Source organism: Elaeis guineensis, chromosome 5 (assembly GCF_000442705.2).
Source record: "Elaeis guineensis isolate ETL-2024a chromosome 5, EG11, whole genome shotgun sequence".
Taxonomy (NCBI): domain Eukaryota; kingdom Viridiplantae; phylum Streptophyta; class Magnoliopsida; order Arecales; family Arecaceae; genus Elaeis; species Elaeis guineensis.
Window position 1 is genome coordinate 92,751,976 of NC_025997.2, and position 72,089 is coordinate 92,824,064.

Consider the following 72,089-nt stretch of genomic DNA (forward strand, 5'->3'; position numbering starts at 1 on the left):
TGTCAAGCTTACATGATGGGCTCATGGGTGTGCCAATTGCTTTGGAGTTCTCCATTCCAAATCTTTTGGATAATTCTCTTGTGTACTTGCTTTGGGTGATGGAGATTCCTTCTTTTGTTTGTTTGATTTGGAGTCCGAGGAAGAATATAAGTTCTCCCATCATGCTCATCTCGAACTCTCCCTGCATGAGCTTTGCAAAATCTTGACAAAGAGTTTCATTAGTAGATCCAAAAATAATGTCATCAACATATATTTGTATAATTAATATATCATTTTAATTTTTTTAATGAAAAGGGTTGTGTCTATATTTTCTCTTGAAAAACTATTATTAAGTAAAAATTTACTTAGCCTTTCATACCAAGCCCTGGGTGCTTGTTTCAACCCATATAGAGCTTTATTTAATTTAAAAATATGATTAGAAAAAGTATGATTTTCAAAATCTAGGGATTGTTCTACATAAACTTCTTCAGTAATATATCCATTTAAAAAAATACTTTTGACATCCATTTGGAATAATTTAAATTTTATAAAGCAAGCATATGCAAGTAGAAGTCTAATTGCCTCTAATCTAGCAACAGGTGTAAAAGTCTCATCAAAATCGATTCCTTCTTCTTGATTATAACCTTTTGCAACCAATCTTGCTTTATTTCTTATTACATTTCCATGTTCATCCAATTTATTCCTATATACCCATTTTGTGCTAATTATTGAATAATTTTTAGGTCTTGATACTAAGGTCCATTCATTATTTCTTTCAAATTGATTAAGTTCTTCTTGCATTGCATTAATCCAATTATAATCTTTTTCAGCTTCATCTATAGTTTTAGATTCAAGATGAGAGACAAAAATAAAATAATTGAATACATCTTTAAGTGAAGAACGAGTTTTTACACCATGTGTAGGATCACCAATGATTAGTTCCTTGGGGTGACTGTGATCATACCTCCATTCCTTGGGTAGATTATTTGTACCTTGAGGTTGTTCTTGTTGTTCTTCACCTTCCTCATCCTGTTTGTCTTCATATTCTTCATCATCTTGAATTGTTGAATCTTTTAGAGTGATCTCCTTTATCCCTTCTATAAGAGGATCTACATCATCAAAATCTTCATTCTTCCTTGAAGGAAGATCGTTAGTTTCATCAAAGACAACATGTATTGACTCCTCTACTACTAAGGTTCTTTTGTTGAAGACTCTAAAGGCTTTACTAGAAGAGGAGTAACCAAGAAAAATTGCTTCATCGGATTTTCCATCAAATTTTTTTAGTCTTTCGTTACCATTGTTTAACACAAAACATCGGCAACCAAAAACATGAAAATATGCAATGTTTGGTTTTCTTCCTTTCCAAAGCTCATAGGGAGTTTTCTTTAAAATTTGTTTAATTAAAGCATGATTTAATATGTAACATACCGTGTTAATTACTTTCGTTCAAAAGTATCTTGGAAGGTTGCTTTCACATAGCATGGTACGGACCATTTCTTCAAGAGTTCTATTTTTTCTTTCTACTACCCCATTTTGTTGGGGTGTTCTAGGTGTCAAAAAGTTGTCGCCAATTCCTTTTTCATCACAAAACTTTTCAAAATCTTGATTTTTAAATTTAATTCCATGATCACTTTGAATATTTTGAATTAAAAAATCTTTCTCATTTATGACTTTTCGATAAAATTTAGAGAAAACTTGAAAAATTTCATCCTTGCGTGCCAAAAAGAAAATCCATGTAAAATGAGAGAAATCATCAATAATTACAAAACCATATCATTTTCCTCCTAGACTAGTAGTTCTAATAGGTCTAAATAAATCCATGTGCAATAGTTCTAATGGCCTAGAAGTTGAAACAATATTTTTAGATTTGAATGAAACTCTTGTTTGTTTACCTAATTGGCATGCATCACAAATTCTATCCTTTTCAAAGTTTAATTTTGGTAAACCGATAACCAATTCCTTCTTAATGAGTTTTGAAAGTGAATGCATGCTAATATGTGCAAGCCTACGATGTCAAAGCCAACTAGTCTCATTAATCTTGGCATTCAAGGATACTAGGCATTACATGTTTATTTTGGATAGATCATTCAAATCTACCATATAAACATTACCATGTCTATGCCCAACAAATTTAATGCCTTCATTGATAGGACTAGTTACAATGCAAACAGAGAATTCAAAAATGATTTTGTATCTTTTATCATAAAATTGATTGATGCTTAATAAATTATATTTTAAACCATCTACTAATAAAATATTTTTGATATACTTGAAGGGAGTGATACCAATGTTACCTATACCGATGATCTTTCCTTTGCCATTGTCTCCAAAGGTGACCATCCCTCTATTTTTAGCATCAAGTGTGATGAATTGAGATTCATCACCAGTCATGTGTCTCGAGCATCCACTATCAAGATATCATTTTTGGTTTGCTCCTTGGGATGCTAGACACACTTGCAAGCAAAAGTCAAGTTTTTACTTTAGGTACCCAAGCTTTCTTGGGTTTTTTTGGGTTAGTCACAATGGTTCCTTTTGGAACCCATATTTTCTTTACATTAGAATTTATGGATTTGTTAGAGAGATAAGTGTATGACTTATGGCCTATTCTACCATATTTGAAGCAAGCAATATTCGAGAACTTGTTGTTTGAAGAGTTTACATAGATATTTTTTAGAAATTTTTATTTCTTTAAGGGGTTGTAACCAAGTCCAGCCTTATCATAAACGGCCTTTTGATTTTCAAGAATCATATTAAGTTTATTAGAACTTAAGATGAATTTTTTAACTACTGATTTTAGCTTGGCAATTTCATTCTTTAAATTCAGATTTTTTTGAAACAGGGTAGATTTTTCATTTGAAATGCTCTCATTTTGTTTTTGTAAAGATTGATTCTTTGATTTTAACTCTTTGTTCTTTACCCCTAGCTTCTTTAGTTCATCAATTAAATCATAGAAAGCTTCATGAAGTTCTTCAAAGGTAAAGTCAATTGGAGTTGTAGAATTTATCTCATTTTCATGTGCCATAAGGCACAGGTTGTCTTGTTCATTTGAGTCTTCTTCTTCGGAGCTTGACTCATCATTTCCACTCCAAGTAGCCATCATAGCCTTTTTCTTGTACTTCTTGAGATCCTTCTTCAGTTGTGCGCATTCAGACTTAAAGTTTCCCGATTTCTTACATTCGTAGCAAATAAGGGGTTGGTCTTTATCCTTTTCTTTGCTATGTTTTTCTTTTGTGGGTGGCCTCTTCCTCATTCCTTGTTTCTTTTTTCTCAAAAATTTCTTAAACCTTCTAGTAATGAGAGCAATTTCTTCATCCTGCTCTTCATTTTCTGTATCATCAGTTTCTTCATCAAGTTAAGCCGTAGATTTGAGGGCGATTGTCCTCTTCTTTTTGACTTCTTCTTCTTGATGTTGTTTCATGCTCAGCTCATGTGTCATCAGTGATCCTAGAAGCTCTTCCAAGGGTAGGATGTTCAGATCCTTGGCTTCTTGGATAGTGGTCACTTTGGCTTCTCAAGTTCTTGGTAAGAACCTAAGAATCTTTCTCATGAGATCACTATTAGAATAAGACTTACCAAGACTTTTTAGATCATTTATAATATCAGTAAAATGAGTAAATATTTCAGTTATAGATTCATCATGCTCTATTTTAAAAAGTTCATATTTATGTACTAGCATGTTAATTTTGGATTCCTTCACTTGATTAGTTCCTTCATGAGTTACTTTTAATCTATCCTATATTTTCTTAGCAGACATGCATGTTGAAATATGATTGAATTCATTAGCATCTAGAGCACAATACAAAACATTCATGGCTTTAGCATTTAGTTGAGCCATTTTCTTATCAACCTCATCCCATTCTTTTTTGGGTTTGGTTGATTCCAAACCATCAATTATTTTAGTGGGTGTGTGTGGTCCATTTACTATGATACTCCATATATCATAATCAAGAGCTTGAATAAAGATTTTCATCCGAGCTTTTCAATAGGTATAATTTGACCCATTGAAAAGTGGAGGTCTATTTGTGGACTGCCCCTCGGCTAGAGAAGTGCCAACTTGAGTTGCCATTGATCTTTAACTCTTTGATGGTTAAATCAAAGTAGGGCTAGAGCACCGGGCTCTGATACCACTTGTTGTCCAGCTATGCAACCCAAGAAGGGGGATGAATTGGGTTTTTTTTAAAAAAATTAAACTTAACTTACAACTATGAAGATTAATTAACAATAAGCAAGATAAGTATGGAGAGTATAATTTATGCAAGGTGTAGAAGTTGGATGCAGGAATGTAAGAGGATACAGAAATTTAAAAGGAGAGCAAGTAAGCACAATACAAACAAGAAGATTTATAGTGATTTGGTACCAACCTTGCACCTACATCCACTCCCCAAGCTCCTACTTGAGAAATTAAATCCACTAAACTGTATTCAACCTGAATACACTCGTCAGAACCTCTAACTCTAGCTATCCCAAGCTAGAATACTTGTTTCTCAGGTACAACCCAATCCAATACAATCCTATTCAAGGTTTGGATCAACCTTTCCACATTTTGGAATCCTTCCAAAATAAAAATAATAACTCAAAAAGGAGTATTATAGTTAATTGCACAGAAATATAGATGAAGCTCTTTTGATAAGCGAATAAAGCTTTAAATATACTTTACACAATTAGAAGGAAGCTCTTTCTGATTTTCTCAAGGTGGTTGGAGACTTGAATGAGCTCTTGAGGAGTTGGTGAACTTGAATTAAAAGCTTCTTGAACTCTTTATGTGGGCTCTTGCTTAGGATTGAGAAAAATGCTTAAAGAACCTTTTTTAAATCTCTCTCTTATTCTTAATTCCCTCCTTTAAGTCCCTTTATATATCTTCAAATAATGATGGAGAGTAATCTAGACTGAAATAGAGCCATTAGAGTACATTAAATGAGCATTAAATACAATTGAAATGGGTTAAAAACTAGCCGTTGCAAAAATTTTCCGTCACAAGGGTCGACTCATAGGGTCGACTCATGCTCATGGGTCGACTCATGGGGTCGACCTCTGTGGAAAAGAGCAGAGAATGACTGTTCTAAAATTTTGGCCCGCAGAGCAGCAGAGGTCGACTTATAGTGTCGACTCATGCTAAGGGGTCGACCCATGGAGTCGACTCACAGAGTGTGTCAGCCAATAAATTTTGCGTACCATTCAGCCCTTCTAGCCATGAGTCGACTCATGGGGTCTACTCAAAAATATAAACTTGATTTTCTTACAAAATACACTTTCAAAAATATTAAAATCACCTCCAATAGATTGCACATCTTTTGTTCTTGCTCTTGAGGCTTCCGAATCAGATCTTGATAAAATTATATTTTTGCCCCTGAAATATAATAAATCTTTTTTCAAGCCAAAATTATTAGTAATCCCCTCAAATGTTTTGTAATCATCAAAATCAAATCAAGGAGCAACATTAACTGGTCAAATCTCTTCTCATCTCTCAATTCAACTAATTAAATTCTCTAAAATTGTTAGGTCCCTAAAATGAAATAGTTATGGTGATAACTAAATTATAGCCTTCCATTAAGTTTGATGATAATGAGTCTAATAGTTTAGATAATCATTGGAGGTGCCACATGCCTGGTGCTCAACTGGCTATCAGAATTATCATTCATAATATGTTGATTTAGTTGTATCTTTCTAATGATGGTCAGGTTGGCTGAGCCACACTCAGACCTGATCACTCATTTGTCAAATATACTAAATTCTATTATGTTAATGGTTGGACCTAACCAGAACTTTCAGTGGAGGTGCCACACACCTGCTGAAGAGGTGTCTGGGATAAAATTAAATATTAAAAATTATTTGATAAAATAATTGATTAAGAACCTACCCATGGGTGTACAGAGGTTGGCCGAGCCACACTCGGGTCCATGTGTAGTCCATATGGATTCTAGTACCCACTAAAGAATTAGTGTAATTTTTTGAATTAGAGATAGAGGCTATCAATTCGAATAAAATAGTGAGAAAATCTTTAGATTAAAATCCATATCTTTAGGCTTAATCAATTCATATACTAATTAGGTTTTGATTTTTTTTTACAATTATGGCCACCACCTTGTCGCTCCGATCACTATTAAATAGTGATAACTTGATGGGATCAAATTTTGATAGCTGATATTGAAAGCTCAAAATAATTCTGGAGCACGAACGGATCTTGTATGTATTGATAGATCCGGCACCCGAGGAGCCAGCTCCGAACTTGCGTAGCACGATCAGAGACACTTATCAGAAGTAGCTCAACGACTAAACTACGGTTCATTATATTATGCTGGTGGTAATGAATAATGAGTTCTGCCATCGTATCGAGAATACTTAACCATAGGACATGTTGCAAATGTTGAACGAGTCTTTTGGCACACCTGACGATGTTGAGAGGCACAAGACTAGTTGTGCCATCTTCAATGCTGGAATAAGGAAAGGAGCATCAATCACCCATCATGTACTATACATGATCGAGATGATTGAGCACTTAAGCAAGCTCAACTTTTTCTTGCATGAGCAGCTGGAAAAAGATACCATTCTGAACTCCCTGCCCAAATCCTACCTCTTTTTTCTTACTCATTTTTGAATGACAAAGCCTGCGATTAACTACCATGATTTGCTGGGATTGCTACAGAACTTTGAAAAGGATCACCAGCCCTACAAGGAGTTGGTGAATATAGTGAGAGGGTCTTCTTTTTGATGTTGACCCTTTAAGAAAAGGAAGAAGAATAAAAAGAATAAAAAAAGAGTAAAAGTGCTGGGGCACCCAAACCCAGTCAGATCAAAATATCCAAATCCGATCAGAGTTAGTCAGAATGCTTCTACTGCAAGAAGCAGGAGCACTAAAAGAGAAATTATCCTCAGTACATTGCCTCCTTGGATCCGAATAGGCCAAGAAAGAAGTAAGTTATTGCTGGATAAGGTAATTATATGATAACACCTTGTAATTTCTTAATTTGTGATTCTACTATCTGGGTATTAGATATCGAAAGTCCTTTTAATATTTATAATTCATTGCAGGATCTGTAGGTTAGTAGGAGATTTGAAGAAGACGAAAGATTCCTCAATGTTGGAGATAGAAGATCAGTTTCAGTTTTAGCATTAGAAATTATTAAGCTTGTATTCAAGTCGAATATAATTGTTCTTAGTGAATGTCACTTTTATCTTTCCTTTTTATTGAACAATATTTCTGTAGGCCTCTTGGCCATGTACGGTTATAAAATTTTAATAAAAAAAATAATTTTAATATCATTATGAGTAGTGTTAATGTAATAATGAACAGCTAAACAATAGTATTTACATATTATCACAACCTGTTAGTATAATGTACACGTCCAGCAAATGCCCTAGAATAGTGATGTCTCTGATATCTACCTTTGGCACTATAGATTAGGTCATGTTAACAAGAACAGAATAAATAGATTGATACAAGAGAAAATCTTTGAAGTCAGTGATTATGAATCACTTCCAACCTGTGAGTCCTATCTTATTGAGAAAATGATCAAGTCACCTTTTACTAAAAAAGATGAGCGAGCTAGTGAAGTTCTAAGTCTGATACATACTGATGTATGTGGATCGATAACACCAGTGTCAGAGGTAGATATTATTATTTCATTACATTTACAGATGATCTATCGAGGTATGGGCATATCTACTTAATGACATAAAAGTCAGAATTGTTTGAAATGTTCAAACGATTCCGTAATGAAGTAGAAAAATAAACTGAGAAGAGCATTAAAACTCTTCGATCTGATCGAGGAGGAGAATACATCTCCAGTGAGTTTCTGACATACTTAGAAGAGCATGGGATTCTCTCGCAATGAACCCCTCCTAGAACACCACAACATAATGATGTATCAGAAAAGAGGAATTGAACCCTATTAGACATGGCTCGATCCATGATGGGCTTTGCAAATCTGTCGATCTCCTTTTGGGGATATGCACTCTAGTCGGCTTATTATATTTAAATAAAATTTTGAGTAAGTCCATAAATAAAACATCACATAAGATATGGATAAGGCATAAGCCAGCACTCTCTCACCTTAGGGTTTAGGGATATCCGACTTATGTCAAACATTTAAAAACTGACAAGCTCGAACCTAGGTCTGACAAGTGTCTATTTCTAGAGTATCCAAAAGAGACCAAAGGATATTACTTCTACCTTACTGACGAACAGAAGGTGTTCATCAACAATAGAATAGTCTTTCTAGAAAAAGAGTTTCTTAGAGAAGAAACTAATACCTCAAAGATTAAACTTGATGAAGTTTGATCGGTAGAAGATCCGATACAATCTAGTAAATCCATAGAGTTGGACTTGATTAGATCAAATCCAAAATCTATTGTTGAAACATCCTTAAGAAGATTCGATAGAGTATCGCATCAACCGAATTGATACTATAATTTTTTGATCTAGGATGGTGATCCAGTTGAACTCGATGAGAACAATGAGGATCTGATCACCTATATGAATGTGATACTGAGGTCTGACTCTGATAAGTGGCAGGTGTTCGAAATTGTGTCCTAAAATCAATCATATGATGATTGAGTTTATTCTTGTATATGAATTATTGATTATTGAATAATAATTATTCTGATATTTTTCATCACAGAGTGACATCTTCTTTGAACTCTTGTACTGTGATGAAGTCCTTAGAACTATGCTAGTGTACGATAAAGAGAGGATTTATCGTATAGTTCTTAAACAAGTTCACGATCAAATGATATGTTATTATGAGATGATGATGTTTATCGAGTGAAAGTCATTGTGTGCCATATGGGTTGGTTGTTCTCTTAATCAAGGAGTGTGATGACACTGGTATGGCATACAGATAAAATATAAGGGTACATCATCACTAAACAAGTGACTCACCTGCTGAGCATTCTGCTGTCAAGAGCTGCTCACAAAATACATGGATATAAATATCCTTCAGACCTCAGATCATCATAGTGACTTGCAAACAACTCACTGTGCTTTAGTGCCGAACTACCTGAATTTTTAATGCAGTGATGGAAGGCTACTGGGTACAGTCACGTACTTGCGAAGTCTGTGTGTGGATCAAGATGGGATTGACCCCTCTGAATTATTGAAGTTGATGTATCACTAAATTTTAATTTAGTAAAATCTTGATCAGGGTAATCCATGAGATGGATTTGAAAGGTTGAAATACAATGTGGATGAAGCAATCTCGATTGACAGTTAACCTGAGACCATCCTAGAGCATCCAGGGTCAAAAGGATGAATTATGCGATAACCATGAGTATGGGTTCTGGAATATTTCTTTGCAATAATTCAACCTATCTGGACGTCAGGAACCATTGCTAGATGGTATCTCGATTAGTGCAGGAATTAGTTCTTGTGCTATCGGCTTAATGTTGAATCTATGGAGTCACGCACACAAGTTAGACAAAGTAGGAAGGAATTGACCTATGTTTATATGTCTAATCTGAAAGTACTTAACTTAATTGAACATATAAGCTAACTTGATTGAGAATTGAGTTATAGGTCAAACAGGATTGAAGAGTTGACTATGTCTAGCTAGCACTACATATGAGGTTCAGATTCAATCCCGGAGATGAATAATTTTTATCTATGATCCATGGAATATATGAAAGATTGAATTTAAGTACTAATTAATTTTAGATTAGATATGAATTAACTAGACTTAAATAGATTCAAAATCTAAGTTAGACTTGGTACAAAAGTTTTAAAGAGTTTAGGCTTGACAGTCTTTCGAAATTATTTCGAACTGACTTCGAATCGAATTCGAATCGATGAGATATGAGTATTCCTACTTGCACTGAGAATGCCCACTCATGAAGCATGACCAAAAATTGATTTGATGCTTATTTGGGGTGTCTCAAGTGCGTGTGGGAGTGGGTGCAAAGTGGATGTCATAAGTGATAGCAATTATATCTCATGTAGGAGTCCTTCTTTCATGAGTATTGGATCAATTCAAATCAAATTTGAATAAAGAGTCCTACTCTCATTGGGTCATAAGAATTATCTATAAGTAGAGAGGGTCTCTACCTATAAGAGAATAGAATAGAATAGCAAACAAATTAAATTAAGAGAAGAAAAAAAGAGAGAGAGACAGGCATGTGAAGAGAGAGGTCCTTCATCTTCTACATCTCTCCCTTTGTTGCCGCCTCCTCTTCTTGATCATGGATCCTTCTTGGGCATCCTACCTACTGGTGTGAGATGTCACATCATCACATCTCATCCCTCGATTGATTGTGTATGCGAAGCGAATTGGATTGGAGTTTATCCTGCTTTCCTGCAGCGTCTGACGTGCATGCGAAGTAGAGGGTCTGCATATCCAAGACTCTGTGAAGATTTATATCAGATAATTTGGGATTTGATCTTTGATTCTACTGTGATTCAAGTAAAGATTTAATCCTTAAATAAGTAGAATATTAGAAAAAAATTTTAGATGCAACCTGGGCATTCTGGAGGAAAACTGTTTCCTTCCCTTCAATTGGTATCAGAGCAGACCTGAAATATATATATATAAAATAAAATTTTTTATAATTAGTTACATGAGATATGTTGGGTATAAAATACCCCTCGATTGATGTAAAAGACTGACCCTTCTAGGGCTTTTCTGGCTTCCGACCTTGTGTGGCGTCTCTCTGAACCCCCTCTACCGTCCGAGCTTCTGGACTTCTCCGACAATGAGCTTCTCCATTCATCTACCGGGCCACTCTAAAGGCTCTCTAGGCTTCACTATCAGCCGACCTTCTACAGTGATCAACTATTCTTCGAATCCCTTCCAGACTTCTTCCGGTCACGGATGACCCTACTTCGAACTTCTTTCGGACTTCATCAATATCCAAGTTTCTCCAACAATGAGATTTTTACAGTAACCAGACTCCATCCAAGTTTCTACGATGGTCGACTGCCTTTCAGATTCCAACCGAGCTCCTACAAGAGCCGAACTTCTACTGCAAACGGTCTACTCCGGATCTCTACTGTAAGTGAATTCCACCCGAGCCTCTACTGTAAACGAATTCCTTTCGAACTTCTATTACAGGCAGACTTCAGCCGAGCTTCTTCATAGCCGGATCCCAGCCGAGCTCCTATAATGGATGGATCCCAGATGAGCTTCTACAACGGGACAGGCCCCACTGGCCAGATCACCACTCCGAGCTCTCACGACAACCGATCTTCGATCGAGCTTCTACAATAAGCGATCTCCTTTCAGCCTTCTACAAGAATCAGACTCTGTCCAAACTTCCATAGCGGATGGATATCGGACGAGCTTCTACAACAGACGGACTCTAGTAGCTGGATTTCTACAACAGCCGATCACCTCTGGTGTCTGTCGAACCTCTCCAGCCATCAGCCTTCAATAGCATCAGTCGGACTTCCAAAACGCCATCCAGACTTCCATAGGATTCCCAAACTCCTCCAGCGGACGAACCTCCCCAACGCCATCCGAAGTCCACCGTCGGTCGACCCTCCACCAGATTCTTCATGAGATCGGACTTCTCCGATGGATAATCTTCAAACAAGCTTCCACATCAGGCAAATTCTAGACGGACTTCTCTAGCAATCAGACTCCTACCAGACTTCACCAACAGAAAGTCTCCATCTGAGCTTCTACAGCAGATGACTCCTGTCTGTAGCATCAGCACCCGAGGCATCCGACAATAGTAGACTCGTCAACAACCTCGAAAATATCTGAGCTTCTCCTAGATCGATGGGATAGAGAGCCATTCTGCTCTATTAGACATTCCAACCGAGCTCCAGACGACAGATCCGAACTCTCTGGCAAGTCACGACAATGGCCACTACCCTACTCCATTCTCTGCAATGGATTTCGTGTGGCTCCACCACTCTCTGGCAAGTTGCGACAATGGACACCACTCCACTCTCTGGGCTCTACCACTCTCTAGGAAGTCACAACAACGGACACCACTCCACTCTCCGTAACAAACTCCACATGGCCCTGAACGACCCCTGACGCCACTACTCTCCGTAACAAACTCCGCATGGCTCTGAACAGCCCACTACCAGGCAGTTACAGACATCGCTGTCAATCAGTTACACTCTCCATCTATAAAAGGGGACCCCCAGATATGTTCTTCTCTAAGCTCTAAACTCTATCTTGAAACTCTGCTAAAATTCTCACTCGAGCACTCCATTTTTGTTGAAGCAGAGTACTGACTTGAGCGTCGGAGGGTCTTGTCGGAGCACCCCCAACTCCGGTTTAGACTTCCCTTACAAGTCTCGACGGTGGCCATGGTCATCTCAACTCCAGCAACTTCGACTTCGGTGGAATTCTGCACCAACAGAATTGGCGCTAAAGGAAGGGTCCTGTGTCTTCGTAGTGCCCTTGTTCTTAAAGGAGTGCTCAATGGGACTACCTCTGATCATCTTCTCTGACATCCTCTTCTCCTTCTCCTACTAGATCTCCACCTGATGCCTTCCCGAAAGGCATCCACCAGGCGATCCACGGCCTCCGCGGCCAGATCTCAGGCTCCGACCTCGCCTCCAGTTTTTCAGGCTCCTCCTCCTCCTCCGGCAACGGCGGTCAGCATGGAGCAATTCGACCTGCTGGTTTAGCAGGTCAGAGACCTCACCAAAGTAGTGCAGGGCATGCAGCAGCAGTAGCAACTGCCGCAGGCATTAGTGCAGTTGAAAAGAGCATCATCGGAGTTCCAAAATCTGACAGTAGGGCAGGCCACTTGGGCCAGTCACCCTGTCTTCCCTGGAAAGGGGAATCCGAGGGTGGAGAGCCCTTAGTCTGATCACGATCCACTCCCGAAGGATCCCTACCTCCACTCTGCCAGAAGATCCTTGAGACTCGCAGTTGAGAGGACCTCCTGGATCGAAGGCTCCAGGAGATGAACCGACGGATCGAAGAGCTCCGCCACGCTCCCCCTGCTTATGGTGAGGATATCTGTACTGACCCTCCTTTCTCTCAAATGATCATATAGGAATCGATCCTGCCAAACTTCAAGCTCTCCAAATTCGAAAGCTACGACGGGACCTCAGATCCGGTTGACCACCTGGAGGCCTTCCGGACAATGATGCTACTCCATGGTGCGCCAAACTCCATCCTGTGCTGAGCTTTCCCATCTACCTTGAAGGGAGCAGCAAGAAACTGATACTCGGTGCTGAAGTCAGGTACTATCTTCTCCTTTGATCAGATGAGCCACCAGATTGTGGCTCATTTTGTTAGCAGCTGGTGTCCCCAGAGAGGTTCGGAGTCTCTTATCAACATCAAGCAGAAGGAGGGAGAATCCGTCCGAGCCTACATCAACCGCTTTAACATCGCCACATTGGAGGTCCGAAACTTGGACCAATCGATCGCGATGGCCGCCCTGAAGGGCGGTCTTCAAAAGAATGATCTTCTATTTTCTCTGGAAAAGAAATATCCCAGGGACTTTGCTGATTTGCTGGCTCGAGCTGAAGGATATGCCCGAGCAGAAGAAGCCTTCAAGATGAAGGACGAGGAGGCCGCGAAGGAGCGGCAGGTGGGGGACTCCAGCAAGCCCGTAGTTGAAAAAGGGCCGAGTGAAGCTCGGCCACGTTCTCGAACTCCCTCCAGACACAAGCGTGTCTAGACTCCTCCCCGGGCTTGTAGGTAGAGGAGCCCGGACCACAGAGTTCGACGGAGCTCTCCCCCAGAAAGATTCCACAGCTACGTCCCTCTCAACACATCAAAAACTCAAGTACTGATGGAGGTTAAGGAACAGCTGCCAAGGCTGGAAAGGATGCGCACACACCCCGAGAAGTACAATCCTAACAAGTTCTGCCTCTATTATCGTGACCACGGCCACAACACGGAGGAGTGTATTCAGCTCCGAGATGAGATCGAGGAGCTTATCAGACGAGATCAGCTCGATAGATTCATTCGATGCCGACCTGAAGGTAGAGAAGACCGGCCTAGGGCCCTGCCGCAGTCGGAGCCGTCAAGGAGGGAGGAGCAGCCTGAAGATCGACCTTCGATTGGAATTATCAACTCTATCTTAGGAGGACCCCGACAGGGAGCAAACCTTCTACGGCTATAGGATTCAAAAAATCTACGAATGTATTACCAATAGCTTTATCTTAAATAAAAATTTTATATTTACATATTTATCCTTTTAGCATGAGCTTATAACAATAGAAAGTAACTCCCTCATTCAGTTAAAATTAAGCATGTTAGGAATAGGAGGAAAACCTCATCCTAACATGAGCAAAGTCGAAGGCCTGGTTACTTAAAGATCGGATGGGGGAAGAGGCCCTCGCAACGACCCTTATGTGCCCCCACAGTCTTGTTAGGAATAGGAGGAGAACCTCATCCTAACATGAGCAAAGTCGAAGGCTCGGTTACTTAAAGACCGGACGAGGGGAGAGGCCCTCGCAACGGCCCTTATGTGCCCCCACAGCCTTGTTAGGAACAGGAGGAGAACCTCATCCTAACATGAGCAAAGTCGAAGGCCTGGTTACTTAAAGATCGGATGGGAGGAGAGGCCCACGCAACGGCCCTTATGTGCCCCCACAGCCTTGTTAGGAACAGGAGGAGAACTTTGTCCTAATATGAGCAAAGTCGAAGGCCCGGTTACTTAAAGATCGGATGGGGGGAGAGGCCCTTGCAGCGGCCCTTACGTGCCCCCATAGTCCTGTTAGGAACAGAAGGAGAACCTCATCCTAACATGAGCTGAAATTGACTGTCGGGAATAAGAGGGGAACCTCATCCTTGCACAAATAAAGACCCAGTCGATCAAGACCGGACAAGGAGGAAAGCCTCCTCAACAGCTCCTCTACGCTCTCACGACCCCATTAAGAGCAGAGAGAAAACCCTCACTCGAACATAAAAAAAAAGAGAGGGGGAGATGAAAAGGGAAAGTGATGAACTACACCAGCGATAAGTGAAAAACAAACTACATTAAAGACCCAAGGGACCTCGTCTCAATGAGGAAAGATGCTCCTATCAAAAAACCCTCAGTCACTAAAAGGAAACTCAACACAGGCCGAGGAGAAATTGACTTCCTCAAAGTAACGAGAAGTTCGGATCCCCAAGCTCGAGCACCGGGAGGAAGCGTCAAACTCAAATGGCCTCGAAAAGACCTACAGTCATGAACAAAAAAGGCAAATCAATACGACGGTGATCGAAAATCTTCAAACAACGACGGCGTCGAACAAGACAAAAGATAAAAGAAGTTTAGTAAACGATAACTCAATACCATAATGGACAAGGTAATGAAAAATTTCTTTTTCATTTCATTAGTGAAGTATACATTACAAAGCCTTGAAAGCAAAAAAGAGAAACGACAAGAAAAGAAAAAGAATATATGGAAGGATGAAAGATAAAAAAAAAAGGGATCTCTAAGGAAGTCCAGCTTCTTCCGACTTTGAGCTCTCGATTTTGATCCTTATTAGGGATTGCTTTAAGTTTTCAACTTCTTCCTCTAGTTCCATCTTTCTCAGCAGCATATCCCAGTACATCTGGTGGAACCGCCGGCTCTCGCCCTCTGACTCTCGAAGCCTCTTCCTCAGGACCTCGAACTCCACCTCGGCATCTTTGACCGCCTGCTGCTCGTGGACCAGCTGAATCTTCAGCCATTGTAATTCAGCCTCCTCCCGCCTAAGGGCCACAGACAGTTCTGCCATGGTCCCCCTCAAGGAGCAGAGCTCGTCGGAGACTTGTGTAGAGGCAAGCTGGACTCTCTCAGACAACTACCTCCGAAGGTGGACAACTTCATCGGTCGCCGTCTGGAGCTTCCTTCAATAGTCCTCTACTTGCTCGCTCCAGCTGATTCGGTAGGCGTTGTAGTTCGCCTCAGCATTCTGCAGCTGCTTTTGAAGGTCGGAGAACTTCTTCGACTAGTCTCGATCACGGTCGGCTTGGATTGTGAGCCAGGACGAGCTCCCTTTCAACTGGTCGATCTTCTCTCGTGCGGCCGTCAGCTCGACTTCAAGGGAGCTGATCTTGGAAGCCTGAGTCCAAGATCGGTCGCTGGCATATTTTCGAAGTTCCTCAAGCTCCGTCACGAAGTCGGCCTTCCTCCGGGTGTATTCTATGAGACCCTTTCTGTGGAGGTCCTGAAAGCGAATAGCCTCTACAGTGACTTCCGAATGGCTCTTCCTCAGCTGATGAAGTTCATTTTTCAGCTTTTTGGATTTCTTCATCAACTGACGAACTTCTCTTCTGAGGTCTCAGATCATCGACTTCAGAAGAATCCTCTGTGGTAGGGGAAGAACTTCGGCAGGGCACTGTCGTTGGGAGATAAAAGCGCCACGACTCAAATTAGTACAAGAAGACAAAAGAGAAGGAAAAGAATATAGAAGAAAAAAAAGGGGGGGCCTCTGTAAAGAAGAATCTGATTTCATTGATTAAATAGTTTTTAAGTACAAGAGAACGAAGAAAAGTCACCACAAAGGAAAAATACAAAGCTAGAGGTTCCGGACCTCTGGAGCAGAAGTGGAGGGGCTCGACGTCCCCGAAAGATCGACAGCGGCGGCCGCAGCGGTCGATGAGGTCCGACTGGAGGAGGACCGACAGCGGCTTTGGATGGTCCGACTTCATCGTCGGATGCCTCATCCAGGAAGCCGAGATCCAGTTCGAAAAACCTTCCAACCACCTTCTCTTGGCAGAGATCGAAACCCTTGATGAAGGCATCCTGGCCAAATTGGACCTGTAGATCCTCCATCTCGGAGGAGGCCTTGAACTCCTCCACTGCTCGGGCCCCTGCCTCCGAGATCAGAGACGGGATCCACACTTTCAGCTCGAAAATCTGCACCTTCAACTCGAAAATCTACGCCTTCAGTTCGGAGACCTCGGCCTCAACCTTCTTTCTCTCCTCCAAGATGGTCCTCAGATTGGACGAGATTTGTCCCTCCTTTTCCAGCACCCCCTGGAGACTTAGGACCTCGACGATCTTCTCCTTGAGGCGGGCGGCCCCAGCCAGGCGACCTTCCTCCACCAGAGCTGCCTCCCTCTTGGTGATCTTCATCGCCTCGACGTTGGCAACAAGCTGGTGTCCAATCTGCAAGAGAGGTCGGGGAGTCAATATAAAAGCTAAGGAATAAATTAAGTAAAAGAGCAAGAAGGAAAAAAAAGTGAATTAACCTACTTCGAGGAAAGATCCCAGAGAGTCCCAGACCTGCAGCTTGGGATTAGCAAGGACGATCCTCTGGACGACCTCGGACAGAATGCACCCTTCGACCAGCCTCTTTATTAAATCCCTATTGTTGAAAGGATTTTCCCCCAGGTCTTCCTCGGAGCCGCCGGCCCCCTCGACGGCAGCCTTGCGACTGCGGCTCTTCCGGACCAGGGTCTTCTTTCTCCTCCTCCCTTCGGCCCCGAGTGCCCCCTCGGGACGAGCCTCTGGAGCGGGATCTTCGATCGGGGGGCTCCTTGAAAAGGCTCGGGGGACTTCAGGTTCGATGTCAGAAGGGACATCGATGGCAACGACCACCTGAGCAGGCGCGGTCGAGCTTGTCCCTTCTGTCCTGGCTTTCTTCACCGACCCCGAAGTCGAGGCATCTTTTCTCTTGTGGGTCTTGAGATCCTGGGCTAACCTCCGAGCCATGCCTGCATTTATGTCTGCAATAAAAGAAGATCAACATGGCTCAGAGATGGAATAAGAGAAAGGGGAAGCAGCGAAAAAAAAAAATAGTACCGACAGGGTTAAAAGGACTCAGGCCAACGTTGAACAAGAGTTGTTCCTTCAGAAGTTCAGAGAGGAGGGGGGCTTGATAGGCCTCGAGCTTTTTGGAGGCTTCAAGGTCGTCCCTTTCCAGGCTAAAAGCCCGGCGGATGGAATCCCTCAGAGAGCCCCAAGGGGGTAATCCTAGCTCCAAGGTCGGGCATCGGACATAGAAAAACCTCTCCTTCCAGTTGTGGATAGAAGAGGGGGTGCCTTTCAGCAACCCCTTTCTATCGAACTAAGAAAAGAAGTACCACCAGTCTTTTGTCGAGGGATGACACTTGAAAGTGTAGAAGTTCCTAAACAAAGAAAGAGTCGGCCAAACTTCAGCTAAACTACAAAGAGAAAGAAATCCTATCAAAAACCTAAAGGAGTTCGATGCTACTGAGACTAGAGAAATGTTCAGAAAATGAAAGAGAGCGACGACAAAAGGCAGAAGTGGAAGTCGAAGTCTGACACGGAAGGCCTCCTGGTACAGACAGAAGCGGCCAGGAGGAGGGGCGCTAGCCCAGTCAGTTGGCTCAAGAAGCTCCAGCTCGTACTCTGGAGGAACTCCATACTGAATCTTTATCAGCGAGAGTTCATCCGGAGTCAAAGAGCTGGGGATGGTGTCCGACGCAAAGACCAGACGAGGTTCGATCCTAACTACGGGTTCGTCTACGGTACAAGGACTTTGAGGAACTGGGGCTGACGAACTCCTAGAACCACTAGAAGAGGAGATATCGAAAGACATTTTGGATCAAATGGAAGCCACAAAAAATTCCAAAAAAAAAAAAATGAAAAAAACAGCAAACAAGCTCTCGAGGAAGCTAAACGAACAGAATACAAAGAAGAAAGAATAGAAAAATGGCAAGAAGTTTCGAAACTAACCTAGGTTGGCCCAAGGAGTGCAGGAAGATGGCAAGGATGATGGAAGTCGACCCGGAGGATGCCTAAGGCCGAGAAGGATGCTAAAGGAGGCTGGAGCTCTCGGGGAAGAGGAGGAGACCAAGGGATTCTCTCAGGTAAAGTGAAACCCTTGAAGGAAGAGGATATTTTTAAATAGACCTCGAGGTCCGACGCAATAATGATTGCGGATCTTCTCTGATCGACCTACGCTCGCCGCGTGTCCCACTCACTATGGCAGGTGGCTGAAAATGGCTGACAGCTGACAAAATCATTATTGTATCGTACCTAGAGCTACACCCCAGCAAAAATTCTAAAAAAATCTTTTCAGATCATTTTGATTTGAAAAGACTCCGGCACCAGCGTGCCAAGCGCCAAAATATCTGGCAACCACCGAGTGCGGAAATCGAGGGGGGCAACTTTGGTCGTGAGAATTTCTTTGTACTTTCTTCATTCAGAATTCGAACTCGAAAGTAGGGAGACTGATGTTGGGTATAAAATACCCCCCGATCAAAGTTTGTAAAAGACCGACCCTTCCAGGACTTTTTCGGCTTCCGACCTTTGTGTGGCGTCTCTCTGAACCCCCTCGACCGTCTGAGCTTTCGGACTTCTCCGATAATGAGCTTCTCTATTCATCTATCGGGCCACTCCAAAGGCTCTCTAGGCTTCACTATCAGCCGACCTTCTATAGTGATCAGCTATTCTCCGAATCCCTTCCAGACTTCTTCCGATCGCGGACAATCCTACTCCGAACTTCTTCTGAACTTCGTCAATATCCGAGTTTCTCCGACAACAAGATTTCTACAGTAACCAGACTCCATCCAAGTTTCTACGACGGTCGACTGCCTTCCAAATTCCAACCGAGCTCTTGTGAGAGCCAAACTTCTACTGCAAATGGTCTACTCTGGATCTCTACTGTAAGCGAATTCCACCCGAGCCTCTACTGTAAATGAATTCCTTCCGAACTTCTATTACAGGCGGACTTCAGTTGAGCTTCTTCATAGCTGGATCCCAGCCGAGCTCCTACAATGGATGGATCCCAGACGAGCTTCTACAACGGGACAGGCCCCACCAGCCAGGTCACCACTCCAAGCTCCCACGACAACCGATCTTCGACCGAGCTTCTACAATAAGAGGTCTCCTTTCAGCCTTCTACAAGAATCAGACTCCGTCCGAACTTCCATAGCGGATGGATATCGGATGAGCTTCTACAATGGATGGACTCCAGCAGCTGGATTTCTACAATGACCAATCACCTCTGGTGTCTGCCGAACCTCCCCAGCCATCAGCCTTCAATAACGTCAGCCGGACTTCCACAACGCCATCAAGACTTCCACAGGATTTTCAGACTCCTCCAGTGGACGAACCTTCCCAACGCCATCCGAAGTCCACCACCGACCGACCCTTCGCCAGATTCTTTATGAGACCGAACATCTCCGATGGATAATCTTCAGACGAGCTTCCACATCAAGCAAATCTCAGACGGACTTCTCTAGCAATCAGACTCCTATCGGACTTCACCAATAAAAAGTCTCCATCCAAGCTTTTACAGCAAATGACTCCTGCCTGTAGCATCAGCGTCCGAGGCATCCGACAATGGTAGACTCGTCAGCAATCTCGAAAACATCCGAGCTTCTCCTAGATCAATGAGATAGAAAGCCATTCCACTTCATCAAACATTCCAGTCGAGCTCTAGATGACAGATCCGAACTCTCTGGCAAGTCATGACAATGGCCACTACCCTACTCCATTCTCTGCAATGAATTCCACGTGGCTCCACCACTCTCTGGCAAGTCGCGATAACGGACACCACTCCACTCTCCGTAACAAACTCCACATGGCCCTGAACGACCCCTGACATCACTACTCTCTGTAACAAACTCCGTGTGGCTCTGAACAGCCCACTACCAGGTGGTTACAGACATCGCTGTCAAACAGTTACGCTCTCCGTCTATAAATGGGGACCCCCAGATACGTTCTTCTCTAAGCTCTAAACTCTATCTCGAAACTCTGCTAAAATTTTTACTCAAGCACTCCATTTCTATTGAAGCAGAGTACTGACCTGAGCATCGGAGGGTCTTGCCGAAGCACCCCCAACTCTGGTTTAGACTTTCCTTGCAGGTCTCGATGGCGGCCGCGGTCATCTCAACTCCAGCTTCGGTGGAATTCTGCACCAACAAGATATAATTAAGATTTTTTTTATGATATTAAATCTCATTTAAATCTATTTATATAAAATTTTTGATCTGATTTTGATTGGATTAGAGGTGCCTAATCAATGGTTGATTGAGATTATTATAAATCTGTTATAACAGAATTCTGCTGTTGCTAAATTTTTGATGAAAAATAATAAGAATTAAAAATTTATTTTAAATTTATTTTAATAAAATTTTAATTTTATTATTTTTTTTATGAAGTAAGGATGATTTTAAATTTAAATTAGATCCATTTTGATGAATATTTAGATCTGAATCCTATCATAATTCAGCACTGCATGAAAACAGATTTTATCAGAAATTAATTTCTTATACATTTATATTTGTATCTAATTATTTTTCTATTTGATATCAAATATAAAATTAGTATTTTATAATTAGTATAAGATAACTTTTAAATTTGATATGATGTATATAATACATCAAATCTAATTGGATTAGATGAAGAATATAATTGATGAGATCAAAGATATGCTTATGATATAAAATAATTTTATCAATGATTGCATGTTGATGTAATTATATATGAAATTAGATTTTAGATCTTAGTAGCTTAGTACTCGAATTGATAAGATCATCAGACCATCCGTGTTGAAAAATATATCTCAAAAGTTAATCGTCAGTCTGTTGATGGTTGAGCAACCTTGTATTGTAATTGATTTGTTAATAAATAAAATATATTTTTGATATTTTCATCATAAGTTTTCATCTTCTAATGAACTCCGTTGTTGTGATAAAATCTTTAGGACTATTTAGGTTCGATAAAGAGAAGATTTATCGATTAGTCCTTAAAATTGTTCACGACCAAATGATAGGCTGTTAATAAGGATGACAGTTTCTATCGAGCATAGGTTGCTGTAGGCCATATAGGTTGGTTATCCTCTTAACCAAAGAGTGTGGAGATACTGGTATGACATACAGATGAGATATAAGGGTACATCATCATTAAACGTGATCAACTTCAGAGCATTCTGCTGTCGAGAATGTCTCTGATGGGATATAGGTATAAGTGTCCCTTAGACCAAAGATCACCTCAGTGACTTACAAGCAACTCACTATGCTTTGGTACTGGACCAACTGAATTTTTAATTCAGTGATGGAAGGCTTCTGGGCATAGTCAAGTACTTGCAAAGTTAGAGTATGATCAAGATGGGATTGACCACTCCATGAGTTGGAGAAGAATGAGTCACTGTATTTCAATTTAGCAAAATCTTGACCAAGGTAATCCATCAGATGGATTTGATATTTTGAAATACAATGTGGACAACCTGATCAGAGTTGACAATTGAACTCTGAGGTATCCTATGAGCATTTTGATCAAGGGGATGAATCATACGAAAACTATATCCGCATGGATTCTAATGATGCTGTTCTACACATTCGACCTATTCGATCGTCGGGTACCATTGCTAGATGGTCACTTCGATTGGTATAAAAATTTATTTTTGTACTATCAATTTAGATTCAGATCTATGAGAACACACATATTAGAGTTTACGATCCGATCAGATGGTTGATCAATGATTAAGAATCATTCTAGGGTTAAACGATCAATACGATTGACCTTTAACCTAGTGCAAATGTTGCAGGAAGATCGATTAGCAATTTGATTGCTAATTGACTTAATTTGATTAAGCCAATGGGCTAAGATCAAGTTTAATTGAATATAATTTAATTAGATTTAGTTTGGACTTGATTGAATGAAGTCCAATTAATTTATTGGATAAGTCAAGTGCAAGAAAAAACTAGTCCTAGTTTAATTAGGACTTGGGTCAACCTAATTTCTAATTTGATTAAAAAATTAAATCAGATTTAAATTTAATTTAATCTGATTAAATTAGGTTCTTAATTAGGTTAAGACTTATTTTAATTAGGTTGATTTGATTTTGGTTTGATTTGGTTTGAGAAACCAAATTTGAACAAGTCATAGATTGAACCCTAGTAAGACTATGATTCCACCTTGCGCCACTTTAGCCCCCCTAGGCCCACTCTCTCTTATTTTATGTGACAAAACCTTCTCTCCCAAACCTTCATGCATGCCCAAAGCTTTCCACTCTTTCTCTCTTACATAGAATGTGGTTGTGGACCAAGTCAAAGTAAGAATTAGTTTGGATTTCAAATTCTATGAGATAGAATTTTAGGAAACTAAAACTTTTTCCTTATGGTACTGATTTTATCCAAATTTTTTTTGATATTTTCATGATTTTTATGGCTCATATTGTGCATCCTTTGCTGATGGTCCATGATAGAAAAAGAAAGAGGGGGCGCCCATGAGTTGGGCACCCATTGTCTTGTCCTGTTTGGATTTTTCTTGACTAGGTATTTGACCTAGACAAAAGATTCTTCATATCTCTTTATTTAAGAAGAATTTTTTCTTGAAATTTTTATGAATTATAGAGCATTGAGAGACCTTTGGGGTGTGTGAAATTAAGAAGAAAGAGTGTTGGGATATGGAGATATAATAGACACAAAACTAAGTGTCTGGGTTAGAGCAAAGAGAAGAAGAAGAGGATCTTTTTCTAGGGTTGCTGTGTTCACCTCTTCTCTTCCTCCATCTGTGAGTTTTCTGAGAGTGTCTCACATCTAAAACTCTTTCTCCTACTTCTTATATTTGGAAGAGTCTAAATCAAGAATAAGGAGGCATCTGATCGACCATCGAAGAAGGATTAGCACAGTACTAGCATACTGTACTGATTTCCTGGACCAAGACTTCTGTTCTTGATTCGTGGGCTCGTGTGGACGACTCCTAGAGGCTGGATGTGTGTGTGGCCACAACATCATCCTCAATCCTAGATCAGCAAAGTTAGAATGTCTAACTTGCAAGGTAATAAATCTGATCTATTATATTTTATATACATTCGCTGTAGTATAGAAACATGTTGATATGATCAACATGTAGTTCTTGCTCTTTATATTTTAATTTTTGATTTAATACTATGTAATAATCATGTAATAAGATCTTAGATCTAGAGATTCTCAAATTTTATAAGATAAATTTTAATTTATTTTAGTCTTCCACTGCTTGATTTTAAAAAAGTTTCAAGATCTAACCCTGAAACCCTAGATCTGATTCTTTCAATTGGTATTAGAGCCTATGTTGTTTATTACATGATTATTTATACATACTTAGATTATTTCATAGATTAGATCTAATTTATAATCTGATTATTAAATCTGAAATTAAAATTTTTAGATTAATCACGAACTGTAGGTTGTCCTGCTATAAGGTTTACCCCTTACAGTGCAAAGGTTGTCCTAGTTCGTGTAGATCTATCTTTAATCATAAATTTGTTAGATATGATTTAGATTAAATTTATGATTTATTAGATTTAAAAATATTTAAATCTAAAATAAAATTTTTTTGTTAATAATTTTTGCACAAAGAACCATCATATATTTGTCTAGAAAATTTAAGCAGTTTAAAGTTGAAATTGTTTCAATTACATGAACCTGTTTAGATTAGATCTAAAGTAGTTTCATACTTATTTCACTTGTATTTTAATTATGAATCAAATATGCAACTTGGTTGGTAGAACCATGTTGTAAAAATATTTTACAAATATAAAAATTATTTTCGAAAAGCCGAACCCCAACCCTCAGCCCAAAACTTAATTGAGAATTAAGAAGTTGTTTGATTAGGTTCTAGGATTGTGAATTGAAGAACCTAAGACACAAACCATAACACATTGGGTTAATGGGTTAGTGGGAATTAGGTCCATTAACTGGGTTAGACCTAAGGTTAGATTAAAGATAAACTTAATTAGAGAATTGACTAAATCAAATCAATTATTGTCTTAGATTAGGTCAAGGATTCTCTAGATCAATTACAATAGTTGTAGTTAGTCAAGTTCATGTCTTTAACGAGAACCAAATAGACTTGATTCTTGATTAAGCGGTCTAGCATGAACTGTTAGGTTGATCTAATCAAAACTAATTAAACTAGTTGGTGACTAAGGTAAACCAAATCGGTAGTTTTTAATTGGCAGCCCGCTTATCTGACCATTTCTGATGGTGTCTAAGGCAAGCTTTGACAGACCCTCCCACCGATCGAACTTACCTGTGTTGCTCCTAGATTGATTTTGATGATTACAAAGCAGATTGAAGGGATACAAATAATTTTAAATTGAAAAAGTCCTTATGCTCTTCAAGGGCAAAATCGTAATTTTGCTAAAATCCTGATTTGACAGTACCATTTGGTAGAACAAATGATTTGAAATCTATTGATGAAAATTTTATTATTTTTGGACTTATATTTTTGAAGTTATGAAGGTTTGAAGTGCATGAGTCGACTCATGAGTCAACTCATGACACTATGAGCTGATTGGCATGCAAAAATTACCCATGGCACGCTGGATTTTTGGCTTGGCACGATCTGTGAGTCGACTCATGAGTCGACCCACAAGGCATGAGTCGACTCATGAGTCGACCCCTGCTGATTTGAGCCAAAAAAATTCCAGAAACCAAATCTCTGATCTTTGCAACAGAGGTCGACTCATGAGTCGACCCCTGAAGCATGAGTCGACTCATGAGTCGACCCCTGCGACGGAAATCGTCCGCAACGGCTAGTTTTTTGCCCGTTTTAATTGCCTTTTATGCTTCCTAAAAATGCTCTAACGGCTCTTTATCTGCCTAATATGTTTTCTCTTGTTTCTTATTGCTATAAAAGGTTTCAAATGGTGAAAAGAAATGGTATATCAAATATATATAAAAAGAGGATCGAGAGACACAAAAGAAATAACAATTGAGAGGATCCAAAATACAAGAGGTGATCAACGAGATACTCTAGAGAAAAGGAAAAGAGGATCCAAAATCTACACGAGAGAGACAAGTGATCCACAATATACACGAGAGAGATTGTGAAAGAGATTCAAGAGCATTCAAAGAAAGGATTTCTCACGCCTATTGTTCAACCTTGATCAAGAGATCTTTCAAAGCCTTCAAGAAGTCTTCAATCAAAGATCATCTTCTTCTCAAGCATTCATTCAAGCGTTCATCCACCTTGAGAAAATCCAAAAGGAGATTCTTCATTTGAGTAAAGTATTTTTATTGTTATATTCACTCATTTAAGGAGCTGTTATTGTATTTGTGCTCTAAGCTATTTTACTCTTTGTGAGTATTTATTCTTATTTTTGGAGGATTTCCAAAACAAGGGAAGGTTGATCCAAACCTGAAATCGGAGTGTTTTGGGTTGACTTGTATCCGAAAAACAAGTAGACTAGCTTGTAATAGCTAGTGTCGGAGTTTTCGACGTTTGTATTCGGGTTGAATACAAGTATAGTGGATTAGAATTCCCAAGTAGGAGCTTGGGGAGTGGATGTAGGTGCAAGGTTGGCACCGAACCACTATAAATCCTTGTGTTTATGGTGTGCTTTATTGTTTCGCTTTATTTCTTTATCATATCCTTGCATTCTTGCTTTAGGAAATTAATCTTGATTTAAAGTCTTTGTTCTCATTCATCATAAGTAATTGATTAAGCCTAAAATTTTTAGAAACCCAATTCACCCCCCCCTCTTGGGTTGCATAGCTGGGCAATAAGAGCTGAGGACAGAACTGAAGGCAGAGTAGAAGAAGAAGGTCCATCTTCTCCTGTACATGACTTCAGGGCAGCATCACCAGATACCCAGTTCATTCCTGATACAGAGGCTGGCCCTTCAGAGTTTACTAGGATGCCCACACCAGTGTATCAGCCAGAGAGCAGAGCACCTCATTCAGAGTTCAGACTGGCTGACGATCAGATAGAGCATATTTCACAGCGTGTGGCTGCCTTGCTATCCAGCCAGTGGAGTAGTACTTCTTTTGCACCGAGAGCTACTTCTTCTGATCAGACCATGACTCCCCACATATCCACTGTATTTCAGATGATATCAGATCAGTCCATCCGGATCCAGCAGCTTGAAGACACAGTCTGGAGATTGACTGGCAGAGTTCTTGACTTGCAGGGGCAAGTCCTTGCTTTGGCCCATCCCCAGCCATAGGAGTCTACTATTGAGGTCACAGATCTCACTGCAGAGGCTGGAAGGCTCAGAGGAGCACTAGAGGGAGGATATGAGTTACTGAGGAAAGAGATCCGAGGATCGAGTGAGCAAGCATCCACTCAGTTCACTGCTCTACTATAGTCTGTTTCCAGAGCACTGAACGTACTTGATTCCATTAGACTCACCCTTTCTATTCAGTCCTTAGCCTCTCAGCATTCTCAGCCACCCAGTTCATCTCGCTCTCCTGCTCGTGCCAGAGGCAGACGGGGTAGAGGACGCATTTCTGATCCATCAACTTCTCATACCATATCTGATGACTCCGATCCATGACTTTGTCTTGATGATTACTAGATCCTAGGTGTTAGTGTCTTGTTCTAGGATCTGTATCTGGGGGCCATGTATTGACAATTAGCTGGTTAATTTTTATATTATGAACTATGTATTGAAACAATTATGGTTTTATGGAATCATCTTTTACTTATATTTCTACCTTTTGTAATGATGTTGATCATATTTTGGTTATATATATTCTCCTTGTTGAAATATTGTCTTCTCTTAGTTGTTGTTTGCTGTTAATAATTGCTGTATTAAGGGGGAGCAAACATCTGTGATTAACTCTAAAGGGGGAGAAATTAAAGAATGTTTCAGAAAAAGGAGGAGTTAACCTGGTTTGATGATGTCAAAAAGGGGGAGAAATTAAAGAAAAAGCAATCCATCGAGAAATTATTAAACAAAAATTAAAGAGAAATTTGGTATCAGACAGAAATTAAACAAAAAGCCATCCATCAAAAGCAAAACCATAAATTATGGGCAATTAAAGAAAAAGCAATCAAAACCACAAATTATGAGAAATTAATGAATTGAAAATTTAAAGAACAATATCAAAAATACACTGCAAGTACAATGCAAATAAGTAACTTTTAAATTACTTCTTTATATATGTTCTGATTTGCATTAAAAATTTAAATATGCTCTGATATACTTCAAAATTACAACTTGCTCTGTTGCATCTCTTGAAATTTTATTTACCTTGATACATCTTAAGAAATTTATCTTACTCTGATACATCTTAAAATTTTTTTTAACTTGCTCTGATACATTATAAAATTTTCTCTGATACATTATAAAACTTGCTCTGATACATTATAAAAACTTGCTCTGATACATTATAAAATTTTACTCTGATACATTATAAAATTTTCTCTGATACATTGTAAAATTTTTCTGATAACTTTGTAAAATTATTTTTCTTGCTCTGATACATTGCAAAATTTATTTTTCTCTTGCTTTGATACATCTTAAACTCAAAATGATCTAATAAAGTTTCTAAATCAACTCTTAAACATGCTTTGGCACACATAATTATTTTTTTGTATCAAAAAAAAGAAATTAAAGTACATAAGTATTTTTTTGCTCTGATGCTAAAACTAAAATCAAATGAAAATAAAATTTTCAAAATACAGCTTAATCTGATAACAAAAACAAGTTTTTCGTTCTAACACCAAAATCACATAATCCAATGAGTATATCATCAAATCCTTAAGCAAATGGACAAATTATTTTTATAAATGACCATTTATATTACATGCCAAAAGAATCATACTCTTTTCAAGCATATACATCTATAATGCATTCTTTTGAAATTATTAATTCATCTAAATGCTTTTGTTCAAATATTTTGTCATCATCAAAAAGGGAGAGATTGTTGCTCCTAGATTGATTTTGATGATTACAAAGCAGATTGAAGGGATACAAATAATTTTAAATTGAAAAAGTCCTTATGCTCTTCAAGGGCAAAATCATAATTTTGCTAAAATCCTGATTTGACAGTATCGTTTGGTAGAACAAATGATTTGAAATCTATTGATGAAAATTTTATTATTTTTGGACTTATATTTTTGAAGTTATGAAGGTTTGAAGTGCATGAGTCAACTCATGACACTATGAGCTGATTGGCACGCAAAAATTACCCATGGCACGCTGGATTTTTGGCTTGGCACGACCTGTGAGTCGACTCATGAGTCGACCCACAAGGCATGAGTCGACTCATGAGTCGACCTCTGCTGATTTGAGCCAAAAAAATTCCAGAAACCAAATCTCTGGTCTTTGCAACAGAGGTCGACTCATGAGTCGACCCCTGAAGCATGAGTCGACTCATGAGTCGACCCCTGCGACGGAAATCGTCCGCAATGGCTAGTTTTTTGTCCATTTTAATTGCCTTTTATGCTTCCTAAAAATGCTCTAACGGCTCTTTATCTGCCTAATATGTTTTCTCTTGTTTCTTATTGCTATAAAAGGTTTCAAATGGTGAAAAGAAATGGTAGATCAAATATATATAAAAAGAGGATCGAGAGACACAAAAGAAATAACAATTGAGAGGATCCAAAATACAAGAGGTGATCAATGAGATACTCTAGAGAAAAGGAAAAGAGGATCCAAAATCTACATGAGAGAGACAAGTGATCCACAATATACACGAGAGAGATTGTGAAAGAGATTCAAGAGCATTCAAAGAAAGGATTTCTCACGCCTATTGTTCAACCTTGATCAAGAGATCTTTCAAAGCCTTCAAGAAGTCTTCAATCAAAGATCATCTTCTTCTCAAGCATTCATTCAAGCGTTCATCCACCTTGAGAAAATCCAAAAGGGGATTCTTCATTTGAGTAAAGTGTTTTTATTGTTATATTCGCTCATTTAAGGAGCTGTTATTGTATTTGTGCTCTAAGCTATTTTACTCTTTGTGAGTATTTGTTCTTGTTTTTGGAGGATTTCCAAAACAAGGGAAGGTTGATCCGAACCTGAAATCGGAGTGTTTTGGATTGATTTGTACCCGAGAAACAAGTAGACTAGCTTGTAATAGCTAGTGTCGGAGTTTCCGACGTTTGTATTCGGGTTGAATACAAGTATAGTGGATTAGAATTCCCAAGTAGGAGCTTGGGGAGTGGATGTAGGTGCAAGGTTGGCACCGAACCACTATAAATCCTTGTGTTTGTGGTGTGCTTTATTGTTTCGCTTTATTTCTTTATCATATCCTTGCATTCTTGCTTTAGAAAATTAATCTTGATTTAAAGTCTTTGTTCTCATTCATCATAAGTAATTGATTAAGCCTAAAATTTTTAGAAACCCAATTCACCCCCCCCTCTTGGGTTGCATAGCTGGGCAACAACCTGGCCTCTTGGTGAAATTATATTTTGATCGGATCACTTGACTATTCGAGCTGACCCATGTCAGCTAGGTAAATCAGTGTGACTAATTTAGGTGCTCCTAGACCAGCCCTTTTAATGGTCTCCCTTAAGCTGACTTGGTGAAGCCAGTGGGAGGATCATGATAAGCTGGTTCATCTGACCTCCTCCTTTAAATCAATTAAATCCTCTAAAATTATTAGGTCCTTAAAATGAAATAGTTATGGTGATAACTAGATCATAGCCTCCCATTAAGTGGATGATAATGGGTCCATCAGTTTGATACTTATTGGAGGCCCAAAGGCCTGATGCTTATCTGCTGATGGAATTATCATTCATAATATGATTTTTTGACTGCATCTTTCTAAATGGTGGTTAGGTTAACCAACCAAAGTTGGGCCTAATCATTCATTGGCTAGATGGGTCAAGTATGGTCATGTTAATGGTTGGACCTAACCAGACCTTTTCAGTAGAGGCCCGAGCCTACTGATTAGGGACTGGGGCAAAATTAAAATTACTAGAAATTATTTAGAGAAATAATTGGTTATGAACCTACCCTTAGATGTACATGGGTTGGCCAACCAAAGTTGGGCTTGTGTGCAGTCTAAGTGGATTCTAATACCCATTAAGAAATTAGGGTAATTCTTCGAATTGGAGGTAGAGGCTACCAATTCGAATAAAATAGTGAGAGAAACCTTTTGATTAAAGACCAAATCTTTAGGTTTAATGAATCAATTACCAATTAGGTTATGATTTTCCTTTGTGCAGATATGGCCACTTCCCTATCGCTCCGATCATTGTTGGACAATGATAATTTGGTGGGATCCAACTTCGGTAGCTGGTATCGAAAGTTGAAGATAGTCCTGGAGCATGAACGGATCCTATATGTGATAACGGATCCTGCACCTGAGGAGCCAGCTGTCAATGCACATGGAACAGTCAGAGATACTTACCAGAAGTGGCTCAGTGATCAGACCATGATGCGCTGCATCATGCTGGCTGCCATGAGCAACGAGTTCAGTTGCAGATTTGAGACAGCTCAGCCAAAGGACATGCTTCAAGTGTTGGAGGATGTCTTTGGCATACTCGATGACGTGGAGAGGCACAAGACTAGTTATACCATCTTCAACATCAAAATGCAGGATGGTGCCTTTGTCACTGATCATGTATTGTACATGATCGAGCTGATGGAGCATTTGAGCAAGCTCGGCTTTCTCTTGCATGAGCAGCTTGGGAAAGATGCAATACTGAACTCGCTGCCCAAGTCTTATCTCCCATTCCTCACTCATTATAGAATGACAAAGCCTGAACTAAACTACCACGGGTTACTAGGGTTGCTTCAAAACTTTGAGAAGGATCACCAACTCCACAAGGAGTCGGTGAACTTAGTAGGAGGTTCATCTTCTGGTTCTCGACCCTTTAAGAAAGGGAACAAGAACAAAAATAAGAAGAAGAAAGTGAAGAAAGTGCAAGTTCAGGCTGGGACATTAATGCAGGGCTAGACCAGAAAGATCAAGCTCGATAAGAGTCAAACTGAATGCTTCTTTTGCAAGAAGCAGGGGCACTGAAAGAGAAACTGTCCTCAGTACATTGCCTCCCTGGATCCAAATAGGCAGAGAAAAAAGCAAGCTATTGCTGGGCAAGGTATTTATGTGACAACTCCTTGTAATTTCTCTATTTGTGATATAACTGAATGGGTATTGGATACTGATAGCCCTTACCATATTTGTAATTCATTGCAGGGATTGTAGGTCAGTAGGAGATTCGAGCAAGGCGAGAGGTTCCTGAACATTGGAGATGGAAGACCAGTTCTAGTTCTAGCATTAGGAATCTTGAAACTTGTATTTGAGTCCCATACCGTTATTCTTAATGATTGTCATTTCTATCCTAGTTTCTTTTTAAATGTTATTTCTGTAGGCCTTCTGGCCAAAAATGATTATAAAATTTTAATAAAGAAATAAGTTTGTAATATCATTATGAATAGTGTTACTATTTTTTATGGATATTTAAGTAATGGTGTGTATATGTTATCACAACCTATTAACATAGTCTATTCTACTGGCAAGTATCCTAGATTAGATAGTGTATTATATATCTACTTATGGCACTGTAGGCTAGGTCATATAAACAAAAACAGGATAAACAGGTCGACTCAAGAGGGAATCTTCGAAGTCAGTGATTGTGAATCACTTCTAACTTGTGAATCCTATCTTCTTGGTAAAATGACCATGTCACCTTTTACTGGAAAAGGTGAGAGAGCTACTGAGCTCTTGGGCCTAGTACATACCGATGTATGTGGGCCCATGAGCACAAGTGCTAGAGGTGGATATTTCTACTTCATCATTTTCACAGATGATCTATCCTAATATGGATATATCTATCTGATGAAACATAAGTCATATTTATTTGAAATGTTCAAACGATTTTGAAGTGAAGTAGAAAAACAAACTGAAAAAAGTATTAAAACTCTTCGGTCTGATCGAAGAGGGAAATACCTTTCTGGTAAGTTTCTCACATATCTAAGAGAGAATGGGATTCTCTCCCAATGGACTCCTCCAGAAACACCACAACATAATGGTGTGTCTGAAAGGAGAAATCAGACTCTGTTAGACATGGTCCGATCCATGATGGGTTTTGCCAGCTTGTCGATATCTTTCTAGGGATATGCACTCAAATCGGCCTGTTATCTATGAAATAAGGTTTCAAGTCTGTAATTAAGACTCCATATGAGATATGGAAAGGGCGTAAGCCAGCACTTTCACACCTTAGAGTCTGGGGGTGCCCGACCTGTGTCAAACGATTAGTTACAGATAAACTTAGACTTAGGTCTGACAAATGCACATTCATAGGGTACCCTAAAGAGACCAAAAGATATTTTTTCTACCATGCTGATGAATAAAAGGTGTTCGTCAGCCTTAAGGCAACCTTTTTAGAAAAAGAGTTTCTTGGTGAAGAAATCGTTGCCTCTAAGGTTGAACTTGATGAAGTTCAACAGGTAGAAAGACCGACACCAATAGTTGAACCTGAGTCGGATTTGATTAGATCATATCTGGAGCCCAATGTACCTGCACCATTAAGGCGATCTGATAGAGTACAACATTGACCGAACAGATACTATGATTTCTTGGTCCGAAACGGTGATCCCATCAAACTCGATGAGAATGATGAGGATCCGATCACCTATATGGATGCAATGCAGAGATCTGATTTTGAGAAATAGATTGAAGCCATGAAATTCAAAATGGAGTCCGTGAAGGTCAACGATGTATGGACATTGGTTGACCCACCTGAAGGGGTTAAACCCATTGGGTGTAAATGGGTCTTCAAAAGGAAGAGGGGTGTAGATGGAAAGGTGGAGACCTATAAAGCCCGTCTGGTTGCCAAGGGGTATCGTCAACATTATGGTATTGACTATAACGAGACATTCTCCCCCGTGGCAATGCTCAAATCCATTCAGATAATGCTTGCAATAACTGTCCATCTGGATTATAAGATCTGACAGATGGATGTAAAGATAGCTTTCTTGAATGAAGAGCTGACCGAAGAGGTGTATATGATACAACCTGAGAGATTTACATTAATAGATGAGTCTAAGATATGCAAGCTTCAGAGATCCATTTATGAATTGAAGCAAGCTTCTCGAAGTTGGAACATGCATTTTGATAAGGTGATCAAAACGTATGGCTTCATTAAGAACAGAGAAGAGCCCTGTATTTATAAATGGGCAAATGATCCAGTTGTGGTATTTCTTATCTTATACATAGATGACGTTCTCTTAATCAGGAATGACATCCCCGCACTATAGGGAATAAAAGTTTGGTTGTCATCGTAGTTCTCCATGAAGGACTTGGGTGAAGCATCCTACATCCTAGGGATGAAGATCTATAGGGATAGATCTAAAAGGATGCTTGGGTTATCCCAGTTCACATACATAGACACTATGCTGAAGAGGTTCAGCATGGAGAATTTTAAGAAGGGCTATCTACCAATAGGCCATGAAATTTTTTTCTCTAAGAAGGATTGTCCGACAACTCCTGAAGAGAGATAGCGTATGAGTAGAGTCTCATATGCTTCGATCGGGAGATCTATCATGTACACCATGACATGTACAAGGCCAGATGTGGCATACTCACTAGGAGTAGTGAGTAGATACCAATCTGATCCTGGAGAAAATTACTAAAAAGTGGTTAAAGCCATCCTTAAGTATTTGAAAAATACTAAGGACCAACGGTTGGTTTATGGTGAGTTAGATCTGAAACTTGTGGGGTTCACAGACTCCAACTTTCAATCTGACCATGATGATAGCAGAAGCATGTCGGATTATATCTTTACTCTGAATGGTGGAGCCATCTGCTGGAAGAGTTTCAAGCAGCATACTGTGGCAGACTCTGTTTGTGAGGCAAAATACATCGCAACATCAGATGTTGCGAAGGAAGCTGTGTAGCTGAAAAAATTCATCACCGAGCTCAAAGTAGCACCCTCCCTCAATGGTCCGATCCTGCTCTACTACGACAGCACTAGTTCCATAGCTCAGGCAAAGGAACCCAAAGCACACCCGCAGACGAAGCACATTTTGCACCGCTTCCACCTGATCCGGGAGATCGTGGATCGAGGTGACGTCGACCTTCAGAAGATCGATGGAAAGGAGAACCTGGCTGACCCCTTCACTAAAGCCCTGACGATAAAGGAGTTCGACAACCACAAGTCGAAGATGGGTATTAGATACTGTGCCGAGTGGCTTTAGGACAAGTGAGAGTTGTTGAAAAATATATCCCAAAAGTCAATCGTCAGCCTATTGACGGTTGAGCAACTTTGTATTGTAATTGATTTGTTAATAAATAAAATATATTTTTAGCATTTTCATCATAAGTTTTCATCTTCTAATGAACTCCCTTGTTGTGATAAAATCTTTAGGACTATTTAGGTTCGATAAAGAGAGGATTTATCGATTAGTCCTTAAAATTGTTCATGACCAAATGATAGGCTGTTAATAAGAACGATAGCTTCTATCGAGCATAGATCGCTGTAGGCCGTATGGGTTGGTTGTTCTCTTAACCAAGGAGTGTGGAGACACTGTAATGGCATACAGGTGAGATGTAAGGGTACATCATCATTGAACATGACCAACTCCAGAGTATTCTACTGTTGAGAATATCTCTGATAGGATATAGGTATAAGTGTCCCTTAGACCTGAGATCGCCTCAGTGACTTGCAAGCAACTCATTGTGCCTTGGTACTGGACTAACTGAATTCTTAATTCAGCGATGGAAGACCTCTGGGCACAGTCAAGTACTTACAAAGTCAGAGTGTGATCAAGATAGGATTGACCACTCCAAGAGTTGAAGAAGAATGAGTCACTATATTTCAATTTAGTAAAATCTTGACCAGGATAATCCATCAAATGGATTTGATATTTTGAAATACAATGTGGACAACCTGATCAGAGTTGATAGTTGAACTCTGAGGTATCCTATAAGCATTTTGGTCAAGGGGATGAATTATATGGAAACTATATCCGCATGGGTTCTAAGGATGTTGTTCTACACATTCGACCTATCCGGCCGTCGAATACCATTGCTAGATGGTCACTTCGATTGGTATAAAAATTTATTCCTGTACTACCGACTTAGGTTCGGACCTATGAGGTCACACACATTAGAGTTCACGATCTGATCGGATGGTTGATCAACAATTAAGAATTGTTCTAGGGTTAAATGATCAATACGATTGATATTTAATCTAGTGCAAGTGTTGCAGGAGGATCGATTAGCAATTTGATTGCTAATTAGCTTAATTTGATTAAGCCAATGGGCTGAGATTAAGTTTAATTGAATATAATTTAATTAGATTTAGTTTGAGCTTGATTGGATCAAGTTCAATTGATTTATTGGATAAGCCAAGTGTAAGGAAAAACTAATCCTAGTTCAATTAGGACTGGGGTCAACCTAATTTCTAATTTAATTAATAAATTAAATCTAATTTAATCTGATTAAATTAGGTTTTTAATTAGATTAAGATCTATTTTAATTGGGTTGATTTGATTTTGGTTTGATTTGGTTTGAGAAACCAAATTTGAACAAGTCATAGATTGAACCCTAGTAAGACTAGGATTCCACCTTGTGCCACCTTAGCCCCCCCATGCCCACTCTCTCTTATTTTGTGTAGCAAAACCTTCTCTCCCAGGCCTTCACGCATGCCCAAAGATTTTCACTCTTTCTCTCTTACATGGAATGTGGTTGTGGACCAAGTCAAAGTAGGAATTAGTTTGGATTTCAAATTTTATGAGATAGAATTTTAGGAAACCAAAACTCTTTCCTTATGGTATTGATTTTATCTAGATTTTTTTTGAAATTTTTGTGAATTTTATGGCACATATTGTGTGCCTTTTTCTGGTGATCCATGGCAGAAAAAGAAAGAGGGGGCACCCATGAGTTAGGCACCCCTTATCTTGCCCTGTTTGGATTTTCCTTGACTAGGTATTTGACCTAGACAAGGATTCTTTATATATCTTTATTTAAGATAATTTTTTTCTTAATTTTTTTATGAATTATAGAGAATTGAGAGATCTTTAGGGTGTATGAAAATTAGGAAGAAAAAGTGTTGGGGTATGGAGATATAATAGACACAAAATTAAGTGTCTAGGTTAGAGCATAGAAAAGAAGAAGAAGAGGGTCTTCTTCTAGGGTTGCTGTGTTCACCTCTTTTCTTTCTCCATCTGTGAGTTTTCTGAGAGTGTCTCATATCTAAAACTCTTTCTCCTATTTTTTATCTTTGAAAGAGTCTAAATCAAGAAGAAGGAGGTATCTGATCGACCATCGAAGAAGGATCAGCACAGTACTAGCATACTGTGCTGATTTTCTGGATCAAAACTTCTGATCGTGATTTGTAGGCTCGTGTGGATGACTCTTAGAGGCCGGACATGTGTGTAGCTCGTAACATCATCCTCAAGCTCAGATTAACAAAGTTAGAACATCTAACTTGCAAGGTAATAGATCTGATCTATTATATTTTACATACATTATATGTAGTATAGAAACATGTTGATATGATCAATATGTAGTTTTTGCTCTTTATATTTTAATTTTTGATTTAATACCATATAATAATCATGTAATAAGATCTTAGATTTAGAGATTCTTTAATTTTATAAGATAAATTTTGATTTATTTTAGTCTTTCGCTGCCTGATCTTGAAAAAGTTTCAAGATCTAATCCTGAAACCCTAAATTTGGTTCCTTTAGTCTAGTCATAAGAGATTAAAGAGATTAATCTCTCTTTTGTCTATTCGATGGGTTCTTTTATGACGTGTAGGGGTGTCGTTGTGATCCAGTTTCATGAAGAAAAAAAATAAACAGACTTTTATATATTATTTTGATCATAAATATATTTAGATTAGATCTAAAGTAATTTATGATTCATTATAACAGGATAAAATTTAAATATAAAATTATTTTAGATCTGAATTATATGTTAAATATAATGTAATTGGTATTGATTTAAAAGTTGTCATGATACATGAGATGTATGAATGAAGTTTAAATCATACCTATGTATGTTTAATTGTTAAACATATTATGAAAATTTATTTTTATGTGTTCAAACATATGGTATGCTTCACTTGAAATCTTTGTAGAATAGTTCTACAAACTGAAATACACATTTCACACACTTAATTTTGAATTAAGTTTGAATGATCTAGAATTAAAAATTGAAGATCATTAAGACACCACATAATATGATGAGCAAAGGGTTAGCATGAATCAGATCCTTTTAATGGGTTAGACCTAAGGTTAGGAACACATATGGACCAAGTAAAGAAATTAATTAAATCTAATCAAGTGTTGAATTAGATTAGATCAGAATTTTTCTAAATCAATCTCAATAGTTGAAGTTTGATCAAGTCCATATGTTTGATCCTAATAAATGGACTGTTGGGTATAAAATACCCACAGCCGAAGTCCTCAGCAGAATCAGCTCCAGGAGGACTCCGCCCGGACTCCTACGGGAACTGGGCTCCGATCGCAACATCAACTTCAGGAAGACTCCGCCCGGACTCCCACGGGAGTCGGGCTCCGCCCACGACTCCAACCTCAAGGGGGACTCCGCCCGGACTCCTACGGGAGCCGGGCTCCATCCTCAACATCAACTGCTGGTAAGCCTTGTCCGGACTCCTACGGGAGCCGGACTTCGCCTTTGACTTTAATTGCAGGAAGACTCCGCCCGAACTCCTACGGGAGCCGGGCTTCGTCCTCGACTCCAACGACTGCAGACAAACTTCGTCCGGACTCCTACGGGAGCCGGACTCCGCCGACAACTTCAACCGCAAGTAGACTCCGCCCGAACTCCTACGGGAGCCGGACTCCGTCCTCAACATCAACTGCCGGTAAGCCTTGTCCGGACTCCTACGGGAGCCGGACTTCGCCATTGACTTTAATTGCAAAAAGACTCCGCCCGGACTCCTACGGGAGCCGGGCTTCATCCTCGACTCCAACGGCTGCAGACAGACTTCGTCCGGACTCCTACGGGAGCCGGACTCCACCGACAACTTCAACCGCAAGTAGACTCCGCCCGAACTCCTACAGGAGCCGGGCTCCGTCCTCAACATCAACTGCCGGTAAGCCTTGTCCGGACTCCTACGGGAGCCGGACTTCGCCTTTGACTTTAATTGCAGGAAGACTCCGCCCAGACTCCTACGGGAGCCGGGCTTCGTCCTCGACTCCAATGGCTGCAGACAGACTTCGTCCGGACTTCTACGGGAGCCGGACTCCACCGACAACTTCAACCGCAAGTAGACTCCGCCCGAACTCCTACGGGAGCCGGGCTCCATCCTCAACATCAACTGCCGGTAAGCCTTGTCCGGACTCCTATGAGAGCCGGACTTCACCTTTGACTTTAATTGCAGGAAGACTCCGCCCGGACTCCTACGGGAGCCGGGCTTCATCCTCGACTCCAACGACTGCAGACAGACTTCGTTCGGACTCCTACGGAAGCCAGACTCCGCCGACAACTTCAACTGCAAGTAGACTCCGCCCGAACTCCTACGGGAGCCGGGCTCCGTCCTCAACATCAACTGTCGGTAAGCCTTGTCCGGACTCCTACGGGAGCCGGACTTCGCCTTTGACTTTAATTGCAGGAAGACTCCGCCCGGACTCCTACGGGAGCCAGGCTTCGTCCTCGACTCCAACGGCTACAGTCAGACTTCGTCCGGACTCCTACGGGAGCCGGACTCCGCCGACAACTTCAACCGCAAGTAGACTCCGCCCGAACTCCTACGGGAGCCGGGCTCCATCCTCAACATCAACTGTCGGTAAGCCTTGTCCGGACTCCTACGGGAGCCGGACTTCGCCTTTGACTTTAATTGCAGGAAGACTCCGCCTGGACTCCTACGAGAGCCGGGCTTCATCCTCGACTCCAACGGCTGCAAACAGACTCCGCCCGGACTCCCACGGGAGCCGGACTCCGCCCACGACTCCAACCTCAAGGGGGACTCTGCCCGGACTCCCACGGGAGCCGGGCTCCGTCGCCAACTTCGACAACCGGTAAGATCCGTCCGGACTCCTACGGGAGCCGGACTTCGCACCTGATTTTGATTGCAGGGGACTCCACCCGGACTCCTACGAGAGCGGGACTCCGCCCGCGACTTCAACTTTGAGAGGACTCCGCCCGGACTCCTACGGGAGCCGGGCTCCGCCCGCGACTTCAACTCCGAGAGGACTCCGCCCGGACTCCTACGGTAGCCAGACTCCACCGACAACTCCAACCGCAAGGAGGACTCCGCCCGGACTCCTACGGGAGCCAGACTCCATCATCAGCCCCGACCGCTGCCGAACTTCAGCCGACGGATCTGCACTCCCAGGCAGGCCACAATAACGATCACAGCACTGCTCCACTTCCTATGACGGATCTCGCATAGCTCCACTACTCCCTGGCAGGCCACAATAACGGCCACGATCCTGCTCCACTTCCTGCGACGGATACCGCACGATTCTCCCATCCGCTGGCAAGTCGCGACAACAGACGCCGCTCCACTCCCCGCGGCAGACTCCACGTTGCACACCCCGGTGATAGCCACGGGTCCACTCCACTACTCTTCGCAGCAAACTCCGCCTGACTTTGGGCAACCCACTGCCAGATGGTTACAAATGTCGCTATCAGGCTACTGCCCCCTCCGCCTATAAAAGGGGGCTCCAGATACGTTATTCGATAAGCTCTCATCTTTCATCTAAAAACTCTGCTAAATTCTCCGTTCGAGCACTCCATTCTTGTTGAGGTAGAGAACTGACTTGAGCATCGGAGGGTCTTGCCGGAGCAACCCCACCTCCGATTTAGACTTCCTTTGCAGGTCCCGACGGCGATCGCGACTTCCTCGACTCCAGCTTCTCCGGTGCAAGCGAATTTTTGCACCAACAGGATTGGCGCTAGAGGAAGGGCTTGTGTCTTCGCAATACCCTTGTTCTTAAAGAGCGCTCAACGGATCCACCTCCGATCGTCTCTTCCGACACCCACTCCTTGTTTCCTCCACGGGATCCATATTTGATGCCTCCTCGCAAGGCGTCCACGCGACGGTCCACGGCCTCCGCGGCCAGATCTCAGGCTCCGGCCTCCCCTCCTGTTTCTCAACCTTTTCCTCCTCCTCCGGCAGCAGCGGTCGGTGCGGAGCAGTTTGACCTGCTGGCGCAGCAGGTCAGAGGCCTCACCGAGGCTGTGCAAGCTATACAGCAGCAGCAGCCGCAGGCATCGGTACACCCAGAAAGGGCATCCCCAGAACACCAGAATCCAGCGGCGGGGCGGGCCACCTGGGCCAGCCGCCCCGTCCTTCCTGGGAAAATGAACCCGAGGGTAGAGAGCCCTCAATCGGACCACGACTCCACCCCTGGAAGATCCCTGCCCCCGTTCTGCCAGAGGACCCTCGAGACTCGAAGTCGAGAGGATTTCCTGGACCGGAGGCTCCAGGAGATGAACCGGTGGATCGAAGAACTCCGCCATGCACCCCCCGCTTATGGTGAGGATATTTGTACTGACCTTCCCTTCTCCCAAATGATCATGCAGGAACCGATCCCGCCAAACTTCAAGCTTCCCCAGTTCGAAAGCTACGACGGGACTTCGGACCCGATTGATCATCTGGAGGCCTTCCGGATGATGATGCTGCTTCACGGTGCTCCTGATGCCATTTTATGCCGGGCCTTCCCATCCACCTTGAAGGGAGCAGCGAGGAACCGGTACTCGACTTTGAAATCGGGTACCATATTTTCCTTCGATCAAATGAGCCACCAATTTGTGGCCCATTTTGTCAGCAACCGGCGCCCCCGGAAGGGTTCGGAGTCCCTCATCAACATCAAGCAAAGGGAAGGGAAGTCCATTCGGGCCTACATCAACCGCTTCAACATCGCGGTGCTGGAGGTCCGGAACTTGGACCAATCAGTCGCAATGGCCGCCCTGAAGGGTGGCCTTCAGAAGAATGATCTTTTGTTCTCCCTGGAGAAGAAGTATCCCAGGGATATTACTGGCCAACGATGCATCGTGATTCGATTGAATATGTCAAAAAGTATGATCGATGCCAGAGATACGCCAACATCCAGAGACAGCCCACCACCGAGCTCGCACCCTTGAGTGCCCCATGGTCTTTTGCGCAATGGGGGATGGATATCCTTGGCCCTTTTCCCATGGCATCTGGGCAAAGGAAGTTCCTCCTCATAGCGATCGACTACTTCACCAAATGGGTTGAAGCCGAGCCACTAGCAAAAATCATGGAAGCAAAAGTACAAGATTTCATCTGAAAATCGATCGTGTGTAGGTTCGGTCTGCCTAGAACCCTAATCACTGATAATGGACGACAATTTACGGGAGCGAAATTCGCCGAATTCTGTGAAGATCTAAACATCTCCCACAACTTCACATCAGTAGCCCATCCCCAGGCGAACGGCGAAGCTGAGGTGACCAACAGAACCCTTTTGCACGGGATTAAGACAAGGCTTGAAAATGTAGGAACCAGATCTAGGGTTTCAGGGTTAGATCTTGAAAAAGAGGGTTACATCTTGAAACTTTTTCAAGATCATACAGCGGAAGACTAAAATAAATCAAAATTTATTTTCTAAGATCAGAAAATCCCTAGATCTAAGATCCTATTACATGATTATTACATGGCATTAAATCAGAAATTAAAATATATTTAAATATAGTATGAACTACATGTTGATCATATCAACATGTTTCTATACTAGCTACATCTAATGTATGTATTAAACAATAGATCAGATCTGTTACCTTGCAAGTTAGTGTTGGGAAATGTGTCCCAAAAAGCCAATCGTCAAGCTGTTGACGGTTGAGCAACCAAGTATTGTAATTGATTTGTTAATAAATAAAATATATTTGGCATTTTCATCATAAGCTTTCATCTTCTAATGAACTCCGTTGTTATGATGAAGTCCTTAGGACTATTTAGGTTCGATAAAGAGAGGATTTATCGATTAGTCCTTAAAACTGTTCACGACCAAATGATAGGCTGTTAATAAGGATGACAGCTTCTATCGAGCATAGGTCACTGTAGGCCATATGGGTTGGTTGTCCTCTTAACCAAAGAGTGTGGAGACACTGGTATGGCATACAGGTGAGATGTAAGGGTACATCGTCATTGAACATGACCAACTCCAGAGCATTCTGCTATCGAGAATGTCTCTGATGGGATATAGGTATAAGTGTCCCTTAGACTTAAGATCGCCTCAGTGACTTGCAAGCAACTCACTATGCTTTGGTACTAGACTAACTGAATTTTTAATTCAGAGACGGAAGGCTTCTGGGCACAGTCAAGTACTTGCAAAGTCAGAGTGTGATCGAGATGGGATTGACCACTCCAAGAGTTGGAGAAGAATGAGTCGCTGTATTTCAATTTAGCAAAACCTTGGCCAGGGTAATCCATCAGATGGATTTGATATTTTGAAATACAATGTGGACAACCTGATCAGAGTTGACAGTTAAACTCTGGGGTGTCCTATGATCATTTTGGTCAAGGGGATGAATTATATGAAAACTATATCCGCATGGGTTCTAAGGATGTTGTTCTACACATTCGACCTATCCGGTCGTCGGGTATCATTGCTAGATGGTCACTTTGATTGGTATAGGAATTTATTCGTATGCTACCGGCTTAGGTTAGGACCTATGAGGTCACACACATTAGAGTTCATGATCCGATCAGATGGTTGATCAATGATTAAGAATCGTTCTAGGGTTAGATGATCAATACGATTGATATTTAACCCAGTGCAAGTGTTGCAGGAAGATCGATTAGCAATTCAATTGCTAATTGGCTTAATTTGATTAAGACAATGGGCTGAGATTAAGTCTAATTAAATATGATTTAATTAGATTTGGTTTGGGCTTGATTGGATCAAGTCCAATTGGTTTATTGGATAAGCCAAGTGCAAGGAAAGACTAGTCCTAGTTCAACTAGGACTTGGGTCAATCTAATTTCTAATTTGATTAGAAAATTAAATCAGATTTAAATCTAATTTAATCTGATTAAATTAGGTTCTTAATTAGGTTAAGACCTATTTTAATTAGGTTGATCTAATTTTGATTTGATTTGGTTTGGAAAACCAAATTAAAACAAGTCATGAGACAGAATCCTAGTAGGACTAGGATTCCACCTTGCGCCACATAAACCTTCTCCACGCCCTCTCTCTTAATTCAACGCCAATCTCCACTTATTTTGTGCGACAAAAGCCCTCTCCCAGATCTCTCTCACGTTCACAAAAGGTCTCCTCTCTTCTTTCTTACATGGAAGGTGGGTTGGATCAAATCTATAAGGAATAAGTTTGGATTTCAAATTCTATGAGATAGAGTTTTAGAAATCTAAAACTCTTTCAATTTTGCACCGAATTTATCCAAATTTTTTTTGGAATTTTCGTGAATTTTAGGGTTTATATTGTGTACCTTTTTCTGGTGATCCATCCACGAAAATATGAAGGAGGTGCTCAAGAGTTGGGCGTCCCTTTACTTGCCATGTTTGGATAAGCCTTGACTAGGTGTTTGACCTAGACAAGGACTCTATCATATCTCTCTATATAAGATGAGTTTCTTTGTGAAATTTTAGGAAAAGTCAGAGATTTAAGAGGCATTTGTGCCATCCAAAAATCAGAGAGAAATACCTTTGGGTCGTGGAGATATAAAAGACGCAAGTTAGGGCGTTTAGAGAGAAAAACGTGAAGAAGAAGAGGGTCTTCTTCTAGGGTTTTTATTTTCATATCTTTCCTCCTTCCATCTTGAGTTTCCTGAGAGCGTCTCAGATCTGAAACTCCTCCTTCTACTTTCCATCTTTGGAAGAGTCCAAATCAAGAAGAAGGAGGCACCTGATCAACCATCAAAGAAGGATCAGCGCAGTACTAGCATACTGTGCTGATTTCCTGAAGCAGGACTTCTGATCGAGATTCGTGGGCTCGTGTGGACGACTCCTAGAGGCCGGACGCGTGTGCAGCTTGCAACATCATCCTTAAGCCCGGATCAGCGAGGTTAGAGCATCTAACTTGCAAGATAATAGATCTGATCTATTATTTAATACATACATTAGATGTAGCTAGTATAGAAACATGTTGATATGATCAACATGTAGTTCATACTATATTTATATATATTTTAATTTTTGATTTAATGCTATATAATAATCATGTAATAGGATCTTAGATCTAGAGATTTTTTAATCTTAGAAAATAAATTTTGATTTATTTTAGTCTTCCGCTGTATGATCTTGAAAAAATTTCAAGATCTAACCCTGAAACCCTAGATCTGGTTCCTACAGTTAGACGTTCTAACCTTGCTGATCTGGGCTTGAGAATGATGTTGCAAGCCGCACATGCGTCCAGCCTCTAGGAGTCATCCACACGAGCCTACGAATCTCGATCAGAAGTCCTGCTTCAGGAAATCAGCACAGTATGCTAGTACTGCGCTGATCCTTCTTTGATGGTTGATCAGGTGCCTCCTTCTTCTTGATTTAGACTCTTCCAAAGATGGAAAGTAGAAGGAGGAGTTTCAGATCTGAGACACTCTCAGGAAACTCAAGATGGAAGGAGGAAAGATATGAAAATAAAAACCCTAGAAGAAGACCCTCTTCTTCTTCACATTTTTCTCTCTAGACACCCAAACTTGCATCTTTTATATCTCCACGACCCAAAGGTATTTCTCTCTGATCTTTGGATGGCAGAAAGGTCTCTCAAATATCTATCTCTTCTTAAAATTTTACAAAGAAACTCGTCTTATATAGAGAGATATGATAGAGCCCTTGTCTAGGTCAAACACCTAGTCAAGGCTTATCCAAACATGGCAAGTTAAGGGACGCCCAACTCTTGAGCACCTCCTCCATATTTTCGTGCATGGATCATCAGAAAAAGGTGTACAATATAAACCCTAAAAGCCACGAAAATTTCAAAAAAAAATTTGGATAAATTCGGTGCAAAATTGAAAGAGCTTTGGATTTCTAAAACTCTATCTCATAGAATTCGAAATCCAAACTTATTCCTTTTAGATTTGATCCAAATCACCTTCCATGTAAGAAAGAAGAGAGGAGACCTTTTGTGAACGTGGGAGAGATCTGGGAGAGGGCTTTTGTCGCACAAAATAAGTGGAGATTGGCGTTGAATAAGAGAGAGGGCGTGGAGAAGGTTTATGTGGCGCAAGGTGGAATCCTAGTCCTACTAGGATTCTGTCTCATAACTTGTTTTAATTTGGTTTCCCAAACCAAATCAAATCAAAATTAGATCAACCCAATTAAAATAGGTCTTAACCTAATTAAGAACCTAATTTAATCAGATTAAATTAGATTTAAATCTGATTTAATTTTTTAATCAAATTAGAAATTAGATTGACCCAAGTCCTAGTTGAACTAGGACTAGTCTTTCCTTGCACTTGGCTTATCCAATAAACCAATTGGACTTGATCCAATCAAGCCCAAACCAAATCTAATTAAATCATATTTAATTAGACTTAATCTCAGCCCATTGGCTTAATCAAATTAAGCCAATTAGCAATCAAATTGCTAATCGATCCTCCTACAACACTTGCACTGGGTTAAATGTTAATCGTATTGATCATTTAACCCTAGAACGATTCTTAATCGTTGATCAACCATCCGATCGGATCATGAACTCTAATGTGTGTGACCTCATAGGTCCGAACCTAAGCCGGTAGCATAGGAACAAATTTCTATACCAATCAAAGTGACCATCTAGCAATGGTACCCGACGATCGGATAGGTCGAATGTGTAGAACAACATCCTTAGAACCCATGCGGATATAGTTTTCATATAATTCATCCCCTTGACCAAAATGATCATAGGACACCCCAGAGCTCAACTGTCAACTCTGATCAGGTTGTCCACATTGTATTTCAAAATATCAAATCCATCTGATGGATACCCTGGCCAAGGTTTTGCTAAATTGAAATACAGCGACTCATTTTTCTCCAACTCTTGGAGTGGTCAATCCCATCTCGATCACACTCTGACTTCGCAAGTACTTGACTATGCCCAGAAGCCTTCCATCCCTGAATTAAAAATTCAGTTAGTCCAGTACCAAAGCACAGTGAGTTGCTTGCAAGTCACTGAGGTGATCTCAAGTCTAAGGGACATTTATACCTATATCCCATCAGAGACATTCTCGACAGCAGAATGCTCTGGAGTTGGTCACGTTCAATGACGATGTACCCTTACATCTCACCTGTATGCCATACCAGTGTCTCCACACTCTTTGGTTAAGAGGACAACCAACCCATATGGCCTACAGCGACCTATGCTCGATAGAAGCTGTCGTCCTTATTAACAGCTTATCATTTGATCGTGAACAGTTTTAAGGACTAATCGATAAATTCTCTCTTTATCGAACCTAAATAGTCCTAAGGACTTCATCATAACAACAGAGTTCATTAGAAGATGAAAGCTTATGATGAAAATGCCAAATATATTTTATTTATTAACAAATCAATTACAATACTTGGTTGCTCAACTGTCAACAGCTTGACGATTGGCTTTTTGGGACACATTTCCCAACAACTCCCACTTGTCCTAAAGCCACTCGGCACAGTATCTAATATCCATCTTCGACTTGTGGTTGTCGAACTCCTTTATTGCCCGGGCTTTAGTGAAGGGGTCGGCTAGGTTCTCCTTTCCGTCGATCTTCTGAAGGTCGACATCACCTCGATCCACGATCTCTCAGACCAGGTGGAAGCGGTGCAAGATGTGCTTCGTCCGCTAATGTGCTTTGGGTTCCTTCACCTGAGCTATGGCACCAGTGCTGTCACAGTAGAGCAGGACTGGACCATCGAGGGAGGGTGCTACTCCGAGCTCAGTGATGGATTTTCTCAGCCACACAGCTTTCTTCGCGGCATCCGATGCTGCGATGTACTCCGCTTCACAAACAGAGTCTGCCACAGTATGCTGCTTGGAACTCTTCCAGCAGACGGCTCCACCATTCAGAGTAAAGATATAACCCGACACGCTCCTGCTGTCATCATGGTCAGATTGGAAGCTGGAGTCTGTGAACCCCACAAGTTTCAGATCTGACTCGCCATAAACCAACCATTGATCCTTAGTATTTCTCAAATACTTAAGGATGGCTTTAACCACTTTCCAGTGATTTTCTCCAGGATCAGATTGGTATCTACTCACTACTCCTAGTGAGTATGCCACATCTGGTCTTGTACATGTCATGGCATACATGATAGATCCCACGACTGAAGCATATGGGACTCTACTCATACGCTCTCTCTTTTCAGGAGTTGTCGGACAATCCTTCTTAGAGAGAGAAATTCCATGGCCTATCGGTAGATAGCCCTTCTTGGAATTCTCCATGCTGAACCTCTTCAGCACAGTGTCTATGTACATGGACTGGGATAACCCAAGCATCCTTTTAGATCCATCCCTATAGATCTTCATCCCTAGGATGTAAGATGCTTCACCCAAGTCCTTCATGAAGAACTGTGATGACAACCAAACTTTTATTCCCTGTAGTGCGGGGATGTCATTCCCGATTAAGAGAATGTCATCCACGTACAAGACAAGGAATACCACAACTGGACCATTTGCCCATTTATATATGCAGGGCTCTTCTCCATTCTTAATGAAGTCATATATTTTGATCACCTTATCAAAACGCATGTTCCAACTCCGAGAAGCTTGCTTCAATCCATAAATGGATCTCTGAAGCTTGCACACCTTGGACTCATCTGTGGATGTAAACCCTTCAGGTTGTATCATATACACCTCTTCAGTCAGCTCTCCATTCAGGAAAACTATCTTTACATCCATCTGTCAGATCTCATAATCCAGATGGGCAGCTATTGCAAGCATTATCCGAATAGATTTGAGCATTGCCACAAGAGAAAATATCTCGTCATAGTCAATACCATAACGTTGACAATACCCCTTGGCAACCAGACGGGCTTTATAGGTCTCCACCTTTCCGTCTGCGCTCCTCTTCCTTTTGAAGATCCATTTACACCCAATGGGTTTAACCCCTTCAGGTGGGTCAACCAATGTCCATACATCGTTGACCTTCATGGACTCCATTTTGGATTTCATGGCTTCAAGCCATTTTTCGAAATCAGGTCTCTGCATAGCATCCATATAGGTGATCGGATCCTCATTATTCTCATCAAGTTCGATGGGATCACCGTCCCGGACCAAGAAACCGTAGTATCTGTCCAGCTGACGCGGTACTCTACCGGATCGCCTTAATGGTACAGGTATATTGGGCTCCGAATCTGATCTAATCATATCCGACTCAGGTTCAGCTATTGGTGTCGGTCCTTCTACCTGTTGAACTTCATCAAGTTCAACCTTAGAGGCAACGGTTCCTTCACCAAGGAACTCCTTTTCTAAAAAGATTGCCTTAAGGCTGACGAACACCTTTTGTTCATCAGCATGGTAGAAAAAATATCCTTTTGTCTCTTTGGGGTACCCTATGAATGAGCATTTGTCAGATCTAGGTCCAAGTTTGTCTGTGACTAATCGTTTGACATAGGCCGGGCACCCCCAGACCCTAAGGTGTGAAAGTGCTGGCTTACGTCCCGTCCATATCTCATATGGAGTCTTAATTACAGACTTACTTGGAACCCTATTTAATAGATAACAAGCCGATTCGAGTGCATATCCCCAGAAGGATATCGGCAAGCTAGCAAAACCCATCATGGATCGGACCATGTCTAACAGAGTCCGATTCCTCCTTTCAGACACACCATTATGCTGTGGTGTTCCTAGAGGAGTCCATTGGGAGAGAATCCCATTCTCTCCTAGATATGTGAGAAATTCACTAGAAAGGTATTCTCCTCCTCGATCAGATCGAAGAGTTTTAATACTCTTCCCAGTTTATTTTTTTACTTCACTTCGGAATCGTTTGAACATTTCAAATGAATCTGACTTATGTTTTATCAGATAGACATATCCATATCGGGATAGGTCATCCGTGAAAGTTATGAAGTAGAAATATCCACCTCTAGCACTGGTGCTCATGGGTCCGCATACATCAGTATGTACTAGGCCCAAGAGCTCAGTAGCTCTCTCACCTTTTTCAGTAAAAGGTGACTTGGTCATTTTACCAAGAAGACAGGACTCACAGGTTGGAAGTGATTCACAATCACTTACTTCGAGGATTCCCTCTTGAGTCAACCTGTTTATTCTGTTCTTGTTTATATGACCTAGCCTACAGTGCCATAAGTAGATATCTGACACACTATCTAATCTAGGGTGCTTGCCAGTTGAATAGACTACATTAACAGGTTGTGATAACATATACACACCATTGTTCAAATGTCCACAAAAAATAGTAACACCATTCTCAATGATATTACAAATTTGTTTCTTTATTGAAATTTCATAATCATTTTTGGCCAGAAGGCCTACAGAAATGACATTTAAAAAGAAACTGGGACAGAAATGACAATCATTAAGAACAACGATATGGGATTCAAATACAAGTTTCAAGATTCCTAATGGTAGAACTGGAACTGGTCTTCCATCTCCAATGTTCAGGAACCTCTCGCCTTGCTCGAATCTCCTACTGACCTGCAACCCCTGCAACGAATTGCAAATATGGTAAGGGCTACCGGTATCCAATACCCAGTCAGTTATATCACAAATAGAGAAATTGCAAGGAGTTATCATATAAATACCTTGCCCAGCAACAACTTGCTGCTTTCTCTGCCTGTTTGGGTCTAGGGAGGCAATGTACTGGGGACAGTTCCTCTTCCAGTGCCCCTGCTTCTTGCAAAAGAAGCATTCAGCTTGACTCTTATCGGGTTTGATCTTTTTGGTCTGACACTGCACAGTTGTCCTAGCCTGAACTTGCACCTTCTTTACTTTCTTCTTCTTGTTCTTCTTCCCTTTCTTAAAGGGTCGAGAACCAGAAGATGAACCTCCCACTAAGTTCACCGACTCCTTATGGAGTTGGTGATCTTTCTCAAAGTTCTGAAGTAACCCCAGTAATCCATGGTAGTTTACTTCAGGCTTTGTCATTCTATAATGAGTGAGGAATGGGAGATAAGACTTGGGCAGTGAGTTCAGTATTGCATCTTTCCCAAGCTGCTCATGCAAGGGAAAGCCGAGCTTGCTCAATCGTTCCATCAGCTCGATCATGTACAATACATGATCAGTGACAGAGGCACCATCCCGCATTTTGGCGTTGAAGATGGCACAACTGGTCTTGTGCCTCTCCACGTCATCGGGTGTGCCAAAGGCATCCTCCAACACTTGAAGCATGTCCTTTGGCTGAGCCGTCTCGAATCTGCGACTGAACTCGTCGCTCATAGCAGCCAGCATGATACAGCGCACCGTGGTCCGGTCACTGAGCCACTTCTGGTAAGTGTCTCTGACTGTTCCACATGCATTGACAGCTGGCTCCTCAGGTGCAGGATCCATTATCACATATAGGATCCGTTCATGCTCCAGGACTATCTTCAACTTTCGGTACCAGCTACCGAAATTGGGTCCCACCAACTTATCATTGTCCAACAATGATCGGAGCGATAGGGAAGTGGCCATATCTGCACAAAAGAAAACCATAACCTAATTAGTAATTGATTCATTAAACCTAAAGATTTGAACTTTAATCAAAAGGTTTCTCCCACTATTTTATTCGAATTGGTAGCCTCTACCTCCAATTCGAGGAATTACCCAAATTTCTTAGCGGGTACTAGAATCCACTTAGACTGCACACAAGCCCAACTTTGGTTGGCCAACCCATGTACATCTAAGGGTAGGTTCATAACCAATTGTTTCTCTAAATAATTTCTAGTAATTTTAATTTTGCCCCAGAAACCTAATCAGTAGGCTTTGGCCTCCACTGTAAGGATCCAGTTAGGTCCAACCATTAACATGATCATACTTGGTATATCTAACCAACGAATGATTAAGCCCAACTTTGGTTGGCTCACCTAACCACCATTAGAGAGATACTTCCAAGTCGTCATATGATGAGTGATAATTCCATTAGTCAACAAGCACCAGGCCTTTGGGTCTGCAATGATTATTGAGTTCATGGACTCATTATCAAACACCTTAATGGGAGGCTATGACTCAGTTATCTCCATAACTTTATCATTTTAAGGACCTAATAATTTTAGAGGATTTAAATAATATAGAGGATGAGGTCAGATGAACCAGCTTATCATGATCCTCTCACAGGCTTCACCAAGTCAGCTTAAGGGAGACCAGGGCTGGTCTAGGAGCACCTAAATCAGTCACACTGATTTACCTAGCTGACATGGGTCAGCTCGAATAGTCAAGTGATCCGATCAAAATATAATTTCACCAAGAGGCCAGGTAAGTTCGATCAGTGGGAGGGTCTGCCAAAACTTGCCTTAGACACCATCAGAAATGGCCAGGTAAGCGGGCTCCCAATTAAAAACCACCAGTCTGGTTTACCTTAGACACCAACTGGTTTAATTAGTTTCGATTAGATCAACCTAACAGTTCGTGCTAGACCGCTTAGCCAATTATCAAGTCCATTTGGTTCTCGTTAAAGACATGGACTTGACCAACTACAACTATTGCAATTGATCTAGAGAATCCTTGACCTAATCTAAGACAACAATTGATTAGATTTAGTCAATTCTCTAATTAAGTCCATCTTTAATCTAACCATAGGTCTAACCCAATTAATGGACCTAATTTCCACTAACCCATTAACCCAATGTGTTATGATTTGTGTCTTAGGTTCTTCAATTCACAATCCTAGAACCTAATCAAACAACTTCTTAATTCTTAATTAAGTTTTGGGCTGAGGGTTGGATTCGGCTTTTTAAAAAATAATTTTCATATTTGTAAAATAATTTTACAATATGATTCTACCAACCATATTGCATGTTTGATTCATAATCAAGATGCAAGTGAAATAAATATGAAACTACTTTAGATCTAATCTAAACAGGTTCATGTAATTGAAACAATTTCAACTTTAAACAATTTCTTTGCACAAAAATTATTAACAAAGAGATTTTATTTCAGATTTAAATATCTTTTAAATCTAGTAAATCATAAATTTAATTTAGATCATATCTAACAAATTTATGATTAAAGATACATCTATACAAACTAGGACAACCTTTGCACTGTAAGGGGTAAACCTTACAGCAGGACAACCTTGCAGTTTGTGATTGATCTAAAATTTTAATTTTAGATTTAATAATCAGATTATAAATTAGATCTAATCTAAGAAATAATCTAAGCATGTATAAATAATCATGTAATAAAGAACCTAGGCTCTGATACCAATTGTAGGAACCAGATCTAGGGTTTCAGGGTTAGATCTTGAAAAAGAGGGTTAGATCTTGAAACTTTTTCAAGATCATACAGTGGAAGACTAAAATAAATCAAAATTTATTTTCTAAGATTAGAAAATCTCTAGATCTAAGATCCTATTACATGATTATTACATGGCATTAAATCAGAAATTAAAATATATTTAAATATAGTATGAACTACATGTTGATCATATCAACATGTTTCTATACTAGCTACATCTAATGTATGTATTAAACAATAGATCAGATCTGTTACCTTGCAAGTTAGATGTTCTAACCTTGCTGATCTGGGCTTGAGGATGATGTTGCAAGCCGCACACGCGTCCGGCCTCTAGGAGTCGTCCACACGAGCCCACGAATCTCAATCAGAAGTCCTGCTTCAGGAAATCAGCACAGTATGCTAGTACTGCGCTGATCCTTCTTTGATGGTTGATCAGGTGCCTCCTTCTTCTTGATTTGGACTCTTTCAAAGATGAAAAGTAGAAGAAGGAGTTTTAGATCTGAGACACTCTCAGGAAACTCAAGATGGAAGGAGGAAAGATATGAAAATAAAAACCCTAGAAGAAGACCCTCTTCTTCTTCACGTTTTTCTCTCTAGACACCCAAACTTGCATCTTTTATATCTCCATGACCCAAAGGTATTTCTCTCTAATTTTTGGATGGAAAAAAGGTCTCTCAAATATCTATCTTCTCTTAAAATTTCACAAAGAAACTCATCTTATATAGAGAGATATGATAGAGTCCTTATCTAGGTCAAACACCTAGTCAAGGCTTATCCAAACATGGCAAGTTAAGGGACGCCCAACTCTTGAGCACCTCCTCCATATTTTTGTGCATGGATCACCAGAAAAGGGTGTACAATATAAACCCTAAAAGCCACGAAAATTCTAAAAAAAAATTTGGATAAATTCGGTGCAAAATTGAAAGAGTTTTGGATTTCTAAAACTCTATCTTATAGAATTCGAAATCCAAACTTATTCCTTTTAGATTTGATCCAAATCACCTTCCATGTAAGAAAGAAGAGAAGAGACCTTTTGTGAACGTGGGAGAGATCTGGGAGAGGGCTTTTGTCGCACAAAATAAGTGGAGATTGGTGTTGAATAAGAGAGAGGGCGTGGAGAAGGTTTATGTGGCGCAAGGTGGAATCCTAGTCCTACTAGAATTCTGTCTCATAACTTGTTTTAATTTGGTTTCTCAAACCAAATCAAATCAAAATTAGATCAACCCAATTAAAACAGGTCTTAACCTAATTAAGAACCTAATTTAATCAGATTAAATTAGATTTAAATCTGATTTAATTTTCTAATCAAATTAGAAATTAGATTGATCCAAGTCCTAGTTGAACTAGGACTAGTCTTTCCTTGCACTTGGCTTATCCAATAAACTAATTGGACTTGATCCAATCAAGCCCAAACCAAATCTAATTAAATCATATTTAATTAGACTTAATCTCTGCCCATTGGCTTAATCAAATTAAGCCAATTAGCAATCGAATTGCTAATCGATCCTCCTACAACACTTGGACTGGGTTAAATGTTAATCGTATTGATCATTTAACCCTAGAACGATTCTTAATCGTTGATCAACCATCCGATCGGATCATGAACTCTAATGTGTGTGACCTCATAGGTCCGAACCTAAGCCGGTAGCATAGGAATAAATTTCTATACCAATCGAAGTGACCATCTAGCAATGGTACCCGACGACCGGATAGGTCGAATGTGTAGAACAACATCCTTAGAACCCATGCGGATATAGTTTTCATATAATTCATCTCCTTGACCAAAATGATCATAGGACACCCCAGAGCTCAACTGTCAACTCTGATCAGGTTGTCCACATTGTATTTCAAAATATCAAATCCATCTGATGGATACCCTGGCCAAGGTTTTGCTAAATTGAAATACAGCGACTCATTTTTCTCCAACTCTTGGAGTGGTCAATCCCATCTCGATCACACTCTGACTTCGTAAGTACTTGACTGTGCCCAGAAGCCTTCCATCCCTGAATTAGAAATTCAGTTAGTCCAGTACCAAAGCACAGTGAGTTGCTTGCAAGTCACTGAGGTGATCTCAAGTCTAAGGGACACTTATACCTATATCCCATCAGAGACATTCTCGACAGCAGAATACTCTGGAGTTGGTCACGTTCAATGACGATGTACCCTTACATCTCACCTGCATGCCATACCAGTGTCTCCACACTCTTTGGTTAAGAGGACAACCAACCCATATGGCCTACAGCGACCTATACTCGATAGAAGCTGTCGTCCTTATTAACAGCCTATCATTTGGTCGTGAATAGTTTTAAGGACTAATCGATAAATCCTCTCTTTATCGAACCTAAATAGTCCTAAGGACTTCATCATAACAACAGAGTTCATTAGAAGATGAAAGCTTATGATGAAAATGCCAAATATATTTTATTTATTAACAAATCAATTACAATACTTGGTTGCTCAACCGTCAACAGCTTGACGATTGGCTTTTTGGGACACATTTCCCAACAGAAAAAGCGAAGGGAACTTGGGCGGACGAACTTTATCATGTGTTGTGGGCGTATCGAACTACTCGGAGGCTACCTACGGGGAGACCCCTTTCGCTTTAGCCTTCGGTACGGAAGCCGTCATCCCCATCGAGCTTAAACTCCCGTCAACACGAGTCGTGGCGTTTGACGAACATCAAAGTTCGTAAGGTCTTAGAGCCAACCTCGACCTACTGGAAGAAAGATGGGAGATAGCTCAGGTTCGGATGGCAGCCTACAGACAGAAAGTTGCTCGATATTACAACGCCTGGGTTAAGAACAAAGCCTTTGGAGCGGGAGATCTAGTGCTTCGACGAGCCGCTGTCTCGCAACCTCAGGACCGAGGGAAACTCGCCCCAAACTGGGAGGGACCGTATGAAGTCAAAGAAGTAGTCCAGCCCGAAACTTATTATCTTAAGAAACTCGAAGGAGCCGACCTCCCGCGACCGTGGAGCTCGAAAAACTTGTGGATGTACTACCAGTAACTTCATTTTATTTGAAAATCACATACCTATATGTCCTTGAACAATGCAAACAAACTGTAGGGAAACCTCATCCCGACAAGGTCGAAGGCCCGGTTCCATTTAGACCGGATGGGGGGAGAGGCCTTACAGCGCCCTAATGTGCCCCCACAGCCATGTCAGGAATAGGAGGAGAACCTCGTCCTGACATGAGCAAGGTCGAAGGCCCGGTTCCATTTAGACCGGATGGGGGGAGAGGCCCTACAACGCCCATATGCGCCCCCACAGCCCTGTTAGGGACAGGAGGAGAACCTCGCCCTAACTTGAGCAAGGTCGAAGGCCCGGTTCCATTTAGACCGGATGGGGGGAGAGGCCCTACAACGCCCATATGCACCCCCACAGCCATGTCAGGAACAGGAGGAGAACCTCATCCTGACATGAGCAAAGTCGAAGGCCCGGTTCCATTTAGATCGGATGGGGGGAGAGGCCCTACAACGCCCATATGCGCCCCCACAGCCCTGTTAGGGACAGGAGGAGAACCTCGCCCTAACTTGAGCAAGGTCGAAGGCCCAGTTCCATTTAGACCGGATGGGGGGAAAGGCCCTACAACGCCCATATGCGCCCCCACAGCCATGTCAGGAACAGGAGGAGAACCTCGTCCTGACATGAGAAAAGTCAAAGGCCCGGTTCTTTTAGATCGGATGGGGGGAGAGGCCTTACAGTGCCCTAACGTGCTCCCACAGCCATGTCAGGAACAGGAGGAGAACCTCGTCCTGACATGAGCAAAGTCAAAGGCCCGGTTCTTTTAGACCGGATGGGGGGAGAGGCCTTACAGCGCCCTAACGTGCCCCCACAGCCATGTCAGGAACAGGAGGAGAACCTCATCCTGACATGAGCAAAGTCAAAGGCCCGGTTCTTTTAGACCGGATGGGGGGAGAGGCCTTACAGCACCCTAACGCGCCCCCACAGTCGGGCCAGAAACGGGAGGAGAACCTCGTCCTGGCTCGAGCAAAGTGGAAGGCCCGGACTCCTACGGGAGCCGGGCTCCATCCACGACGCCAAGGAAGACTCCACCCGGACTCCCACGGGAGCCGGGCTCCGTCCACGATGCCAAGGAAGACTCCACCCAGACTCCTACGAGAGCCAGGCTCCATCCACGACGCCAAGGAAGACTCCACCCGGACTCCCACGGGAGCCGGGCTCCGTCCACGACGCCAAGGAAGACTCCACCCGGACTCCTACAGGAGCCGGGCTCCGCCCATGACTCCAATCACAGGAGGGTTCCGTCCGGACTCCCACGGGAGCCGAACTTCGCCTTGACTTCAGCGGAGAAAAATTCTGAGCGAAAAGGAAAAAGAAAGGCAACGGACCATGACAGCGATGATTGGAAAATGGACAGCGGTCGAGGTATAGAAAACTCTATCACCGCAAGGACTGGGGCTCCCATTGGGAGTCCCAGCTTTTGAGGAAGTTTTCGAATTCAAGCCCTAGGAGGGACCCCAGGCCCGAATGGCCCCAAGCGAGCCTGCAGCCATTGACGGAAAAATGACAACCGGGTATCTTCGAATGGCGTAAAAGTCGAAAAGGAGCCCGGCAAATAACAATCCAACACGAATAAAAGAGGTCATCGATGACCTTAGGACGACGTGAAAAAGAAAAGAAGAAAAGGAGGAAGAGAGAAGAAAGAAGAATAAAGAAGTTCGACAGATGACTATTCGATGCAAGATGCAGACGAGGTAACAAAATCTCCTTTTCATTTTTGAACCAACAAGGTGTACGTTACAAGACCCGGTGGGCCAGAAAAAAAATAAATACATCATCGACGACATTGAGAACACAGTTTGGAAAGGATACGCCGGAAGCCGCTTCAAGCTGCAAACTTCTCTTCCCATTTCGTGTCCGGTGCGTGTGGTGGGCCTATCGGCTTTCGCCCCACCTTGCTTCGCCCCACCTCCGAAGTCCCAACCTCAGGGGGAAAAGGATGGGATAGATTCTCGGGGGCGGTAAGGGCAACGACAGCGGCAACGAAGACTTATTTCAAGAAAAACCGGAGTCACCCTGGGGGCAATGGTGGCGCCAGAGATATGCGTCATCACCGAATACTCCGTGGTAGCCACCGTCCAAAACGCTCCGGCAAGGTCGGCATGTGCTACTTCCACCACCCCCGCAACAAGTTTTACTGCCCCATCGTCGACGTCGACCACTTCTGGTCCCTCGGCCCCGACGGCATCAAGGATCCCGCCACAGCTTGTGACGACAGCTCTGCCCTCTTGACCGGTATCACCCCGCCTTGCTACTCCGAAATTCTCGGACAGAGTACCTTTACCGGCGGCCCCCGTTATTAAACCCCTGTTGTTGAAAGAATTCTTCCTTGAGCCCCCTTTGAAACGACGGGGATCCTCAGCGGCCACTTGATGATCGGAGAACTCATCGACCGCTGTTCTCCTCCTCGCCTTCCTCCAAGCCCTAGACATCCCTTCGAGGATGGCCTCCGAGGTGGAGGACATGACGTGGGAACCCCTTAGAGAAGAATCGAGGGGCTGAAGACGGCAAGGACCGGTGCGGAGGAAGTGGCTGAGTTGCTAGGCTCTCAGATGAAAGAAAGGTGCCATCCTCTCGACAGGATGAAGCACCGAAGGAAGAGTAGGGGGTTTAAATAGCCAACGGATCTTAGCGCAGTTATGGCGGCGGGTGTCCCTAGGCCAACTGGTGCATGCCACGTGTCCCGCATGTCCCACTCGCCGCTATCGAGGATTGACTGTTCGCAAATTTTTGTAGCGCGATGCTTGGGATCACGTTTCGGTGGGAGTTTCGAAAAGACTCTTCAGGTCACCTTAACCGAAAAAAGGGCTCTGACGTGCGCACATTTAATGCCAAAATATCTGGGGGTGGCAGTGCGCAGGATTCGAGGGCACGGTTTCGGCTGTGCCCATCTCTCTGTACTTCCTTCATTCAAAATTCAAACTCGAAAGTAGGGGGACTAGTGTTGGGTATAAAATATCCACAGTCGAAGTCCTCAGCAGAATCAGCTCCAGGAGGACTCCGCCCGGACTCCTACGGAAACCGGGCTCCGATCGCAACATCAACTTCAGGAAGACTCCGCCCGGACTCCCACGGGAGCCGGGCTCCGCCCACGACTCCAACCTCAAGGGGGACTCCGCCCGGACTCCTACGGGAGTCGGGCTCCGTCCTCAACATCAACTGCTGGTAAGCCTTGTCCGGACTCCTACGGGAGCCAGACTTCGCCTTCGACTTTAATTGCAGGAAGACTCCGCCCGGACTCCTACGGTAGTCGGGCTTCGTCCACGACTCCAACGGCTGCAGACAGACTTCGTCCGGACTCCTACGGGAGCCGGACTCCACCGACAACTTCAACCACAAGTAGACTCCACCCAAACTCCTACGGGAGCTGGGCTCCGTCCTCAACATCAACTGCCGGTAAGCCTTGTCCGGACTCCTACGGGAGCCGGACTTCGCCTTTGACTTTAATTGCAGGAAGACTCCGCCCGGACTCCTACGGGAGCCAGGCTTCGTCCTCAACTCCAACGGCTGCAGACAGACTTCGTCCGGACTCCTACGGGAGCCGGACTCCGTCGATAACTTCAACCGCAAGTAGACTCCGCCCGAACTCCTACGGGAGTCGGGCTCCGTCCTCAACATCAACTGCCGATAAGCCTTGTTCGGACTCCTACAGGAGCCGGACTTCGCCTTTGACTTTAATTGCAGGAAGACTCCGCCCGGACTCCTACGGGAGCCGGGCTTCGTCCTCAACTCCAATGGCTGCAGACAGACTTCGTCCGGACTCCTACGGGAGTCGGACTCCACCGACAACTTCAACCGCAAGTAGACTTCGCCCGAACTCCTACGGGAGCCGGGCTCCATCCTCAACATCAACTGTCGGTAAGCCTTGTCCGGACTCTTACGGGAGCCGGACTTCGCCTTTGACTTTAATTGCAGGAAGACTCCGCCCGGACTCCTAAGGGAGCTGGGCTTCATCCTCGACTCCAACGGCTGCAGACAGACTTTGTCCGGACTTCTACGGGAGCCGGACTCCGCCGACAACTTCAACCGCAAGTAGACTCCGCCCAAACTCCTACGGGAGCCGGGCTCCGTCCTCAACATCAACTGCCGGTAAGCCTTGTCCGGACTCCTACGGGAGTCAGACTTCGCCTTTGACTTTAATTGCAGGAAGACTCCGCTCGGACTCCTACGGGAGTCGGGCTTCATCCTCGACTCCAACGGCTGCAGACAGACTTCATCCGGACTCCTACGGGAGCCGGACTCCACCGACAACTTCAACCGCAAGTAGACTCTGCCCGAACTCCTATGGGAGCCGGGCTCCATCCTCAACATCAACTGCCGGTAAGCATTGTCCGGACTCCTACGAGAGCCGGACTTCGCCTTTGACTTTAATTGCAGGAAGACTCCGCCCGGACTCCTACGGGAGCCGGGCTTCATCCTCGACTCCAACGGCTGCAGACAGACTCCGCTCGGACTCCCACGGGAGCCAGACTCCGTCCACGACTCCAACCTCAAGGGGGACTCCGCCCGGACTCCCACGAGAGCCGGGCTCCGTCGCCAACTTCGACTGTCGGTAAGATCCGTCCGGACTCCTACGGGAGCCGGACTTCGCACCTGATTTTGATTGCAGGGGACTCCGCCCGGACTCCTACGGGAGCCAGGCTCCGCCTGCGACTTCAACTCCGAGAGGACTCCACCCGGACTCCTACGGGAGCCGGACTCCGGCGACAACTCCAACCGTAAGGAGGACTCCGTCCGGACTCCTATGGGAGCCAGACTCCGTCATCAGCCCCAACCACTACCGAACTTCAGCTGATGGATCTGCACTCCCAGGCAGGCCACAATAACGGCCACGATCCTGCTCCACTTCCTGCGGCAGATTTCGCGCAGCTCCATCACTCACTGACAGGCCGCAGTAACGGTCATAGCACTGCTCCACTTCCTACGACGGATCTCGTGCAGCTCCACTACTCCCTGGCAGGCCACAATAACAGCCACGATCCTGCTCCACTTCCTGTGACGGATACCGCACGATTCTCCCATCCGCTGGCAAGTCGCGACAACAGACGCCGCTCCACTCCCCGCGGCAGACTCCACGTGGCACACCCCGATGATAGCCACAGGTCCACTCCACTACTCTTCGCAGCAAACTCCGCCTGACCCTGGGCAACCCACTGCCAGACGGTTACAAATGTCGCTATCAGGCTACTGCCCCCTCCACCTATAAAAGGGGGCTCCAGATACGTTATTCGATAAGCTCTCATCTTTCATCTAAAAACTCTGCTAAATTCTCCGTTCGAGCACTCCATTCTTGTTGAGGCAGAGAACTGACTTGAGCGTCGGAGGGTCTTGCCGGAGCAACCCCACCTCCGATTTAGACTTCCTTTGCAGGTCCCGGTGGCGACCGCGACTTCCTCGACTCCAGCTTCTCCAGTGCAAGCAGATTTTTGCACCAACATGGACCATGATCATGGCTCTGTGGTTGAGTCCGAATCTTCTGATATACCAAATCAAAACTAATTAACCAGTTGGTGTCTAAGATAAGTTTGGCAGATTCGATCAAGTAGTTTTTAATTGGGAGCTATTCACATAGATGTGTCTACGGTGAGTTAAAGACAGATCCCTCCCACTGATCTTACTTACCTGATCAACATGGTATATTATATTTTGATTAGATCACTAGTCGACTCGTGCAGACTCATGCCATTAAGGTGAATCAGTGTGACTGATTTAGGTGTCTTTAGACCAGCTTGTGTTTAATCCTTTATATAACTTGATGAAGTCAGTAGAAGGATTTGCAGCTTGCAGGTCGACTTTTTTTCTTATTCTCAGGTCAATGAAATCAAATTCTCTAAATTATTTGGTCTATAAAGTGATAAAATTATGAGATAACTTGGTCATTGCCTCTCATTAAGGTGTGTGATAATGAGTCTAATATTCCAAATAGGCATCGGAGGCACCACACGCCTGGTGTCTATTACGTATTGAAATTGTCATTCATTATATAACCATCATGATGTACCTTTAGATCAATACTCAAGTTGGTCGAGCCACACTCGAGCCTGGACATCCATTTGTTGGATGCACTTGATGTGTCATGTTAATGGTTGGACCTAACCAGGATTTTCAGTAGAGGCACCACATGCCTGCTGAAGAGATGTCTAGGGCAAAACCCAATGCTAGAAGTTGTTTGCAGAAACAATTGGTTATGAACCTATCTGTGGATGCATTAGGATTGGTCGAGCCATACTCAGACCCGAATGCAGTCCATGTGGATTCTAATACCCACTAAAAAATTAATGTAATTCTTCGAGTTTGAGGTAGAGGCTACCAACTCACAAAAAATAATGGGAGGACCTTTAGACTAAAGTCCATATCTTCAGGATTTAAAAAATAATAATTCATATACTAATAGGCTAATATATTTTTTTTTTAGTTATGGCCAACACACTATTCCTCCATTTGCTATTGGATAGTGACAAACTCATTAGACCCAACTTCAATAGCTAGTATCGAAAGTTGAAGATCGTGTTGGAGCATGAGAGGATTTTGTATGTCCTTACGGATTAGTCACTTGAAGAACCTACAGTCAATGCTCCTCATGCTGTGAGAGATACTTACATGAAGTGGCTCAATGATCGCACGACTGTGCATTGCATAATGAGGGTAGCTATGAACGATGAATTTAGTCATAATTTCGAGGATGCACAGTCTGAGGAGATGATTCAAATGTTGAATGAGTCCTTCAGCACCCCTGAAGATGCGGAGAGACATAAAACCTCCTACACTGTGTTCAATGCCCGTATGTGAGAGGGAGCTTTAGTCACCAATCATGTATTATACATGACTGAGCAGATTGAATTCCTTAGCAAACTTGGCTTTCTATTGCATGAACAGTTAGGCAAGGATGCTATCCTCAATTCGCTACCAAAATCCTACCTAGCCTTACTCAGTCATTATAGAATGACGAAGCCTACAGTAAACTATCATGATTTGCTATGGTTATTGTAGACTTTTGAGAAGGATCACCAGCTCCAAAAGGAGTCAGTAAATTTAGTGGGAGGTTCATCTGCAGGGCATCGATTTTTTAGGAGAGGAAAGAAGAAAAAGGTGCATAAGTCCCGTGCCGCCGATCTCAAGTAGAGCAAACTATCAAAAGTTGACAAGAGCCAGATAGAGTGCTTCTTCTGTAAGAAGCTGGGTCATTAGAAAAAGAATTATCCTACTTATATAGCCACCCTTGACCCAAACAGGCCTAAGAATAAGAGAAAGAGGCAAATGATTGCTTCACAAGTTATTTATATGATAACACCTTGTAATTTTTCTGTTTGTGATACTGCTACCTGGGTATTGAATACTAAAAGTTCTATTAATATATGCAATTTGTTGCAGAGATTGCAGGTAAGTAAAAAATTTTGAGAGGACGAGTAGTTCCTTAACGTTGGAGATGGAAGCCTTGTTCCAGTTCTGATCTTGAAAACTTTACAGCTCGTCTTCGAGTTCAGTAGTGTCATGTTAGATAATTATCATTATTGTCCCTCTTTTATGATGAATATATCTCTGTAGGCCTTTTGGCCAAACTTGGTTACAAGTTTATAATAAAGAATAATTTTTATGATATCATTATGAATGATACTATAATTATGCATGGACAATTAAAACATGGCATATACATAATATCACATCCTGTTAGTGTAATATACACACCTAGTAAATGCCCCAAAATAAATAATGTCAGTGAGTCCTACCTTTGGTATTGTAGGCTTGGTCATGTGAACAAGAATAGGATTGACAGGTTGATCAAGGAATGTGTCCTTGAGATAGATAATTGTGAATCATTGCCTACCTGTGAATCTTATCTACTTGGTAAGATGACTAAGTCACCTTTTAAAGAAAAAGATGAAAGAGCCAATGATGTCCTAGGTCTAATACATACTGATGTATGTGGGCCTATGAATATAAGTGCCAGAGGAGGATACTACTACTTCATTATGTTTATAGATGATCTATCGAGGTATGGGTATGTCTATCTTATGAAGCATAAGTCAGAATCACTTGAAAAGTTCAAACGATTCTGTGCTAAAGTAGAAAAATAAACTGAAAAGAGTATTAAGATCCTTCGATCAGACCGAGGAGGTGAATACCTCACCAGTGAGTTCTTGACATATCTGAAAGAGAATGGAATTCTCTCACAATGGATCCCTCCTAGAACACCATAACATAATGATGTGTCCGAGAAGAGGAATCTAACCTTGTTAGACATGGTCCGATTCATGATGGATTTTTTCAGTCTGTCAATATCTTTTTTAAGATATGCTCTAGAGACTACCAGCTATATTTTGAATAAGGTGCCCAGCAAGTCTGTCGATAAAACTCCATATGAGATATAGACTGGGCATAAGCCGGTGCTCTCACATCTTAGGGTCTGGGGGTGTCTAGCTTATGTCAAGCATTTAAAGATAGATAAGCTTGGACCGAAGTCTGATAGATGCTTGCTCGTAGGGTATCCAAAGAAAACTAAAGGGTACTGCTTCTATCTCACTGCAAAACAAAAGGTGTTTGTCAGCAGTCAGACAGTCTTTTCAAAAAAAGAGTTTCTTGGTAAAGGAGCTAATGCCTATAAAATTAAACTTGATGAAGTTCATGAGGTGGAAGGACTGATACATACAGAATTGGATTCGATTGGTGAATCGAATCTAGAGCCAATAGAGGCACCATTAAGGAGATCCGATAGAGTACCACGTCAGTCGGATAGATACTATAATTTTCTGATCCGAGATGGTGATCCTATTGAACTTAATGAGAACGATGAAGATCCGATCACCTATATGGAGGCCATGCAAAGGTCCAACTTCCAAAAATAGCTTGAGACCATGAAGTCCAAGATGGAGTCCATGGAGATCAATAGTGTTTGGACGCTAGTTTATCCACCCGAAGGGATAAACCTCATAGGGTGTAAATAGATTTTCAAGAGAAAGAGAGGAGCGGATGGGAAGGTAGAGACCTATAAAGCCCATCTAGTTGCTAAGGGTTACCGTCAGCATTATGGTATTGACTATGACGAGACATTCTCTCCTGTGGCAATGCTCAAGTCCATCAGGATTATGCTTGCTATCACTATATACTTAGATTATGAGATCTGACAGATAGATATCAAAACCACTTTTCTTAACGGAGAGCTGGAAGAAGAGGTGTATATGATACAACATGAAAGGTTCACATCCACAGACGAGTCGAAAGTGTGCAAGCTGAAAAAGTCAATTTATGGACTTAAGCAGGCATCGAGGAGTTGGAACATACATTTTGATAAAGTAATCAAAATGTATGGCTTCATTAGGAATGAAGAAGAGCCTTGCGTCTACAAATAGGCTTCCGATTCTGTGATTATTTTTCTTGTACTGTATGTGTTGGGAATAGTGTCCTAAAGCCAATCGTCAGTCTGTTGACGGTTGTGCTCATTTTTTGTATTTGTACATGAATTATGAATTAATAAAAATTATTTTGATATTTTTCATCATAAAATATTTCATCTTCTAATGAACTACTATGTTGTGGTGAAGTCCTTAGGACTTTTTAGACTCGACAAAGGAGGATTTGTCGTTTAGTCCTTAAATCTGTTCGCGACCAAATGATAATTTGTTACTAAGGACGACAATGTTTATCAAGTATAGGTCGTTGTATGCCATATAGGTTGGTTGTCCTCTTAACCAATGAGTATGGAGATACTGGTATGGCATACAGGTGAGGTGTAAGGGTACATCTGCACTGAACGTGACCAACTCCGGAGCTATTTCTACTGTCAAGATTTGCTCCGATGGAATATGGGTATAAATATTTCTCCGACCTGAGACTGCCACGATGACTTGCAAGCAACTCACTGCACTTAGGCACTGGACTACCTGAATTTTTAATTCAGTGATGGAAGGCTGCTGGGTGTAGTCAAGTACTTGACTTATCGGTGCGTGTGTCAAGATGGGATTGACCACTCCAGTTTAGGAGCTATGTACAGTCGTGTTTCAATTTAGCAAAACTTTGGCCAGGGTAGTCCTTGTGAGGAGTCACAGGACTGTTTAAGTTGAGCACGATTCGGATGATCTGATCAGGATTGACAGTTTAACCCTAAGTCATCCTAAACATAGGGGTCAAAAGGATGAATTATACAGTAACCATATTCATGTAGGTTCTGAGTATTGCGATTGTAACTCTTCAACCTATCCGAACATCGGGTATCATTGCTAGATGGTCACTTCGATTAGTACAGAAATTGGTTCCTGTGCTACCGGCTTAGGTTCGAACCTGCGGGGTCACACACATTAGAGGTTCCTATCTGATCTGATGGCTGATGTAGAATCCTACATGTTTGGGACTCAGTGATCGAGAATCAGGATTCTCTGATCACGAGTTTCACACATTATGGGTACCGGGGTCAAGAGTCTCACTGGTTGGGACTTTTCGATCAGGGTTACATATCGATGAATTCTGATGCCCGATTGCCCATCGAATTTGTACAAAATATTTATGAGAGATTTTATTAGTGATTTGATCACTAATTAACTCAATTTAATTGAGTAATTATTTTTGGATCAAGTCCAATTGAATTGAATTCAGTTGGGTTTGACCCGATTAGGTTAAGAGTTGATCTAATCGTCGAGATGGTTTGGTCCCTGATTTGATCAAGGGTTGGGCTTAGTCAATTCTTGATTTGATTAGGATTTTATTGAGCCTAATTAAGCCTAATTAAGTTAGGTTTAAATTACTCTAATTGGACCTAACTTATTTGGTTCAATTAGATTGGTTTAAATAATGAAACCACCTTGACCCAATCTCCATGCGCTACCTCACTTCCATTGCATCCATTTGAATTCATGAGAAGGAACTTCTCATGAATTTTTTCCTCACACCAAGACCTCTCCATGCCTCACTTTAATATGCCAATTGAATGGATAAGGATGATTGGTTGGCCATTCAAATTCAAAATAAAGTTTGAATTTGAATGGCCAATCAATCTTTGCGCCTTATCCCTTTTTTAACGCCCCATTTATTACATGAGAAAAATATTTCTCATGAAATCACTCCATGCACAATTTAAGCCATGCCTCACACCTTTAGTGGATAAGGGATGAGTTGGTGTCCATTTGATTTCAAATTTGATTTGAATTCAAATGTGTAATTACTCATCTTTATCCTTTCTTTTGGATAAGACGTTTGACGTTGTTATAAAAGGAGGAGAAGAGTGGGGCGTGTAAAAAAAAAAGATTTTTTGGAGAAATATTTTGGGGTGTGAGAAAGTCTTGTGCATGAGAAAGAAGTCCATATCCTTTCAAGAGAAAAAAAAAGAAAAAAAAGAAAAGTGGGTGCAAGGTTTCTGATGAGTTCCCTAGAGTTTTAGCCTGGGGTTCGGGAAGTGAGAAAGTGAGCTACGAATGTCATGAGCCCACAAAATCTTAGGAAGATCTTCAACATTCTCTCAAGTACGTCTGTTGATGATCCAGAGCATCTGAAGAATCGACAGACATCGATCGAAGAAGTTCGATCAGCATCGATCGTCAAAAGGGCTCTACAACGAGCTAGCACTCGTGAGGAGTCGATCAGATCAAAAACTTTGTGTGGATGATCTACAGAGATCAGACACACTGTGTAGCTATATCATGATGATCAAACTCTCTCAATGGTGATCAGATTACGGCGATCTACTACCCACACAAAGGTATTGTGTTCTGAACACATTACAGTAAAGTGTTTACTGTTCAAATTTGAATTTCAAATTTAAATGAATGCATGCTATATATCATATTTAGATCTTAGTGTAGGATAAATTTATGTTAATTAATTAGATTAATTAATATTTTTTTACTGTAAAATCATAATTTTGAAAAAATTTTAAAATTACCATTTTACCCCTGCACTGAATTTTCGCTTCAAATGGTATCAGAGCGGGTTCTTAGATATGATATATATATTTGCATGCGTAGATTAAGTTGTAATCTAAAAGTTTAAATTTAAAATTTAAAATTTAAAATTTAAAATTTAAAATTTAAATTTTGAAAGTTGTTCAAAATTCAAAATTCAAAAATTTAAAATTCAAAATTTGAAATTTAAAATTTGAAATTTAAAATTTGAAATTCAAAATTCAAAATTTTGAAATTTAAAATTTGAAATTTTAAATTTGAAATTTGGTTGAAATTTCAAATTTGAAATTCAAAATTTAAAATTCAAAATTTGAAATTCAAAATTTGAAATTCAAAATTTTGAAATTTGAAATTTGTTTAAAATTTGAAATTCAAAATTTAAAATTTGAAATTTAAAATTTAAAATTTAAATTTTAAAATTGGTATATTTAGATATACTTGATCCAAGTAGCAAGTAATCGAATTGGGTTGGTTGCCATGGCCGTCCGGTCATAAGAGAAAAGTAGGGTTTAAAGGCCCTCTCCTCCCATTCGATGGGGTCTCCTATGGTGGTAGGGGTGCCACTGTAATTATATCCCATGCAGATGAAGCAGTGAAAGAAATTAATTGTAAAGGTTCAATTATGAAATTTATCATGAATGTGTTAGATTAGATCTAAAGGAATATTCATGATTTATTTTGATTGAGTTGTTTTCTGTTATGTAATTAGCAATAGGATTGCTATTTATGAAATGTGCTAATCTATTTGTGAAATGAGTCAACATATTTGATGAATAGAAAATAAAACCTTTCAAATTTGAAAATTATTTTCGAAATGCCAAACCCTGACCCATCAGCCCAAATACTTAATTAAAAGAATTAAGTGTTGTCTAGTAGGTCTAGAATTGTGAATTAAGACCTAAGACAATTGCATAAACTTGTGGGTCAATGGGTTCGATGAATTAGATCCATAATTGGGTTAGACCTAAGGTTAGCTTAAAGAAATGGATTAAATTAGAGTAATTGATCAAATCTAATCAAAAGTTGAATTAGATTAGGTCAAGGATACTCTAGACTCAACTTCAATAGTTGTCGTTGAATGGGTCCATGTCTTTAACTAGACCAAGATGGACTTAATTCATGGCTATGCGGTGGAATCCTATTTACTAAGTTGATCAAATTAAAACTAATGAACCGTTTGGTGTCTAAGGTAAGTTTGGAAGTTTGACCAATGGTTTTTAAGCGGGAGCTACTCGCAGTGATTCGATCTCTGACGAGTTAATGGCTTATCCCCACCACTGATCTCACTTACCTGGCCAACCTGGTGAATTAGATTTTGATTAGATCACTTGGTGATTAGGGCTCACCCATGCCATTAGGTAAATCAGTTTGACTGATTTAGGTGCTCCTAATGCCAGCTTTAATTAAATCCTTTTTAATCTGACTTGGTGAAGTCAGTGGGAGGATTGAAATTGGCTGGATATTTTCTTCTCATCTATCCTTTAATAAAATCCTCAAAAATTATTAGGACCCTAAAAATGATTAAGTTATATTGATAACTAAGTCATAGCCTCCCATTAAGTGAGTGATAATGAGTCCATTATTTTAATAATCATTGGAGGCCCAAAGGCCTGGTGCTTATTGACTAATGGAATTATCATTCATAATATGATAATTTGGTTTGAGTCTTTCTGATGGTGGTCAGGTTGGCTGGCCAAAGTCGGGCTTGATCATTTATTGGTCCGATTCACCAAATCAAATCATGTTAATGGTTGGACCTAACCAGATCTTTTTAGTGGAGGCCAAAGCCTACTGATTAGGTTCTGGGGCAAAATCAATTACTAGAAGTTGTTTAGAGAAACAACTGGTTATGAACCTACCCATAGATGCACATGGGTTGACCAACCAAAGTTGGGCTCGTGTGTAGTCTGTGTGGATTCTAGTACCCACTAAGGAATTAAAGTAATTCCTCGAATTAGAGATTGAGGCTACCAGTTCGTAAAAATACTGGAAGAAACTTTAGACTAAAGTCTAAGTCTTTAGTATTTATAATTTATGTACTAATAGAGGTCTGGTTTTTCTTTATGCAGTTATGGCCACTACCCTATCACTCCGGTCATTATTAGATAATGACAAGCTCATGGGACCTAATTTCGATAGTTGGTATCAAAAATTAAAAATCATCCTTGAGCATGAGCGGATCCTTTATGTAGTAACGGATTCGGCACCTGAGGAACCAGCCCCGAACATTAGAGGGATGGTCCGAGATACTTATCAGAAGTGGCTCAATGACCGCACCACCATTCGGTGCATTATGCTGGCGGCAATGAATGATGAGTTCAGCCGTAGGTTCGAGAATGCCCAGCCACAGGAGATGCTTCAAATGTTGAATGACTCCTTTGGCATGCCTGACGACGTTGAAAGACACAAAACTAGTTGTGCCATTTTCAATGCTCGGATGAGGGATGGAGCCTCAGTCACTAATCATGTACTATACATGATCGAAATGATTGAGCGCCTAAGTAAACTGGGCTTTCCCCTGCACGAGCAGCTCGGTAAGGATGCGATCCTTAATTCATTGCCCAAGTCCTTCCTCCCCTTCCTTACTCATTTTCGGATGACAAAGCCTGCAGTAAACTACCACGGCTTGTTAGGGTTGCTGCAGAACTTTGAGAAGGATCACCAGCTCCATAAGGAGTCGGTGAATACTGTGGGAGGGTCTTCTTCTGGTCGTCGACCCTTTAAGAAAGGGAAGAAGAAGAACAAGAAGAAGAAGAATAAGAAGGTGCAGCTGCATGCTTGGACATCTGCACAGGGTCAGACCAAGAAGCGCAAGCCTGACCAGAGCTAGGCGGAGTGCTTCTTTTGCAAGAAGCAGGGGCACTGAAAGAGGAACTGTCCTTTATACATTGCCTCCCTGGACCCGAATAGGCCGAAGAAAAAGTAAGGTACTTATATGATAACACCTTGCAACTTTTTCATTTGTGATACTACTGTCTGGGTATTGGATACTGAAAGCCCTTATCATATTTACAATTCGATGCAGGGTCTGCAGGTCAGTAGGAGATTTGATGAAGGCGAGAGATTCTTGAACGTTGGAGATGGAAGCAAAGTTTCAGTTCTCGCATTAAGAATCATGAACCTTGTAATCAATTCTCGAAATGTAATTCTGAGTGAATGTCACATTGTCCAAGCTTTTTATTAAATATTATTTCTGTAGACCTTTTGGCCATGAACGGTTATCAATTTTTAATAAAAAAAAATATTTGCAATATCATTTTGAATGGTGTTACAATGTTTGTTGGATAACTTAATAATGGAATTTACTTTCTATCACAATCTGTTAATGTGGTTCAAACCTCTGGTAAACATCCTAGAATAGATAATGTGTCAGAAGTCTACCTTTGGCACTATAGGCTAGGTCATATCCATAAGAATAGGATAAACAAATTGGCTCAAGAAGAAATTCTTGAAGTAGGTGATTGTGAATCATTTCCAACCTGTGAGTCCTATCTTCTTGGTAAAATGACCGAATCACCTTTTACTGAAAAAGGTGAGCGAGCCAGTGAACTCTTAGGTCTAGTACATTCTGATGTATGTGGACCCATGAGCTCAAGAGCAAGAGGTGGATATTTCTACTTCATAACCTTCACAGACGACCTATCGAAGTATGGGTATGTCTATTTAATGAAGCATAAATTGGAGTCGTTTGAAATGTTCAAACTATTCTGAAATGAGGTAGAAAAATAAACTGAAAAGTATATTAAAACTCTTCGATCTGATCGAGGAGGTGAATATCTTTCTAATAATTTTCTGACATATCTTGAGGAGAATGGGATTCTCTCTCAGTGGACTCCTCCTGGAACACCACAATATAATGGTGTATCTGAAAGGAGGAATTAGACCTTATAGGACATGGTTCGATCCATGATGGGGTTTGCTGGTCTGCCGATCTTCTTCTGGAGATATGTACTCGAATCGGCTTGTTACCTTCTAAATAAAGTTTCGAGTAAATCTGTAACCAAAATACCATATGAGATATGGATAGGACGTAAGTCAGTACTCTCGTACCTTAAGGTTTGGGGGTGTCCGACTTATATTAAACGTTTAATTACGGATAAGCTTGGACCTAGGTCTGACAAGTGTAATTTTATAGGGTACCCAAAAGAAACCAAAGGGTATTACTTCTACCTAGCTGATGAGCAAAAAGTATTTGTCAGCCTTAAGGCAATCTTTTTGGAAAAGGAGTTTCTTGGTGAAGGGACTGTTGCCTCTAAGGTCGAACTTGACGAAGTTCGACAGATGGAAAAACTGACACAAGTTGCTGAACCTGAACCGAATTTGGTTAGATCAGATCCGGAGCCCATTGTTCAAGCATCCTTAAGGCGATCTGGTAGAGTACCACGTCAACCGGACAGATACTATGGTTTTTTAGTCCGAAACGACGATCCTATCGAACTTGATGAAAATGATGAGGATCCGATCACCTACATTGATGCAATGCAGAAATCCGACTCTGAGAAATGGC